Source organism: Cucumis sativus, chromosome 6 (genome assembly GCF_000004075.3).
Source record: "Cucumis sativus cultivar 9930 chromosome 6, Cucumber_9930_V3, whole genome shotgun sequence".
In the NCBI taxonomy this organism is placed as follows: domain Eukaryota; kingdom Viridiplantae; phylum Streptophyta; class Magnoliopsida; order Cucurbitales; family Cucurbitaceae; genus Cucumis; species Cucumis sativus.
Window position 1 is genome coordinate 25,716,942 of NC_026660.2, and position 59,948 is coordinate 25,776,889.

Here is a 59,948-nt window from a genome sequence, read left to right on the forward strand (position 1 = left end):
ATTTAAAATCTTATTTTCTCAAAATTTAGTTATAAATGTTTTCTTCAAAATAAATTAATTTTCAATCTCATTTTTTAAAAAAAATGCAATTTAAAAAGTTACCAAACCTTTTTTAAAAAATAATTTAACTTTTTTTCTTCTAAATTTAAACAGTAGAAAAGTAATTCAAACACATCCTTCTCCTTATCCTTAATTACTGTAGGTAGTTGGTAGTCAGCCATAAATCAAAATGCCCTCTAACTTTTCTATTTTCACCAATTTCTTACCTTCTCTACTTCAATATTCTCTTGCTCCTTCTTAACTAACTCTTTTCTTTTTTTCCATATTTATTTTACTTAAGAAAAGAAGTCACTAAAACAAAAGGTTTGGACTTAAATTTTGTATTTGACTTGCCTATTTGTTAGTTTGGTACAATTAAAATAAATATTCTTATTTTGAAAGTTCTATGAGGTTTTATAGGATTTTTGTGTTTTAAGTTAAAGGTTAATTGGAGTAGAAATCGGACAAATTAAAGAAAAATAAGATGAGCATATTCAACATTGGTTCTTTTATAACTCAATAAAATTCAAACAAATGGATAAAATTTTAGGTTTTAAATAAAGTTATTTTTGCATTGTTACACTAAACATTTCTATTCCAATACTAACCAAAAGGTATTTAGATATTTACTTTCAACTTTGTCTAGAATGTACTTTTTTTAAACCTATCATTTTTTTAAACCTTTTAAAGTTTACTAATATTTATTTTCACATAATACAAAGTTTTTTTTAATATATATAAAAAATTACAAATATATTCTTCTTTTTCATGTCTACTCACTTTTAAATTTTTAATAACGATTTTTTGTTCAACTTTTATCAATATATAACTGAAATTTCCCCAATACTATTTTTACTTTATGTCACATCTGGTTTTTCTCAAAATACTACCAAATATTATTTTGAATGATACAGTAACCCTAAACTAAGCCTTAGTCTTTAATCTACAAGGTTAATTGTTATGGAAATTTGATTACTACTAAAAATAAAATAGATCTGAATGAAAAAACACTTGGGAAAATGTAAAAACCAAATAATGTTTATTACTATTATTGTGTGTGTGTGTATATATATATATTAAAGAATAATGGTTATAAATTGTACAAAATTAAATTTATTTATCATTATAGTTTCAATTTTTTACTATATTTAAAATGCCTAAAAAACAAATCTAATTAATTTAATTCGTTTCTATCGTTTTATTCTTTTGGTACAGTTAAATAGTAAAAGAGATTTAATGATAGTACTCTCGACATGAAATCATAATTAGAACTAAATTAAGTTCACTTAATTAAATAAATTGGTTGAGTTATCACATAACAATAGAAAGAATAATATAAGTTTTGAGTTTGAGAGAAGGAATAAAATCAATTAAAAAATCTTCTAAAAAGGATTATTGAAAAGAAATGTGATAAGTAAAGTTAAACTTCTATTTGAATCTTTTTGCAATATATTTTGAAGTTTAGTTAGATAACTGAAATAGATTGTAAGTTTGTAATTAACCTCAGTTATCTATATCTTATTGCAAACTTTTTAATTAGTATTATATATATATTGGTAAAAGCAATAACTTTTTTGAAAGTATTTTGAAAAGTACAGCCTACAGATCGCTAATTAAATGTTGACAGAATATATTTTGGAGATAAAGATAGTTGAATTGAATTGACACTCTTTTAGTGGTACACATTTTATATGCCTACGTGTAACATAACCTCTTTTTCTTTATTTCTTTTTTTAATTCGGAGCATTTTTCAATAGTTAAATTTAAGCCTTTCAATTTATACAAGTATTAAAATTAGATTTTCAATCTTCAATCTTAGACTAATGGTAGAGACGAAGACATTCAAAATGATAAAAAGTAAATCTTCCAACTTATATCATTGATATCGTTAAGGCATAAATTTTATTGTTTAATTTTTACTATTAAAAGTCGGAATATATATAGTTATAACTACCATAGAGATAGAACCATTGTAGTTTTTTTTTTCTTTATTAATTGGGCTTTTTTTTTTTTTTTTGAATATTTGGCCACAACTTTAAAACCAAAGTTGAAATTAAGAACAAAATAATTTAAATGCAATAAAGGAGGGAGGGCATAAAGTAGTTAAAAATTGACCAAAAGAAAAAGGCAGAAGAAGTTGGAGAAGGGAGGTATCCGTTGGACCTCATCTCAATGCTTGATATCAAAGCGTATATAATTGAAGAAACACTAGGAATTATATGGAATCCCTCAAATGTATGGTATGGTATGTGTCATCAAAATCATTAACATATATATAGATCGTTTGGATTTATACGAGTTAAATCAAGTGTGGTTTGAATATATGCTTTTCCTGTAATAGGGCTTAGAATAGGTTGTTCACGTCCTTGCAAAAATGGAGCCTTGCCTTTCTCGCTGCTCTTCTTTTGTGGCTTTCTTTGATGAGGGTCGAAAGAGGTGTTTTCCTTTCTTTTCTTTTTAAAGTGTTCTCTGTTTTATTTGGAGGGTCTTGTTTGTTTCTTGTTTATTCTCGATTCTTAAAAAAAAGAAAGAAAAAAACATTAACTTTGAATAACTAAAAAAGAGTATAAATAATACGTTAGTTTCAAATTTGGAAGCAAAGAGAAGTCAGAGGTCATTTTATATGGATAGATTGATGATTAGGTATTTAGGAATTGTTAAACATGGAAGTAAAGTTGAAATGAAATTATGATTTATGGAAAGAAAGAAAAAAAGAGTCAAAGAACTGAATCTTCCAACCGAATAAATGAAAAGATGGGATAAATTTCAAATAAACCTAAAAAATGGGGATGAGAAATGAGAGGATGTAAGGGGTAGAAAAGGCAAAATAATATGGGCCATAATTAAATTGGCCATGGATGGATTCATGTTAATTCAAAACAGCAATATCATTATCATAACCATATATTTAAATTAAATCTCAATTACTTAATGCTATAATACAACAAACACAACCATACATTAAATATAAACAATACCTTTAAACAATCCAATCATTTTTCAGTTAAAAATGTTGTGGATGATAGAGCGAGGTTTGCACATAGCTTCCAATGGCAACACCTTGGGCATGGTGGCCCCTCTTCCTTCTGCCATGTCCACTTTCTCCTCACCAATCCTTTCCCACTCGTAGCATTGAATTAAAGCCGCTAGAGTCAATCCCACCACTCGTTGAGCCATGCCCGAGCCAGGGCAAGCTCTTCGTCCGACTCCAAATGGAATCAACTTTGGGATTTGATGGTGATCAATTGATTCTGATGACTTTTGGTGTCTTTCCGGTTTGAATAGCATGGGTTCTTCCCATTGATTAGGGTCTCTATGGATAGCCCATGCATTAACCAATACAATTGTGTCACGTGGTATTTTGTACCCGCTGATTGTACAATCATGGGAGGTTAGATGTGGCACTAGCATTGGAGCAGTTGGGTTCAATCGAAGAGTCTCAGAGATGATTCCTTGAAGATATGGTAACTTGGGGATATCCGATTCTTCTACAAGTCGTTTTTCTCCAATTTGAGCGTCTATCTCTTCTCTAGCCTTTTTTAGTACATCTGGATTGTTGAGCAAATGAGCTAGAATCCATTCAATTGTCACAGCTGAAGTGTCTACTCCTGCTAGTAGTAACTAATAAAAAAAAAAAAAACCCGAGTATGAATGGATATGAATAATTAGATTTAAATGGACAAAAGATTAGTGTATATATCTAATTATTTTATTTCATTTAATTTTTCAATAATTTAACTTATGATAGGAGGAAAAAAAAAGTTAAAAAATAATTGTAAGTTTGTGTCCAATATCTTATATACAAGTTATTTAAATAATTTGATTATTTACTTTTACAATAAAATGAATGGAAAACAAAAACTAAACTATTTATAAAATAGAGGAGAATCAATAGGCTAATTCTAATGTCTTAATAAATAAGTTAGTATCCACTACAAAAATATTTTGTTTTTTTTTTTAATTCCTTGAGAAACTCCCAATTTTAAATATCTTGAATATATTTGTTTACTAAAATTTTATTTTGAAAAGATTATTTAGTAAGTCTATATCAGATCTTTTGTACATAATATTAAACTTTCAGTACTGAGTTTAGTAATAATCTTTAGAAAAAGAATTTTGATAGCTTAACCAAAAATACTCATGAAAGATTCATTCTTTTCCGTTCTTTTATTTTCGTTTGTACTTTCTTTGACCCTTCTTTCCATATTTTTTTCTGTAATTTTATTTTTATTTTTATCTTTTTTTTCTCTTCTTTTGCAAATATATTTTAAACTAAATTTCTTTCTATTTAGAAAAAAATGAATTAAAATTTACGGTTTTTTATTAAAAAATATTTTAATGTTTTTTTTCTCCACCTACATATTTTTTCCAACTTAAGCTTTGAATTTTGGTAATTTTGATTAGTTATATTAAAGTATGCTTTTACTAACTTTTGTTCCATTCTTTTTAATCTTTAGTCGTATAATATGTTTTTCTAATTATAAATTAGTTAAGTCTTAACTAATTTTTAATTTGAATTAACTGAGTATAACTACAATGTTATATTAAGCATCATTATGATCCGAATAAAATTTCAAATGTTTTTTTATTATAATTGAATAAATGTTGTAAATTATAATAAAATTTTCAACAATTAATTTCTTATAATTTTTTTCGACTCTATTTTATGAGAATTTTTAAAAATAGGTAATTTTATAAAATATTTACCAAATTGTCTATGACAAATTCAATTATTGATATGTCATCACACATAAAATTCAATCAAAATTCAAAATTCAAATTTTGTTATAGAAACTAAACATTTTAATTTATTTTGCTATTTTAAAAAATGTTCATTTATTTTACTTATAATTTATAATTTTGTTTACTATTGTTTTATTTATTTATATATATTGTTGACAGTTGCTCTTTTAATTGTTTTATTTAGAATATTTTTCAACTATTGTTGGTTTATTATTGTTCTATCTATAACCTTTTTTTTACTAACGTCAAGTGATAACCGTCACCAACCTCTAATCACAATCTACGACAAAAAGTAGTAATAATGATAAATACTTTTTAATAAAAGAAAAAATAACATTGAAAATAACTTAAAATATTTTTAAAAAATAAATAACCATTAATATTTGTATTTAGTTTTTCTAAATAGAAAGAAATTTAGTTTAAAAATACAAATAAAAAAGCATCGAAGAAAAGAGAGAAAAAGAGAGGAGAAATAAAGAATAAAAAAGGGATAGAGAGTCTAAGCTGTTAAAAATAGTAAAATAAACGGAAATATTTAATAAATATAGTAAATTTATAAAAATTTTGCCATAGACTGTTAAAAATATTTATAAAATACAATAAAATTTCAAATTATATAAATGATTTTACAATATTTTTGTTCTGTTCACAATTTTATATTTGAAAAGGTTTATTTATCAATGTTTTCCCCCAAAAGTTTTGTATTAGATTTTATGGCAAATATATGCTATGACTACAGGAGAGACGTAGCCGCAAGGTCACTACTTCCAATCCAAAAGAGAAGGAAAAAACTCCAAATTCACGAGCAGGATTAACTAAAACCGAATGGGAATGGAGATTGAAAATTGTTTACTTAAAGGAAGGTTATTGAAAGTGAGTGAGAAATTATGGAGATTAATTACCAGAACAATTCCTTTGATTATTTCATCTCCATAGTACTCAGGCTCCATTTCCTGCAGAGATAGCAAATGACCGATCACCGTGTTCCTTTCTTCTTCCTTATTGCTCCGATGTTCATCAATCAATCCCTGCAGAAACGCGTCCATCCTCTTCGCAACTCTCCAAACCTTCCTCTTAAATCCATTCGGGATCCAATTCATCATCGGAATGAAATCTCCCGGATACGATACTCCTCCCATCGACACGATCTGTTTAATCAGCTCTCTCGACTGTCTCGCTTCCTCCACATCCCTCACCTCCTCACCAAAATACCTCTTTCCTGCCGCCATTCTCATCGATATGTTAAACGTCCGTTCCGAAATCGCCGACTGCATCTCTACTTTCGAGAATCCATACATCGAATTTCTCGATAGCTTCTTCAGTAACCGTTCCACTTCATCCTTCCGGCTTCCTGCGAATTTATTGAGGCGAGACGCTGAAAAGATCTCGATCGCGCCGATTCTGCGGAGGTTCCGCCAGTGATCTCCATAAGGTGACGATACCATCGTAGTGTAGTTGTAGCTGATGTGTTTCCCGACTAGCAAGCGAGGACGGTTGGCTAAAACAATGTCGTTCTTAGTGAAACACTCCTCCACTGCCGGCAACGAGGAGACGACCACAACGAGGCGAGATCCAAGCCAGAGAGAGATTACTGGTCCGTATTGCGCAGAGAGTTTGTGTAAAGTTTGGTGATGGGGGATTTTGAGGTAATGGAGGTGGCCGATGATAGGGAGAGACGGGGGACTGGGGGGTAAGTTTGTACGGCGGGTGCGGAGGTTGAAAGCGAAGAGGAGAGAGATAAGGGAGAGAAATAGGTAAAGGAGAGAGTAAATTTGCATGGCGTTTTTGTTGAAAAAAGTAATATTTAAATTTGGAGTTGGGGAGTGAAGATGAAGAGGTGGCTACTAGGGGTGAGGTATTTATAGAGATTGAAGCCACCAGAATGACCTTGGCAGTGTGCTGTAATAACATACATTATGAAGTCCATTTTATGTACGAGTTTCAATTGAAATCCAAAATTTCTATGCATGTAAATCCATCTTGAGTAGAGACAAAACTATATATTAATCTTTTTCCACGTTGACAAAGTATCTGCTGAAGATACTCAACCCCTTTTTGGCTTCTCTCTCTTCTTTCCTTTTATCTATTATAATCATCATAATCGAAGGAAAATGCATGACTGACATGTGTAGAGTTTAATGATCCTTCAATTGCCATATGTATCAACAGTTATGAGATTTTCAATTTTAATAATACTCTCTAGTTCTTCCTATTCTTAAAAGAGACTACGATTGCTTTTGTGGTTGAAAATTAGACTCATCATGTCTCACATATATTCTACTAAAAATGTGATTATTTTTAAATATTTAAAGAATTTACATAATAATCATGACATATTGTAGTGCATCAATGCTTTTTTATTGGTACATAATTTCAAAGTTTCAAATTTCTTGTTTTTACTTTCTTTTTTTTTTTAACGAATAACAAATTTGACCTGAAATTAAAATTTTAATCAATGTTTTCTAATAAGACGTGTCAACTCTAGCTTATATCAAATAATTGAAAGATGTATATATTATGGACTAAAATATTAGAGATTTAAATCTTTTCACATTACTGTTTTCAAAAACCGCATCAACAAAATGTATTCATAAAGTGCAACTAAATATTGTGTTCTGAAAATTCCCACAACAAATTTATAGAAGTATTACAACAAGATTGGAATCAAATAATAAAATATATAATTTCTTTGATCACATCTAAATTATATGGAATGAATATAGTTATTAGACTCTTACTAGTATCAATTTAAATTTTAAACTTACATTCTACTTAAATACATTTGAGAAAGTTGAAAGTCTAAATTGATATAATAATGAGTTTAGGGTTTAAATTGGTATTGATATATAATTGCCATAAATTTTATAAATCTTTGAATTGATTAGACCTAAACTTCTCAGTTGGACAACAAATAGAGAACTGTTCAGTACCGATTTAAACTTTATAAGATAGACGATGTGATTTGTTAGGTATTGTTATAATCCAAATATTTAAAACTGAAAAGTAAGTTTGCCCAAGCTTCCCATGTTAATTAGAGTCTAATGGGAGTAAACTTACCTGACTTATAAATATTATTTAAAAATGTTTACCCATTAGCATGATTTTAAAATTTTATATGTATTATATTATTTTAGATTAATAATTTTTTTATTATTCGTAAGTGTTTATTGTTTCATTCTAAAATTTAAATAATTTACACTTTAAACACGTGTTATTATAATCAAAACTAAAATAGTTTACATTTCAAACACATAATATTATAACTAAAATTAAAATAATTTACTATTCAAATACATATTATTATAATAAAAACTAATAATATATTATTGGATCGTTATAATGGTTACAATACTCTATAATAACTTAGGAACATAATAACCAACTTATATATATTGATATAGATTCATATGATTAGGTATTTAGGAATTGTTAAACATGGAAGTAAAGTTGAAATGAAATTATGACTTATGGAAAAACAAAACAAAAGTAAAAAAGAGAAACAGAATCTTCCAACCGAATAAATGGAAAAATGGGACAAAATTTCAAATAAACCTAAAAAAAAATGGGGAATACATAAAACAAATGCAGTATTGATGAGAAATGAGAGGATGTAATGTAAGGGGTAGAAAAGGCAAAATAAGTGTAAAATGAGTTAGACCATATATTTCTAAACTTTTGCTACAAATAATAGGTAATATATATATGCATCATTATTCAAATTAAATCTCAATTACCTAATGCTATGATACAACAAATCAACCATACATCAACAAGCCTCCTTGAAGATATATATATATATATATATATATATATATATATATATATATATATATATATATATATATATATATATATATATATATATATATATATTGTGAATTATTAAATATAAACAATACCTTTAAATTAATAATCCAATCATTTTTCAGTTAAAAATGTTGTGGACGATAGGACGAGCTTTGCACATAGCTTCCAATGGCACCACCTTGGGCATAGTGACGCCTCTTCCTTCCGTCATGTCCACTTTCTCTTCCCCAATCCTCTCCCACTCGTAGCATTGAATCAGAGTCGCTAGAGTCAGTCCCACCACTCGTTGAGCCATGCTGGAGCCGGGGCAAGCTCGTCGTCCGACTCCAAATGGAATCATCTTTGGGATTTGATGATGGTCACTTGATTCTAAGTTTTGGTGTCTTTCTGGCTTGAATAATGTGGGCTCTTCCCATTGACTAGGGTCTCTGTGGATAGCCCATGCATTAACCAATACAATCGTATCACGTGGTATTTCGTACTCACTGATTGTACAATTGTTGGATGTTAGATGTGGCACTAGCATTGGAGCAGCTGGGTTCAATCGAAGAGTCTCATAAATGATTCCTTGAAGATATGGTAACTTAGAGACGTCTAATTCTTCTGCTAGTTGTTTTTCTCCAATTTGATTGTCCAACTCTTCTCTAGCCTTTTTTAGTACCTCTGGATTGTTGAGCAAGTGAGCTAAAGCCCATTCAATTGTCACAGCTGATGTGTCTGTTCCAGCTAGTAGTAACACCTGTACGCTTATTTTTGTTTAGAGTTTGATATAATACACACAAAACAGATATCACAAAACAAAAACAAATCCTACCAAGTCAATAATTAGGACTAAATATGGAAAAATTAGTAAAAAAAAATCTAAACAATGTTATTTCAAAGCAAACACTCTTTCATGTTACTCCTAACCCTAAAGCTTGTAAGCCATAATTAAATATGAAAATTAATTAATGGTAATTTTCTCTCTACAATATGGCCAAGTGCTTCCCCAACGTCAAAGGTGCGTGACTTTTTCTTTTTTCACTCAAAGCAAACAGTTTGTGCATGAAAATATTAGAGCATTTTTCTATCTTTGCCCCAAAATGCTTTTAAAAATAGTTTGAGGGGAAATGCTAAATGTAGAGGAGAGACGATAGGGGTCCCCCAGGCCGCAAGGCCACCACTTTGAATCTTCGTTGCCATTCTGTCCTATTATATGTTCTTATATATATTTCGGGGATTACCCAAAAGAGATGGATAAAGAGCAAAATTCTTGAGAATAATGGCAATGAAGATTGAAAATGAGTGAGAAATTATGGAGATTAATTACCAGAACAATTCCTTTGATTATTTCATCTCCATAGTACTCAGGCTCCGTTTCCTGCAGAGATAGCAAATGATCGATCATTGTGTTCCTTTCCTCTTCCTTATTGCTCCGATGTTCATCAATCAATCCCTGCAAAAACCTGTCCATCCTTTTCCCAAGTCTCGAAACCTTCCTCTTATATCCATTCGGGACCCAATTCATCATCGGAATGAAATCTCCCGGATTCGATACTCCTCCCATCGACACAATCTGTTTAATCAGCTCTCTCGACTGTCTCGCTTCCTCCACATCCCTCACTTCATCACCGAAATACCTCTTTCCGGCCGCCATTCTCATCGATATGTTAAACGTGAGTTCCGAAATCGACGATTGCATCTCTACTTTCGAGTATCCATGCATCGAATTCCTCGATAGCTTCTTCAGTAACCGTTCCACTTCATCCTTCCGGGTTCCTGCGAATTTATTGAGGCGAGACGCTGAAAAGATCTCGATGGCTCCGATTCGGCGGAGGTTCCGCCAGTGGTCTCCGTAAGGTGACCCTACCATCGTAGTGTGGTTGTAGCCGATGTGTTTTCCGAATAGCAACCGAGGACGGTTGGCTAAAACGATGTCGTTCTTAGTGAAGCACTCCTCCACTGCTGGCAATGACGAGACGACCACAACGAGGCGAGATCCAAACCGGAGAGAGATTAATGGTCCGTATTTTGCAGAGAGTTTGTGTAAAGTTCGGTGGAGGGGGATTTTGATATAATGGAGGTGGCCGATGATGGGGAGAGACGGAGGACTGGGGGGTAAGTTTGTAGGGCGGGTGCGGAGGTTGAAGGCGAAGAGGAGAGAGATAATAGAGAGAAATAGGTAAAGGAGAGAGCAACATTCCATGGCGTTTTTGTTAAAGAAGAAGTATGTTTAAATTTGGAGTTGGGGAGTGAAGATGAAGATATGGGTACATGGGTGAGGTATTTATGGTATTGAAGCCACGACAACGACATTGTGTAATCACATTCAGCTATTTTAAACTAAATATAATTCCATCAAATATCTTTCTTCTTCATTTCCTTTCCCAACATTTTCAAATCTGTTTACTCCTCAGACCTTAGTTATAGAAAAACCAATATCATAGGTTTAATCAATTATTTATTTGGCCAACTTTTCGTAATGTTTCTAATGCTTTTGTTTTTGTGCACCCATGGAATGAAGAGTATAAACGTCCATTTCTTTCTTTTATCGCTTTTTTAGTATTAGTCATGTCATATGCAAATATGTTTTTGTAACATCTTTTGTGTGGATGGATTTGGTTTCATTTCTTTCTTCTTCTTTTCATTCTTTTCTTCCTGTTTTTGTTTAGTTTGTGCTTTGACATACGTTCAAATTTAATACATTTGCAAACATAATATAATAAATAATAATAATAAAATAATTAAAAAAAGCTTAGAGTTAGATATGTTTAGTTGTAATGCTAGTTTAGCTAAAGTTTATTTATTCATTTATAAATCTTCTCGACATATGTTCGTTCAAGGTTTGATATATCTTTTAAAAATATTGATAACTGACACTCCTCTTCTCTTTTTCATGTCTTTTATCCTACCTCATAATAGTAACTAAGGAACGGACAAATAGACCATAATATATATGCATTACTATTCAAATTAAATCTTAGTTACTTAATATTCTACCATACAACAAAACAACCCTACATTAACACACCTCCTTTTAAGATAAAGATGTCACTTTCTTTTTTTTTTTTTTTTTGTAAATTATTAAATATAAACAATACCCTTAAACAATCCAATCATTTTTCAGAATTTTTAGTTAAAAATGTTGTGGATGATAGGGCGAGGTTTGCACATGGCTTCCAGTGGCACCATCTTGGGCATAGTGACGCCTCTTCCTTCCGACATGTCCACTTTCTCGTCACCAATCCTTTCCCACTCGTAGCATTGAATTAGCGCCGCCAGAGTCAACCCCACCACTCGTTGAGCCATGCCCGAGCCGGGGCAAGCTCGTCGTCCGACTCCAAATGGGATCAACTTTGAAATATGATGATCAATTGATTCTGACTTTTGGTGTCTTTCTGGTTTGAATAGTGTGGGTTCTTCCCATTGATTAGGGTCTCTATGGATAGCCCATGCATTAACCAATACAATCGTGTCACGTGGTATTTTGTATCCACTAATTGTACAATCATTGGAGGTTAGATGTGGCACTAGCATTGGAGCAGCTGGGTTCAATCGAAGAGTCTCGGAGATGATTCCTTGAAGATATGGTAACTTGGAGACGTCTGATTCTTCCACTAGTCGTTTTTCTCCAATTTGAGTGTCTAGCTCTTCTCTAGCCTTTTTTAGTACCTCCGGATTGTTGAGCAAGTGAGCTAAAGCCCATTCAATTGTCACCGCTGATGTGTCTGTTCCGGCTAGTAGTAACACCTGCACATTTATTTTTATTTTGAGTTTGACATAATACATACAAAAGACATATCAACAAAAACAAAAATAAGTCATAAAAAGTTAATTAGGACTAAATATGAAAAAATTAGTCACTAGAATCTAGATATACCTTATTGCATATACCTTCTAACAAGAACAATATCTAAATAGAAGAAAAAATAAATATATAATCATAAGTTGATAGTTGCTAAAAGATAAATTTTCCCTTTTCACTTTAAAAATATCTTTTATATTATTCTTTTTTCACTTTGTAATAATTGGGTTAGATCGTCAACACGAATTTAGCTCAACCGACATCTGTATGTACCTGTGGACAAGAGATTTCATGTTCAAATCTCCACCTCTGCATTTACTACAATACATTTTAAAAATAAATTGAGGTGGATCTATAGAGATGTGGGGCTACACTCTAGTGTTCCTCTTATTTAGATGCATGTTGATCATAACTTCAGATACCCGACCTAAGATGGAAAATGCTCACTTCAACCAAAAAGAAAAGAAACCTTATAAAACATAATTTAAAAAGAGAGAGGAGCTTTTTGCGATGTGTTTAGAGAATTGGTTTGGGCAAGGGGTTGATGCACCAAAGTGCTTTTTCTATTCTTGATCACTAAATATAAATTAATGGTAATTCTATCTCTGCATTAAGGCCAAGTGCGTGCCTATTATTATTAATTTTAGGTGAAGACTGACTTTTTTTTCTTTCAAAGCAAACACTTGTGCATGCTACTTTAAGTATGATTGAATAATTAGATGTAAAAGTATTAAGAAATTTTTAACCACCAGTATGATTGAATAATTAGATGTAAATAGACAAAAGATTAGTGTATATATCTAATTATTTTATTTTTCAATAAATTAATTTCACCCGATCGTAGGAGGAGAAAATACTTCTTAAGTAAATACTTTTATGAATAAGTTATTTAAATAATTTAATTATTTTTTTATAACGAAACATGAATGGAAAATAAAATTAAAACCATGTATAAAATAAAGCAAAAAGTTTTAAATAGACTATAGAGACTTTTTTTTTTACTAAGTTTTTGTTTGATTATTTTTTATTTTTAATCGTATAATATGCTTTTCTATATATAAATTAGTAAATTCAAGTCAATCGGACAAAAAATTAATTTGAATTAATTAGGTAGAAATATAATATAAGAGACTAAGTGTTTGCTCCGAATAAAAATTTACTTTTATTATAATTGGATAAATGTTGTAAATTATAATAAAATTTCGATAACTAATTTTTATAACATTTTTCAACTTTCTCCTGTTTATAATTTTTTTTTATTAATAACCTTTTTTTTTTTTACTAACTTATGATGATAATTGTGGTCAACCTCCAGTACTTATAATTGTTTTACACTAATTGCCGTGCCTACCTTCAATCACAATTTATTATTGAAAAGATTCAAATACTGATAAATATTTTTTTAATAAAAGAAAAAATAACTCAAAATATTTTTTTAATAAAAGAACCATTAGTTTTTAATTTATTTTTTATAACTTGATAGAAATTTAGTTAAAAAGATGCAAATAAAAAGAAAACATTGAAGAGAGAGAGAAGAGGGAGGAAATAAAAGAAAAGAAGAAAGAAAGGGAAAGAGAGCCTAAACGGCAGTTATAAGAAAACGAGAACAAAAAGAAGAAAATAGAGAAATCTAGTGGTTAAAAATATAATTTTAGAAAAAGTGAAATGAAGAGACACGCGTCAATAAAGCCAAAACAAGAACCACTAAATTATTTTCAAAACAGTCCCTGTACCTAATTATTTTTCAAAACAACCCTTGTGCCTAATTATTTTTCAAAACAATCCTCCTACCTAATTACTTTTCAAAACTGCTTTATTTTCTTCAAATAACCCCAGATTTGATGACCCACTTGATTGGACCCAAAAATGAAAGAAGACAGTGGTTAGAGGTCCCTCAAGCTGCAGACCACCACTTTGAATCTTTGTTGCGATTCTCATATATTATATATTTTTGTATCCATTTCGGGGTTTATCCTAAAGAGAAGGAAAAAAACGCCAAATTCTTGAGCAGGATAATTATAACCGAATGGTAATGGAGATTGAAAATGTTTGTTAAACGAAGATTGAAAGTGAGTCAGAAATTATGGAAATTTATTACCAGAATGATTCCTTTGATTATTTGATCTCCATAGTACTCAGGCTCCGTTTCCTGCAGAGATAGCAAATGATCGATCATTGTGTTCCTTTCTTCTTCCTTATTGCTCCGATGTTCATCAATCAATCCCTGCAAAAACCCGTCCATCCTCTTCGCAAGTCTCGAAACCTTCCTCTTATATCCATTCGGGATCCAATTCATCATCGGAATGAAATCTCCCGGATTCGATACTCCTCCCATCGACACGATCTGTTTAATCAGCTCTCTCGACTGTCTCGCTTCCTCCACATCCCTCACTTCCTCACCGAAATACCTCTTTCCGGCCGCCATCCTCATCGATATGTTAAACGTCAGTTCTGAAATCGACGATTGCATCTCTACTTTCGAGAATCCATACATCGAATTCCTCGATAGCTTCTTCAGTAACCTTTCCACTTCATCCTTCCGGGTTCCTGCGAACTTATTGAGGCGAGACGCTGAAAAAATCTCGATGGCTCCGATTCGGCGGAGGTTCCGCCAGTGGTCTCCGTAAGGTGACGCTACCATTGTAGTGTGGTTGTAGCCGACGTGTTTGCCGACTAGCAACCGAGGACGGTTGGCTAAAACGATATCGTTCTTAGTGAAGCACTCCTCCACTGCCGGCAACGACGAGACGACCACAACGAGGCGAGACCCAAACCAGAGAGAGATTACTGGTCCATATTTTGCAGAGAGTTTGTGTAAAGTTCGGTGGAGGGGGATTTTGATATAATGGAGGTGGCCAATGATGGGGAGAGACGGGGGACTGGGGGGTAAGTTTCTACGTCGGCTGCGGAGGTTGAAAGCGAAGAGAAGAGAGATAAGAGAGAGAAATAGGTAAAGCAGAGAAGAAATTTCCATGGCGTTTTTGTTAGAAGAGTATATTTAAATTTGGAGTAGAGAGTGAAGATGAAGACTCTGCTTGGGTGAAGTATTTATAGTGATCGAAGCCACGACGATGACATTGGCAGTGTGCTGTAATGTTTAAGAAGCTCTTTGGATTAAAGATTAACCGGGGCTTATTGGACAATAATAACCCCTATTTGCTTCACCCAATATTATTTAAAGTCTCTTATTAGCTACATTATATATATATATATATTTTTTTTATGAAACTAAAATAGTCTAATATCAAATACATCAATTATAACGATTTATTCTAATCAAATTATAATAATTTATTTTTTACTACAAACACTCTATTTAATATATATTAAATAATTCCATCGAATATCTTTCTTTCATTTCGTTTTTCAACATTTTCAAATATTCTACTGTGTTCACTTAATAATTGGCTTGAATTAATTAATTATTTGGCCAAACTTTCCTAATGTTTTTAATGCATGATATGGTTGCTATTTTAGTACTAGTTCTAATCCTTCCAAACTTGAGTTGTAGGTATATTTTGGTATGATCCGTTTGGTTTGGTTTAGTTTGTTTGTTCTTTTTTACTATTTTGATTGTGTTTTTGTATTGTTTGTGCTTTGACTTTTGTTCAAATTTAATACCTTTGCAAAAATAATAATAATAAATAAATAAATAATAAAAGCTTGGAATTGATGAGTTTAGTTCATGAAGATCGTTTACCTAAAGTTTATTTATTCGTTTGCAAACTTTCTTTTGACATACAAATATTTATTTAAGGTTTGATATACCTTTAAAAAATATCAAGAACGAATAACATGTTATGTTAGATTAGGTTTTTTTCTTTTTCCTTTTCCTCTATTTGACCCTAACTCATAATTGTAATTAAGGAATGGATGAACATTTTTGTCTACTAAAAATCTAGATTTGTGTGTTCCACAACTGAAATATATAATGCTCTAACTAGAACATTAGGTGACATTATCTTTCCTTCAAATTAGAAAGTTAGGAAATTAATTTAAAAGGACCAAATAGTTGAGATAATGGTACAATTTTTCTATAGCTTAATTTAATGGCCCTTTAGACATGCTTGTGATATTGCTATAATTATTTGTTTACAAATTACATTAAATATATGACTCAGCTCTTCAATCCAAAAATCATGCATCCAACATTTTTGCAAATTCAGTTCGTTGAATTTATTTAAAGCTACAAATCAAAGATAACTAATCCAAAATCCAAAATTTCTATGTATGTAAATCCATTTTGAGTAGAGACAAAATGAAAAACAAGAGAATAATTTATAGTCCCATTTTTATCTAAAATTATGTAGAAACTCGCACACTGCCCCCACCTCCCACATCCCCATCCTTTTCCATGTTGAAGATGCTCAATCCATTTTTGATCTCTCTTGTTTCCTAATTTTATCTATTAATCTTCCTATCAAACCACATGTATATCTACCTAAACAACCAAAAACTATAGTTTATAGTTCAATAATTGTCATATATCCCTACTAATTGTAAAAAAAAAAAAAACTATAATTATTTTGTGGTTGAAAGTTAGAACTATTATGTGTCACAAATATATTCGACTAAAAATGTGATTGTTTTTAAATATTTTAAAAATATATACATAATAATAATTATGATATGGTGGTACACATATATTTTTATTATCGATACAAAAACGAACTTAACACAATTAACATGGTTTCATTTTATACATTTAATACAACACATTTTATAATATATATATGTTTGGGTTTGATTACAAAGTTTACCTGAGTGGTTTTTGTAGGTATTTTTATTAAATTGGTTTTCATATTAGAAAAAATGTCTTTCCTGAAGAGTCGTCAACTTTGGCTTATAATTTCAAAGTTCCCAATTTCTTGTGTACTGTTTTTTTTATTGAATAACATATTTGACATGAAATTAAAAAAATTTAATCAATGTTTCTAAGACATTATATGTCAAACTTTAGTTTTGCTCAAATAATTTTTTAAAAAATGTATATATTATCAACTAAAAGAATTAGAGAATTGAATATTTTCAATATTGGTGTTAAATTGTTATCAAAAGATCGGATTAAACAACTCAATAAAATGTATACTAATAAGCGCAACTAAATGCTTGTTTTGAAAATTCACATAATAAAGTTATAGGTATCTTACAACAAGATTGGATTCATAATAATAAAGCATATAATTTTGTACAATTCCCTATTTTAGGTAAAGGTATCTATCACGTGTTAAGTTATATAAATAATCCAAACTACATGACAGGTGGGTCTCCTTTGTATTTAATAATCTTAATTTAGTTCATTCACATGCTAATAATAGACTGATTAATAATACTTTACCAATATCCATATCCAAAGGCCAGAAAGATTGTTTTAAATAATTTAAAATATTACAAAACATAGGTCACGTCATCTTAATTGATACAGTATTTTTTTGTAAATACAAATGAGTGTTTAGTTGATTTTTTTTTAAAAAAAATAGAACATAGGAAAGAAGAAAAGACAAAGAAAAGTTGAGGTGAAATTGATGCAATGACTTTGGGTTGAATTATGGGAAACAATGGATGAGGTGAGGATAAAGAAAACTTGAAGGTGGGGGTTTGTCATGAGCGTCATGGAATACGTAACGGGAACTTTGATATTTAGATGACGCAAGCAAATAGGTCACTTCAGGGTACTCTTCACTTTCACGGCCGGATATCGACAACAAACTCTATCGTCGGCTGCTGCTACCCATCACCTTTGCCATTCCATCTTCCATTCTTTTCCTTTTAGATCAAATATCAATCATCAAAACATTGGACTTACCCTCATTTATTTCATTCATTAATAATTATATCAATTTAATTAACTTCAAGTTAATATTTGATGAATTTTTAGCTCTCTAATTTTTATAAGACAACTAATTTAAATAATTTTAAACTTAGAATAAATTTAAGTATTTTGTTATATGTTAGTGGGACACATTTATAAAAGGGATTCTTTTAAAAATAAAAAATTTGACAATTATTTATGTCGGGTTGAACAAAACTACTACAAGACAAAATTCAAAATACTTATTTTTATATTAAGAGTTAAATTCTATTTTCAATCATTTTTTTTATTGTATGGAAGTTGAAAGTTTAGACGGATATATTTATGAAAAATCCATGATTTAAATTAACATTTTTTAAAATCTAGAATTTGAATTGGTATATTTATACTAATTGACAGTAATTTTTTATTCTACATACTTCTAACTTTATGGATGTCCTCGAAGGGACATTTGGATTTAATTTCTTTTCGTGATTTTTCAACTTTAAAGTAATGGATGCATATATTTAAAAAAAAAGTAGGATATATTTAGTGAGAAATAACATAAATTTGAAAAAAAAAATTTAAGAAAAATAAGTTATATTTTATGTTTTTATATATGTATTTTGATGGCAGATTTGAACTATGATTTGATGTCAAATATCAAATTAAAGAAAACATAGTTATATTTGATTTTTGAATCTAATATAAAATTTAGAGGAAAAGTTTAATTTAAACTATTGTTTAATATGTATAATTGGTATTTATAAATCATAAAAGTAATTGTTATTTACTAAATATTAGATGATAATAAATTATTCATTAATTTTTGTTAGATTGTATTTTGTGTTAAAAAAGTGTATAACTATTTTAATTAATATTATAATATATTGGAGTGTAAACTTTTTTCTACTTTTGAAAAAAACCTCAATTTATTACGTATTCTTAAATATAATAGTTTGTCAATAGTTATAAATATACTTATAATTGTTTAATATACTTATGCATTTAAAAACTTTAAATTCAAAATCAAAACACAATGAAAATGAAAAAGTAAAAAATATATTGATTTGGGAAAAGCAGAATTTGAATTGTTGTGTTGTCAAACACATATGGTTGAAGCCAATAAAACTAAAACACATCAACCAAACGTACAATTAGACAATTATTAAACCAGATATTAAAGCTCAATATTTATACGTGTATAATTTAAATGTTATAACTTATCTAAATATATTAATTTAAACTTTTAAATTTATACTTTGGTTGAATACATTTAACTGTGAGTTTAAATTGATATAATAATTAGATTAGTATTTAAATTGATACAATTTTGTATAAATTGGTATTTGTCATACATTTGATATTATAAATGTTTGAATTGGTTAGACCTAAAAACTTCTCATTTGGACAACAAAAGGAGAAAACCAAGTCCATACTGACTTATACTTTATACAATAAATGTGATGTGTTAGGTATTGTTATAATCCAAATATTTAAATGAGTGGAAGAAAAAGTTTACACAAGTTTAGAAGGTTATTTATGACCCGTTTCGGATAATAATTGTCTAAGATTATAATAACCACGTCATTCTACACTAAATATTAATTTTTAAATATCTAATTAGGCACGGTAAACATAATTTCAACACTTTTTATATGTTACAATAATTATTATTTCCTACAAGTTTTACTATTTTACATTTGTAATTTGTTTTTATTATTTCTAAAGTGTTCACGGTTTTATTTTCAAACTAAAACAGTTTACATTTCAAACACGTATTACTATAATAAAAAATATATAATAAATTATAAAATAAATTACAGTTCAAACACATGTTATTATAACCGAAACTAAAATAATTTATAGTTCTAAGTGTAAATGTTTACAATCCAACTATAATAACCTCCCAATGTTTCCTCCGTATTTATCCCTTAGATGGTTTCAAACAAAGATAAATTGTTATTTTACAAAATTAGTGGGGCTTTTTAAAAAAAATAATTGAAAAAACATATTATTTACATCCACTAAGAGAAAAAGATCCATTTAACTTGATTTTCTTTTTGAGAAAGTGTAAATATATTTTGTTAATCTTCCTATTTTTTACCATTTTTCACATGAATAAATTTGTTAAATATTGTTTAATTAAAATATTGTATTATATATAACTCTATATGACTTTAGTTTCGAAAGGAGACTAGATGTATTGAATTAATTTGCTGTTTATGGAGGAAGGTTTTTGAACAAATTTAATCCATTAGAAAACAAATGTATAAATGAATTGGATTGGAATATATCCTCAACTCAATACATATTTTCGGGTTGGTTAGTCTTGCAAGTTTTTAACTCAACCAATCAAATATGAGTTAAACTAGGCTGACTTTAAGTTGTATTATATATATTTTTAGCAAAAAAAAAAAAAAACTCTCATAATAATGTTTAACTTTTATTAAATAAATATATATATAAATGAAAATGAGAAGAGTTTTAAATAACAAAGAAATTAAAGAACTAACATAAAAGAAAAACACAAAATAGATGATAAAGATTATATCCAAGTATGTCTTTCAATATTCATGGTCCATAGAAGTCGAGAATTTTCATCTTCTAAAAGTGTTGAAGGGAATGAAAGCGATTCAAACCAAACGGTCCCAACTTAATGTTTTGCTTGAGCTCCAATTTGATACTCTCAACACTATCAAACTCTTAAATATCTTCTAGCGGTGGGTTGACCGAAAAATATTTTAGAGTAGCAAAATCTAACTTCTATCATTAAGTGATAAATGACGAAATAAGTCTATCACTAAATGATATATTTGTAAGCTCCATGAACCAGCCTTAAACTGTAGAGATGGTTACAATCACACTTGGATACTTTTAACTCGATCAATTATTCCTTTATCTTAATTAATATTTATAATTGATGGCAATTGCAATCATAATAATCAAATATATAACAACATTTCAACAAATTTATAAAAGTCTACAACGGATTTTGCTTTATTTATAACTTTCTTAAAATGTTGTTATATAGTTATTACTTTTAATTTAATTACTATATTTGTAATTATCAAAATTTTAAATTGTTTGATATGATTTGATTTCAGAAAGGGAAACTTGTCCTTATTACAGGAGAAAAAAAACAAAAAAAGGTTTGAATTTTGTTTACGTTGTGGTTGGGTTTTACCATATTATCCCTTAGGTGTGGTTTCCAAATCATTTTCTGCTTCTTTCAATATTCGTCTTTGAGCTTTTTTGCTCCTTCTAACGGTATCTCTTCTTTTACAATACGTCCTTCTTTCTCTTTTTAAACCATCAGTTTTTCAAATCTTACTTCTGAAGCTTTTTCCCATTCGTCTGTTAAACCCACCGGTTAGCGTTCTACATCCTTCTATAATTCCTTATTTTTTTTTTGTTAAATTCATCAAACAAATACAATTTTTTAACAATTCCTTTCTTTTTTTTTAGCTTCCAGTTTTCTGTTTGGTTTCAAATATGTGTAAAAAATAGATAACACATCATTATTCAACCAACACTTTGATTTTTGCTTTTTTTCGTTTGTTACCGTTTTTACGGTTGGACATATTCATCATTTTTTTTGTATTATTTTCTACACACCAAACACATACTATTATAACTCAAACTCAAACTATTCTAATCAAATAACTTACTTATCGTCCCAAACACCCAAATTATCGGTTGATTTATTTACGGCCAAATAAACACATTTTAGCTTTCCGAGAATCTCACTGTTCCATAACTTTTTTTTTTTTTCATCTGCCCTCCCCTGGATTCATTTGAGAAAAAACTTGACTAGCAGTTAAAGGAATGTCTAGATCTTGACTCATATGTTCCTTTTCTTCTCTTAAAATGGAAGAACCAATGGAAGGAATTCTTTGAATGAACATTGAAGAGCTCTCGTTGGCATTGGTTTCACTATCTTCATGCGGCATTCTATGATGAACATTTTGTTCAAGTTGCAATGCATACTCCAAATCCCACACCACATCCCCCATTGCTGGTCTATTTTCACCATCGTCTTGTAAGCATTTTTCTATTGTTTCACTGAACTTTCTCAAGGAATTAGGATCGATCTGACCCTTTAATTTTGGGTCGATGATCTCTTCAAGCAACTCCATTTTCTTGCACTTCAATCCCCATTCTGCTAGATTTATTTGCTCATTTGGAAGTGTTGGATTCAAAGCTAGTCTCGCACACAAAACCTCAAGAAGAACTACCCCAAATGAGTACACATCAGATTTCTGTGTCAATTGTCGTGTTCGAAAATACTCAGGATCGAGATACCCGATTGTCCCTTTAATATCTGTGCTTACATGAGTTTCATCCAAGGAACTTGCTGTTGAAAGGCCAAAATCAGATACTTTAGCAACAAGGTTCTCATCAAGCAAAATGTTAGTTGATTTCACATCACGGTGAATGATTCCACTGGATAAGCCTTTGTGTAGGTAATGCAAGCCTTTAGCTGCACCAATGCAAATTTCTAGCCTTTTCTTCCAAGACAAGGGAGGAAAGTTTGAGTTGTAAAGATGCTCCCTTAGTGTTCCCTTCTCCAAGAATTCATAAACCAAAATCATCTCAAGCCCTTCATTGCAGTACCCAATAAACGAAACGAGATGCCGATGTCGAATTCGTGACAGTATCGTGATTTCTCTCTCGAATTCGGAGATACCTTGTCCAGCCCCTGGCTGGCTTCTCTTGACAGCTACTCTCATGCCATTTCTCATAACTCCCTTATAGACTTTCCCAAAACCACCCTCACCAACAAGGAATTTCTTGTTGAAATTATTGGTAGCCGTTTTGATTTCGGCGAGAGAAAACTTCAACCCAAGATTCAAGTTGGGGATGGGGGAGTTGCTTGAGGTTCTCTCAGTAAACTTGCTGTGAGTACTTCCACCTCCAAATACAGGTAATGGATACCATTTTGTGTGCGTTATTTGTGAAGCTTTCTCTGATTTTGGCTTCCTCCATTTCAGACCAAAATAGATCCCAAAGCCTAAAATACAGATCAAACCAAAAATCCCAAAGGCCAAACCCACAAAAACACCCACACGTTTGTTTTTCGTTTCCTTGACGACAGGATCTTTGGTATGTTCATCCATGGCTTCCATAATCTCAACCCCATTCAAAAAAGCATTGGACTGTAATGTATCTGGATGAGGACTAACACTGACACTAATGAACCCATCTTCACCACAATTCACCAAGAAATCTAAATGAAATGGATGATTAACCAAATCAGAAGAGCCAGTTTTTTTACTAAACCTATTGCCAATAGAAAGATTGAAGTAAAGAAAACCGTGGGATGTTTTACCAATTAGATCATAGAAATGAAGTCGGAGAAGATGGCGAGTATGTTTTCTTGAAGGAAAATGCCATGTTATATTGATCGAGTTAAGAGAGGAATTTATCAATTCTTTGGCAGTTTGGTATACGAGTTCAGGCGCAAAATAATGGTCGTCTTCATTCAAGAATTTCAGTTTTGTTCGATGAGGAATGCTGTTTTTTGCAGAGCTCGGATTCAATAGATAAGTGTTGTCCTGTTCTTGTTCCCATTTACCCCACAGTCCGTCTGTGTCCGGGAGAATTTCAGGACCTCCCACATTGATTCTGTAAATTGTATGTAAAACTAGAGATGGGAAAATCTTGGACTCACCTTTTTCTCCGGCGAGGGTAATCACTTTAGCTTTGTCTGGAATGAAGTTCGGTGGGATGGGGAACACTTCAATGGCATTTACATAAGCAATCGATGAAGAATTTGGTGAAAAATAGATCCGAAAATTTTCCCCTGAGTTTAAGCACAAGAAGAATTCCTCAATTGAGGTAGAATTGTTACGGATATTAGTGGAGTTAAAGTTTCGAAGTAGGAGGAACCCAGAAGCAGAAACGTTGAAAACAGATGTGGATAAATCAGTAGAGAAATTGAAAGGGGAGAAATGAAGACGTACAATATGAACAGTATCTTGGTCGACTTCGAATTCGTAAAATGATGGGTCCTTGAAAATCCTTATGGAATCGTACAGAGATGGAGACTCAGTGGAATGATCGACGACTTGACCGGAATTATGTGGGATGAATCTGAAACTGATAGTATTGGTGGTATTCAAGTCGCCGATGAAGCTCCGGCCAGCATTAAAAACAGTGGTCTGTGATCCACAGTTCACAAAATACTTATCTGGGGAAGTGTATGATTGAACATGAAGAGAGAAGAAGAGAAGACAGAGGAAAATGTGAGAGAAAAGGGTATGGAAATCAGAGCTCGAAACCATTTCCATGGAAATGGTGGGTACAGAGCAAGTGGGGTTTCTTCTGTAGATGGAAAATTTGGAATGGAATGGAAGGGAGATGAGAATGAATAATGAGAGGGAAAAGAAAATAGATGCTGAACTGTTCAAACAGTCAACAGCCCATCGACAACAGGTTAGTTCCATTGAAGAAAACAGATGGAGGAGAAGACGATAAAGGATCACAAATACAGTGATAATGACAAAGAAATTAAGTCGACTCGGAAGTTGCTTACTGTCGAGAAAAAATAGTTCAAAACTGTATCTGAAAATAGTGCAATGATAGCAATTCGAAAATGCTCTTCACATAAAAATTTCTGCTTGAAGAACCTAAATCTAAGTCGGGAAAAGATAACATAAAAAAGATGGGAAAAAATGGGATTTGAACCATGCACTACTTTTCCTCACGATCGATGGTGCCACTTTCTGATTTTACCAATCCTTGAAGCGAATATCTTTTTCACTTCTATGGAATCTATATTATATATTCTTTTATCTTCCAAAATCAATGGACAATAAAAGAAATAATCTATCTATTTTAAGAAGCCTAAGTTTTCATAAATTTTTCAACATCTCACAAAACGATGATAAATAGAATACAATTCAATAATATTTTACATTAACCATCACAACAGTTTTGACCAAAAATTTTAACAAAATTTCTATTACCCTATTATGTATGTTTGGTCGAGGTTGAACGGAGGTTTTGTTAGATTATTTTAGTTTGAAAAATAAATAATAATAGTCAAATAGTAAAAATGGAGTGAAGAAAGAATTTTAAAATAATATTTACTATAACTTATTTAAAAATTTTAAATAGTATTTTATTTACCTAATGATATTAATTATAGTTTTACTTAATTCATGCGATAAACAACCTCTCAATTTTTATAGATAATGATTTTTCTTTATTAGACATACACTCACTTATTTAAATTAAAAATTATGATAAATAAAATGTCTCATTAAAAAACTAGTATTGTAAAAACAGTAATTGTAATGGATAACTATTTGATAAATAATAATTAAGAATATAATAACATTTAAAAAAAATGCAAATTTAGCAAAATTATCGCTGATAGACTTGTATTACTGATAGACTCTATCAGTGATAGTACAAGATTTACAACATGCTCTATCGGTGATAGACTTATATCATTCATAGAATTTGACAAATTTTGCTATATTTGCAAATTTTTTAAAATGTTGTTATATACTTAATTATTTTGAATCTAATTGTTAAATTTGCAATTATCTCTTGTAAAAAAATACACAAGTACATGTAAATTACTAGAAATAGATATTTATTAGTAAAAAATGTTGTTGATGATGGGTCGAGCTTTGCACATGGCCTCCAATGGCACCATCTTGGTCATTATGGCACCAGACAACTCCTTCATGTCAATGTCTTCTTCTCCAATTTTCTTCCACTCAAAACATTGAATCAGAGTTGCTAAAGTAAGACCCATCACTCTATGTGCCATGGCAGAACCAGGACATGCACGCCTTCCTAATCCAAAAGGCAAAAACTTGTGTATCTCTACAGCTTCTGATTTTTCGTATCGCTCTGGTTTAAAACTCATGCAATCCTCCCACTCGTTTGAATCTCTATGTATGGCCCAAGCATTGACTAGTACCATTGTGTCTCGTGGCACATCATACCCACATATTTTGCAGTCATTGGTTGCATAATGGGGAACCAACATGGGTGCCGCAGGATTCAACCTAAGAGTCTCAGAGACGATTCTTTGAAGATAAGGTAGTTTAGAAATGTCTGATTCCTCCACGAGTCTTTCTTGTCCAATTTGAGTGTCTATCTCCTCTTTTGCCTTTTTTAACACTTGAGGATTGTTTAGGAGATGACTCAAGGCCCATTCCATTGTCACCGCGGATGTGTCGGATCCAGCCGTTAGTAATATCTACAAAATTTATTATATTTCTGGTAAGTTTATTACAACTTTTTAACTAAAAATTTGTGGAAATCCACCTTTCTTCCAAAAAAAAATGATAAATAAAATAGAGAAGTGGGAGAATTTATTAATTACCAATATAAATCCTTTGATTATCTGATCGTTATAGTGATCGGGTTCCGATTGTTGTAGAGAAAGCAAGTGATCGATCATCGTGTTCCTTCCTTCTTCCTTCGTCTTACGATGGTCATCAATTAGCCCTTGCAAGAACGCATCCACTTTCTTCCCCAGTTGTATTAATTTCCTCTCAATACCCTTCGACATCCAATTCAATACAGGTAAGAAATCCCCTGGATTTGATACTCCTCCTACCGCCACAATCTCTTTAATCAACTCCCTAAACCTCCTCGCCTCTTCCTCATTCGTCACGTCCTCGCCATAATACCTTTTACCAGCCGCCATTCTCATCGTGATGTTGAACGTCAGCTCCGACATCGCCGATTGAATTTCTACTTTCGAGAATTGATGAATCGAATTATGTGACAGTTTTCGAACAATTCGCATCACTTCATCCCTTCGGATGTCCGTGAATTTGTTGATTCGAGATATAGAGAAGATCTCAATGGCGCCAATTCGACGAAGGTTCCGCCAATGGTCGCCGTATGGAGCCCCAATCATGGTAGTGTAATTATAGCCGATGTATTTTCCAACGAGCAAACGTGGACGGTTGGCGAGAACAACGTCGTTTTTAGTGAAGCAGTCCTCCACCGCCGCCGAGGAGGATAAAACGACTGCAAGCTTGGATCCAAGGCGGAGAGACATAACAGGGCCATATTTGGCAGAGAGGTTGCTGAAAGTTCGGTGGATTGGCTTTTTCAAGAGATGGAGATGTCCGATGACCGGAAAAGAGGGTGGACTTGGCGGTAAGTTATTGCGAAGTCGAAGAGATCGAGAGATGAATTTGAAAGCAAGAAGAAGAAAGAAAAGTGAGAGAGAAGAATAGAGGACGTAAGTGTCTAAATCCATGGTGTTTTTTTTTTGTGGGTATGATTTCAATTTGTGTTGATATATAAATATACCTAATGGAGAAGGACAGACATTATAATTGAGTATTCTCCAAGTTATAAATTTTTTAAAATTCTAAATTGTAGGAGAGATGAATATTATTAATTAAGTAGTAATTAGTAGCTACGTGAATGATTTGATAATAAGGCACTTTCCTTGTTTCTATTTGTTGCATATAGTGAACAACTTTTGTACTTCCAGAACTTTGAATTTTCTCTTGTGAGATCCTTACCATTCCTTTGAATATTCATATGCCATGTGGTCAAAAAGTTGACTAGCAAATGTGGTACATCAAACTGGAATTTTGCGGATCAGAAAGAAAGAAATGCACATTACTTTTCAAAATGATGGCCTAGAGCGTGTCTGAGGTAGGGATTTAGGGAATTAGACAAAGGGTTTGCATTTGTAGGGATTATGGTTAAATAACACCCTAAATTTTTCTATTTCATCTTCTCCTAACCCTCCAAATTTTCCCTATTTCATCTTATATCATAATACTATACTTATAACTCTTTCCCAAACACAACTTATAATAATACTACAACTATAACTCTTTCCCCAAAGCATGTTATCATAATACTACAACAATGATCTTTTTTCCAAACACGTATTATCGCGACACTACCAATAATAACTCTAACCCCAAACACATATTATCATAACACTTGATTATTACAAACATAAGATTATTATAATATTTTTTTCTCATAACTATTTCTCTCTCCAAACGCACCCTTAGTATTTATTGTGAGATCCCGATCGCGTCCTAAGTTATGTGATAAAGATTTATTAACTAGAAGTGCTTCGATTTGGGGCATTGACTTAAGATTTATTAACAAATAAGTAGTTGGCCTCATAATTATTTACATATGAAAGGCGGTGCTCAGTCATTTGGCAATCTAATCTAACCGCTTACTATTGATCATAATTCAGACGATGAGAGCAACGTGGCTGAATGTGATTCATTGAAACTTGCCACCAAACAAAAGTAATCATTTCCTCATGAAAATTATCACTAGAAAAGTATATAAACAACGGGGATTCTTGTAAGTTTTGGAAACTTAATATGAACTCCGAGCTAAGTAAAAGCTGAAGAATTAACGAGGGGTTGAGAAAGACATTTTAGAGCTATCACGCATTTGAGGTTGACAAGGAGTTTGACTAGGTGCGTAGGCTATAAGGAAATCTCATCTTGACGGTAAATGGTTTTTAAAATGTTTTGGAAACCATAATGATTTTTGAATCACATTTGAACTTTGACTATTGATGTTTATTTAATGATGCCATTTGATTTGTAAATTGAACATGTTTTTAAAATGAATGGATTATGATTTACGTTTTGTGAAATGTTCTAATACCCTATGTAATGAACAACTTATACTTGCTTTATGATCAAGTATGAAAAAACATACACTTGTGTGATATGGTGTAAGAATATCATATTACTGCCTTGTGATATGATATAAAATGGTAGTACCATGTATGGCAAGTGGTCGTACCTGCTGAGGCATTGAGATTACTTCACTTAGCTATACTCGACGATGAGAATGTATGAATGACATCTCAACGGGGGTGATGGGTACATTCATAAAAGGTTGCGATTCAATGTGTTATGATTTATACTAGGAAAATGTGAATTTCGTAATATGGTTTTATAGTAGTTACAAAAAGGTAATTTAATGTTGCATCAATACAATTTACATAAGGAACAAATTGGTTAATGAACCGTTCATTTTATCAAACACATTTTTCTATATAAACTGATTTTCTAATCTCTCAAAATTATCTTTAAAAATACTTTTAGGCAAGAGTTGACTATTATATTTTGTGTCTAAGATACAGATTAGTTTAATTTAAATTATGATAATATGTGTTGGATGTGTAAACTATTTTTTTCATAATTAAATAATAAATTCACAAAAAAATGAGAGTTTTAAAATAGGAATTTAAAATAATATTTACTATTTAGTAGAAAAAATGAGTCCCAAACCCTCATCTGAAGTTTCAGGTTTAAAAGTTGATAAAATTGGAAAGCTATCCAAATTGGTTGTGATGAAAATTGATTTTTTACCAAAAACTAATTTTGCAATCACGGGCTCCCCCAGCTGTCAATGACAGATCGACAAAGTAAATGAAGGGTACAGCCAGATGGCAGTATAAGATTGGAGGGTCATCTAAGCCAGTTCTACGACGGCATAGCGTAATGTCATTGACGGTTCTCGTTAACGCGACACCAAACCGTGGGTTTTCCTTCTTTCTACGACTTATTCGGCGCCCTGAAAGGCTGAAGAAAGCTGCAGTTTCATCGGCTCTCTATTCCGTTAACATAAAGTGGGTTTCCGTTTCATTCTTCATTCCAACTCCCCCTACTGAAAAAATCTCTCTGTTTCATCTCCTCCAGCTCCCCCTCCCCCTATGATCTTTTAACCTCTCTCCGGCCTCACAGCCGGCGTTCTTTTGCCATGACGTCCATCACTTCCGTCGAATTGAATTACCTCGTCTTTCGGTACCTTCAAGAATCAGGTACTTCTTTTCTAGCTCCTATCCTTTTTTTTTTTTTAACTTCATTTTTGTTTGGTTTGCTGCCTTCTGTATAGATTAAATCGATGAGGAACTTTGGAATTCAATTCGGTTTTTTAACAGAAGGAAATGTTGAGCTGTTTTTTTAAAGAATATTTAGAAATGTATCAGCGCGGGTTGGTTTCTTGAGCAGGCTAGGGCTACAACTTTTGTGTTCCTGTAATCTAATTTTGTTGATCAATGTAACTCTAGTCGGTTTGGTTTACTTGAGTTTTTTGTTCCTTTCTCCTTTTTCTTTTACATACTGTGTGGTTTTATTAGGTTTTTCGATGCTTTGATGTGGTGTCAATATGTGAGTTCTAGAGTAGGTTAGGCTTTGCATACGTGAGTGAAACACTAACTACGGCTACGAGCCATGCGTTCCTTCCACTTAATTGCTTGGTGCGAATAATGAGAATAATCTGGGTAACCGTCGTGGCTTTGCCTTTTCTCTTAGTTCAATTGAAGGGAAAAACTAAGTACATGTGTTTCCTTGACTGCAAATTGGACCGTGTACATCTTCTCTCACAAGGTGAGGGTGAGGGTCTCAAAGCTCGCACTCTTCAATGAAACCATTAACTATCTACTTAGATTTTGATGGTTCCCTTAATTGGCTTTTAGAAAATTTAGTATCGTGTGTCAACCACTCTAAACCTCAACAGTGTTTGTCTTGGTTTTCTTTCACCTTACTAGTTTTTCCTGGTTTGTTATTTGTCCAGAGGTTTTTATTTTGCTAATGTGTATTTTGAGCATTAGACGCTATTTGTTTACTTAAAGAAAAATTTTGTATTTTTTTTAAAAGAAAAAAATCTAAAACTCCCACAGTAACTTCGAAACTCAAACAAACCTTTCAACTTCTTCCAGACAGATCCTTCATTCTATAACTCGGGTTCACCTTGCCTGAATCCTCCTCTATATTCTGAAAATGAATGGAGATAGAAATAAAAATCCTCAAATAGCCATTAAACTTGGAGAGTATTGGAGACTCTATACTGTACCTTCTGAGGACCCCCAATATTTTTAGAGTTTCCCATTCTGAACCCTTCCTCTCCCAATCCTTTGAGTCTAGGTAAAAGTTAAAACATACGTGCCTAGGCTCATCTAAGTATAGCTTTATTAAATTACTGCACACATGTTTGGAAAATCTTGAATCAATTGTAAATTTCTCTCTGTTTAGTGCCTTTTTTACTTGCTAGTTTCTCTCTAAATATTAGTTTATTAATTAGTTGCGAGTATGGGAAGAATTATTTAGTGCCTTTGCATTGTCATCTGACCCTCCCCAAGATTGATGGGCTTGGTCAATAATGCTACTGATTGATCACCCCTTCAACACTACCAAGAAGCTCTTATGGACAAACGTTGTGAGTGTGGTCTTGTGGTATATTTGGAAAGAGAGAAATTCTTGGATTTTCCAAGGCAAGGATAGATCCTTAAAGGATGTTTTAGATCTATCTATTTTGCAAGCTCATACAACCCTTCAACATCAGATTTGCAAATTGAAAACATCTTTTGCAATCCCTTTGATGGGTCCTTTCGGTATCTCTTTGGATAATCAATGAAATTGTTTCTTATTAAAAACAATTGAAAATTGCTAGTTTCTCTCTGAAATTTCAATCTCTGTTCGTTTTGTATTTTTGACTAGTCTTATATCAAAGAAAACAAAATTTAATATTCTCTTCCTGCTGCCTGTTTCTTTTTTAGGTTTTATCCATTCAGCTTTCGCTTTAGGATATGAAGCTGGCATTAACAAGTGTTCTATTGATGGCAACTTGGTTCCTCCTGGTGCTCTAGTTACCGTTGTACAGAAAGGGCTTCAATATTTGGAGATGGAAGCTAATTTGAGTAATGTTAGCACAATAAACTGCATGTCTCTCCTAATTTTGTATGTTTGTATCTATTTAAGAACTATGCAGGGTTGCAATCTGAGATACTTCTGTTTTAATCTTGTCAGAATGATACAGATATAGATGAAGATTTTTCTTTCCTACAGCCTTTGGACCTTATTACAAAAGATGTCCACGAATTGCGTCAAATAATTAAAGATAAAAGGAAGAGTTTAGTAAAAGATAAAGAGAAAGATAAAGATTTAGATAAAGAACTGGAAAGTGAACGAGGACGTGTAAGAGAGAAGGAACGACGTGAAAGTGAAGTTGAACGTGGACGTGCAAGAGAGAAGGAACGCCTTGAAAGGGAGAAAGAAAGAGTGGAACGGGAGAAAGAAAGACTAGAAAGGGAGAAAGAAAGACTGGAAAGGGAGAAGGAGCATGAAAAGGATAGAGATAAAATAGAAAAGGATAAGGAGCGAGAAAAGCAACACGAGAATTTCACAGATAGAGATATGGTTATGGATCAAGATGAAAAGGTCCATGCAAACCAAGGAGAGAATGGAGTTTTTGGAGGTATCTTTTCGCCAGGGTTATTCTTTAGTCCATGTTTGTATCCATGAAATTACTTTTATATGCTGTTTTCATAGTATGCCATACCATTGCCTTCTCCTATAATGTGTTTTTCAGATACTATCTGGCTTTTTTTGAACTGTTTGACCTAATACATATCATTTTGGTGGTCGGTTATTTTGTCCTTGTGTACGTTTCTTACAATTTGGTTAGTATTATTAAGTGATCTGTGGGTTCATACTTCATATGAAGTCACAAAAATGTTAGAATAGGATATTCTAAACCACTTTTCCAGTGGTTCTTTCTGCCTTGCCTCACAGCCTCACAAGAGGATGGGTTCTGTTGTTCCCCCTCATCACCAATCTTTCCAGACAGACATACAAGCATTCAACTTTTCTGATGATTGAACTTCTGTATCAACTATTGTATTTCACAGGACCAGAACCAATGGATATATCTACGACCTCAACATCTCAGTCCTGTGAAATTTCTAGTTCTGATGTGACAATTTTGCAAGGACATACTTCTGAGGTGGGAATATTTTGTCAATCTTCTTTGTTTATCTATGATTTCTATTTCTGCTCAAAAGAACGGTTTGATATTTGATATTCTCCCTTATCCCCAATTTTTCTATTCCAGCTGTATGCCTATGTGACGATCTGTTGCTTTCCACATCTAGGTTTGTGCCTGTGCATGGAATCCAACAGGTTCTCTTCTTGCATCGGGGTAGGTCCCTTTTTTATACACTATAAATATTCAAATTGTTTTTGCCTTGAAAATATTAAGGGCTTACATTTCATTGTTATTTTGATCATATTACTTCTTTTAGCTTTGTACTACCATAGAGAAATTTGTGATTTGTGTGGGGTTAAATGCTGGTCACAGGTTATAGCTCTCAGTTTTCCTCCCCTTTCTGTTACCGGTCCATTTACACACGAGTTTCTCTGTTTGGATTATTTTCTTTGCATGGAGCATATTATTTATTTTAAATGAAAACAACTTTCATTGAGAAAAAAATGAAAGAATACATGACCATACAAAAAACTAAGTTCACAAAAGAAATCTGATAAAAGCGTATTATGGTTGTCTTTTGATCCTGAGGCTTCTATTTCTTATATATACACACACATTTTTAGATTCTTACTTCAATTACAGTTCTGGAGATTCGACAGCACGCATTTGGCCAATAGCGGATGGCAGCAGTAGGTCTGGAGGTCAAAGTGGTCCTTTAAATGTGTTGGTGTTGAAGCATGTTAAGGGTAGAACTAACGAGAAGAGCAAAGATGTTACCACTCTAGATTGGAATGTGAGTTTCTTTAACATTTTTTAAAATGTCTACACATATATGGTATTGATGAGCTCTCACCTCTAAACTATCTGCAGGATGCTAAGTAGAATGTGATATCATTTTGCCATTGTCAGTTTTATTGGTTGAAAGGGATGCCATTTTATTGTTATTATCTTTTAAGTATCTTCTTCTATGAGACTTGGTAGACTGGTTGTGTTTGCTTCATTTACTGTTTCTTTTTGTAGCTTGGTTTTATCATTTTGTAGTCACTTGCTAATCAAAGGAATGTTTGCTCTAGTAACTTTCATATTATAGATTTTAATTTCATTTGGAGATTTTATAGTCATTTTCTTTCAAAATCTTCCTCTTAACAAACTATGCTTCATCCTTTAAGAGAAATACACCACCTTTTGGGTTTCCCCCTTGTGCTACCGTTACTGAGGGTGTGTATGTGTTTGTTTGGCTATTAGCTTTGCAAATAGGCCTATTGCAATTTCAGTTTAGGAAATTTATTTATGGATCAGTGGCTCTATTGCAAGTTAGTGGTTCTATTGGATGTTAGTTGCACAGTTAGTGGTTCTATTGCATAGAGTTATTATAAGCAAGCTGGATGAAGCAAGCATGACCCTCATCCCTTTGACTAGTTTTTGAGTGGGGTTAAAGGCACTTTTTGAAACTTTTTGAAGGATGTTTCACTAGGGTCCCTTCCTCCCATTTCCTTTGTTGTAACATATTTTTGGAAAGTTCCACATGGGGTAAGACGTCTATCCTCTATTCAACTTTATCATTTCTCTTCCCTTGAGCATTGTTTCATTTCTAACTTTATATTTTGGCCGGGGAGCTTTATTTTTTATTTTTTAAATTTGGTTTCTGTTGAGCATTATTGACTGAAAGGGAAGCAACGGGGGTTGTCTTTCGCTCTCTCTTTTCATCTTTGATTGGAGTGTTTGGTTTCAGGCTTTAGACAAGGGATGTTCCACGAGTTAAAGTCTGAATTCTTGACCTGTTAGATGGTTCCTCTAGAAATTTTCTCTTTTGGCTTATGCTGGAACCTCCCTTGTCAGTGAGTCTATTTTGATGTTTTGTGGACTATCAAGATTTCGAAGAAAATTAAATTCTTTTCCTAGCAAGTCTCACTTGGTCGTGTCGTTTGAACTTTATAGACCGACTTTTGAGGAAGTTACTTTTGTTAGTTTGTCTCTTTTAGTGTAATTCTTTGTCAGAAGGTGGAGGAAGACCTGGATCATCTTCTCTGAAAATGTGAGTTTGCGAGCTTGTTGTGAAATAATATTTTCCATAGTTTAGTTTCATGTTGGCTCCCTAGAGGAGTGCCATTAGTTTTATCTAGGAATTCCTCCTCCATTTGCCTTTTAGCAGGAAGAGTTGCTTTCCTTGGACTGTTGGGGCATGGATATGTTATGGAATTTGTGGCGAGTGAGAAATAAGTGTGTTTGAAGGGTTGTGAGGAACCCTTATAATGCCTTGGAACCAGGATTCAGATCATGATTGGAATTCAGATTGGGTGCCTAATGACGTTGAAATTCCTTTGCATCTCTTGAGACCTGGCAACATGGCCCTTACTTGTTTTGAATGGCTTTAAGAGTGAGGACTACTCCCACAAACCAACATGGGTCATTTTAGCATGCTTTGTTCTCACTTACATGCCTCCTATATAAATTCTCAAAAGGTCACCCAATATAAGAATTGCTTTAAGCTAACTGTGACTTGTTTTGGTTTGTGGGGATGGTTTTCATTCTTAAAGGCATTCAAGACTAGCAAGGATGGTGTTGCTTGCCGGGGTTGCCAGGGTCATTAGGTGCCGAGTTTTGATTCCAAATAACTGGGCTTGGAACGTCATAGATGGTATTAGAGCGGAAACTTTCCCAGTAAGATGTGGTTGGATGAACCAAGCGAAAGTTGGTTGACATGTAACAATCCGAGTATAGGAGGGGGACATGAGTGAATTGAGATCACATCTAAATGAGAGATCTTGAGGATAGGAGAGTATCTTTAAAAAAAGGCTTAAAAGAATTGAAAGTCACTACTCATACCAAGGTGCACCTACCTCTTCATGGCTCAATCATAAGAACTTCATAGTTAGGTCTTCTTAGCTTGAGCAATCTTATGTTGGGCAACCTCTCAGGAATTTTCTTAAGAAGCATGTTTGGGAGAACAAAGCATACTAAAAAGACTTTTGTTGGTTTGTGGGGATGATTTTTCACTATTGGAAGCAGTTCAAGATAAGTAGATGACGTCGCCGGGTCGTAAGGTATGTAGGGAAATGTCGGGTCCGTTAGGTGCTGAATTGGGATTCCAAATTATGAGCATGGGATGTAATATATTCCATCCCTATATTATTTGTCCTATGTATATGCATTAATTTTAATTCCTATGATTGTTGTGTGTATCGACAAAATTCCTTATTTTCTTATTTTCCTTAATAAAAAATTTGTAAGAATGTCAAACATTGTGTATTTAGGTTTGCATCATTGCTAGATGTGAACAAGGCTTTATTATCATGATCATAAAGCTGTAGCTTTTTTCCATTATGTAGGGAGACGGGACCCTACTTGCTACAGGTTCATATGATGGACAAGCTAGAATTTGGAGCACCAACGGTAAGCTGTGTAATTAATTTGCTACCTAGAATTTTATCTTTTGAACATGAAGTATAAATAAGATACGTCACTGCCAAGAATTACTAAATGAATACATCAAAGGTGTCCAATTGCATGAAAACATCAACATGCCATATTCTCAGAAATTAGGACGTGAACCTATTTTGACACAGTTTAAATAAACAGAGTATATGAACATTTGAATAAATAGACTGTTTTAAGTTGTGATATTTATATTTAACACACAAAAAGTTGAAGAAACCCAAATCTGATCTTGTATCTTATAGTAAAGTTTCTAATAAAACCTAAAACCAAAATTTTGTATATCTGATTTAACATCCATTGAGAAAAGAAAACATTTGTACAATCTTAGGTTTAAAGAATGAGCTTGATGTTCGGTTGTTTTTTTTTCTAAAATTCTTTTAATAAATAATAAAAATGTATTATGTGACTTATGTTTGGTTAATGGTCATTAAGAGCCAATGTAAAATAATAAAAATTTGGTGGGAATGAATTTAAGCTCTATTATTAACAACGGGAAGAACCTAAGCCCTTTGCCCCTAGGCTGTTATTTTTAACTTTTATTTTAATGAATATATACATCTCTCGTTCTCTTAAAGGAAAAAAAGAAAAAGGAAAAAAAGAATGAATTTAAGCCATGATGACCACCTGTAGGATTTAAGTACATGTCCCACATAAGTTGAGGCAAGAAATTCATGGATGACAGTGGGCATGATCGTTAACTAACTAAAGGCTTCCAAAATAAGAAGTTTGTGTGATGATTGGGGAGTTCCTCTTCCATCTGCCTTTCCAAGGGAAAGATCATTTTTCTTTGGCTTGTGGGGGTGTGCGGTATTTTGTGTGAGGAATAAAGTGTGTTTTGAAATGTGGAGAGAGACCCTCGTAAAGTTTGTTCCTTGGTGAGTTTTCATGTTTATCTTGGAGTTTTGGTTTCAAAAACCTTTTGTAATTATTCCTTAGGCAATATGTTTGGTTTTTTTGTTTGCGCTTAGTTTTTTCAGTTTTTCTCAATGAAAGCCATTTCTATAAGAAAAAAAAAAGGAAAACTTCTAAAATAAGTAGTTTGTGCTTTATACCTTTACTAGAATATAGGTCCATGTAGTTCTTGAATTAAAGGTCACCTGCTCTAAAAACTTAATAGTAAAATTTCGTTATTGGAAAAAATAGGCGATTACTGGATTTATGCATCAAACATCAAGTTGGACTTGGGTTTTGGTCGTGCATCATTGAACTACAAACAGATTTGCAAGAGAACCACTCACCTTTAGAGAAGGGAGAAAGGTTGGTGATTGTATTGGTATTGGAAGAAGTTGATGAAGGTGGAACTGAGGAACAGAAGCAAAGCAGTGTTGCTGAGCTAACACTATTATCGCACCGAACCGAAAAGTAAAAAAAAATCTCATCGAAACCAAATCGAACTGCTCATCTATGTCAAACCGATTCGAAAAAAACACTATTATTGTTAACCTTTTCATAGACGGCATTACTCTGCCTCAAACAGTAATGTTAAAGGGGATGCTTTATGGAAATTGGTAATGGTGTGAGCCTGTGAAGTAATGGATAACTTCATTGGAGGAAGTTAGTCCATTATTTAAGTGGAGAAGGGGTCTGTTGAGGAGTGAGACTATTACCGGAACAAACTTGAGGGGGTGGAGGACTTCTTACCTCTTCAATCAGGCAACTATAACATTATTTTTAGTATGCGGACGGTTGGGCACCATGGAGAAATGTGAAACAGTTTTTTTCTTTTTTAAACGGGGATGAGCCTCTTTATTAAAGATAATAATAAAAGACACTTATGCTCAAAGTACAAGAGATTTATACTAAGAGCGAAAAGAATGAACATAAACAAAAGGACAAACGAGCTGATCAAAACCTTTTAAACCCCAAGAATACAAGAGAAAACTAATAATAAAGCAGACAAGAAGGAAAAAGAAAATCCAACTAGAAGCCCAAAATCAGCTTGAAGTTCACTGGAATCTTCAAAAGTGGTGGGGAGGAAACACCAAGAGAAAGCTAACATCCATGCTGCTTCAGTATGGTTTGACAAAAAACAATCCTGTGACCTGGAGACTTTGCTGAAAACTTTCAACCCACAAAAAAGCGATAAAACCACAAGACTTTGCTGGATTCACTTTTCCAAATGGAAAAACTCTCTTATGTCCACTGGGTAATGTTGAAAAAATATGCCTCCTCTCATGCTCCACTAAAATAGACTTCAAAATTTGAATGGCTGAAAAAACAAGATCAAGTCTATTTTATGGTCTCAAACCAAAAACTATTCCACATTTCTCAACAATTGACTTCTAGAGATCCGGAATTTCACAGTGCTGAGCTTGCGAGCCTCCTCTGTTTAAAACATAGCATTCATGTCAGATTCTGAAAGGTCTTTAATCGACTAGTCATCCTTCTCGGCTGTCAACAAGTATTTGGCTCCCTTGTTGCTCACATTAAAAGGAGAGTCAAAATCTGTTACACACTTCTTTTAAGATGAAGGTATCAGCGTTTCGCTAGGAGAACCTCTCAAAAACTTCACCTTGGAATTAGGCAGAGAAATAACATAGTATTTAAATTGAGGATGCACTAAGCTCGGAGGGACTGACCTGTTTGATTGAGAAGGGGTTTGAATTTGGGCACATTTTGCCTCTAAATTACAGGATTCTGATCTACAATCAACTTTGTTTTAATTTTTAATTTTCAATTTTTATTTTATGTGAAACAGTTTACAATGAAAAATGTCTGGACTTGCTCGCAGACCAAATAAAGTAAGACTGTCGAAAATGTGGGCTAAGTAGGCAACTTAAGGTCACTCCATTTTAGTTGACTTGTTAGAGCCACAGACTCCTTCCAAACTCTGGTTTAGATGTTGCAATTTCTTTCTTTGATTCCTTCGGTGGACTAATAGCAACTTGTATGAAAGAGATGTAATCTTTGATGATCTTAAGTGCCAGCATTAAAAGATCACAAACTATGGAAAGGGTACGTGGACGAACACCAAATGAATGTTCTGATGTAGTCGTTTACGTTGTGATGTAAGGTTAGATATTGGGGATTGATAAAGTCTTAGGAAAGATTGGAAGGATGCTACACTTTGTACTTATTCTTTTGATATGAATACAGCTTCCTACATTTCCTCTGTGAGTACACCATTCATCTATGAGATCACTTTAGTACGTTAGTATATGGATTGCAAACTTGCCGAATAGAGACTTAGTAAATTCACAGAATGATCCTTTGCATATGACCCAAAATAATTGCCAAGATGTGTAACTACATAAGTAGATTATTCATCTACCTAACTATTGAAAGAGCAAAATGCCTCATCATCAACAAAATGAGGAAAAGGGCAGTATCGGAACTGAGTTGAAGAAGAGGTGGAATATTCTTGGTAGTCGGTACCAACTTTTGTAACTCTCAATCTCGACCTTGATCACTATTTGAACTAGTTGACTAAGAACTGCCACCATTAAGAGGACCTCCTTGCCTCTCACATAAGCATTCACAGTACACACAGAAGAAGATTTTTATAAGGAAATGAGAATTAAAACAACTCTGTGCAACACACACCTATTTGGAATAATTTCATTTTTCCTTAATTGAACTTTGTTGTACTCACTACTCAGTGCTCTTGTGTTCTTTCATAATGGTTGTGTTACTTTCTATTTATGGTCTAGGTGAATTAAGGAGCACATTAAGTAAGCACAAAGGACCTATATTTTCTCTAAAGTGGAACAAGAAAGGTGATTATCTTCTCACTGGAAGCTGTGACAAAACTGCTATTGTTTGGGATGTGAAGGCAGAGGAATGGAAGCAACAGTTTGAATTTCATTCAGGTTGTATACAGTACTTTGAATATTATTGAAGGAAAAAGAATTTTTACAAAATATTTGCCCTAATGATGCTGTTTGTACATTTAGGTCCAACACTTGATGTTGATTGGCGCAATAATGTATCATTTGCAACAAGTTCCACTGATAATATGATATATGTCTGCAAGATTGGAGAGACTCGCCCTATTAAAACATTTGCTGGACATCAGGTTTCTTTTTTGTCGCATCCCTCTTTTAAATGTTTGGTATTGCTAGTTGTTTATCTAGTTGAATTGTGAATTATGAATCTGATTGATTTGATTTGAATTCATTCTTGAGGTGGGTGTAATTTTCTAATCTTGTTTCAAGTTGCACGTTCTTTATTTTGTTTCATAACTTTTCACTTTTTAGGGTGAAGTGAACTGTGTCAAATGGGATCCTACAGGATCATTATTGGCTTCATGTTCTGATGATATCACTGCTAAGGTATTTATATTCTCCAATTTTGTATTCATTTGCCGCTGATTTTTGGGTTGAATTTTAGCTTGTCTTTTGTTTTAATTTTAAAGTAAAATCTAAAGCAATAAAAGGATGTGTTTTGCACACGCTCCATTCTTTTGTTATATGCTGCTTGGATCTCGTGTCTTGCCATTTTTCCCCCAATTGTTTTCACCAGAAAGTTTGATGCAGATATGGAGCATGAAGCAGGATAAGTATGTTTATGATCTTAGGGAACATTCTAAGGTACCAGTTATCCAATTTCATGTGCTTTACTCACTACTTCTTTTCCAATTATCTTATGATGTCAGCATCATTTTTCCAGGAAATATACACCATAAGATGGAGTCCTACTGGACCGGGTACAAATAATCCTAACCAGCAGTTGGTGTTGGCTAGGTGATTAGCTGTCTTGATGCTCTCTTTTTTAATTCGTGATAATTTGTTCACTTGACTGACCTAATGGTTTGTTTGTATTATAGTGCATCTTTTGATTCAACAGTGAAGCTGTGGGATGTAGAACTCGGGAAACTTATCTGCAGTTTAAATGGACATAGGTACCATACTTTGTTGTCAAATATGTTTCAAGATTCTTATAACATTGAAATGTATCTAAGTTGACCTATTCTTCAGAAAACCTAGACTTGTCTATACTAATCCTATTGGTTGAATCCCCAGGGAACCTGTTTATTCGGTTGCATTCAGCCCAAATGGCGAGTATTTGGCCAGTGGATCTCTTGATAAATCAATGCACATTTGGTCACTAAAGGAAGGCAAGATCGTTAAAACATATACTGGTAATGGGGGTATATTTGAAGTTTGCTGGAACAAGGAAGGTGATAAGATCGCTGCCTGTTTTGCCAACAACACCGTTTGTGTCTTAGATTTCAGAATGTGAGATTTTGAGAAGTCCCTATAGAATTAGCTTCCATATTTTTCTTCTTTTCTGACGGGGGAAGAGAACTTAAATCCGCTGGGAGGGGGGTTCTCTAACCTAGACCTTAAGACTCTTCAACTTTTTGACGTCAATTTGTATTGTTCTGTGTAACTTATCACTCCATTGATAATAGTCCATACTTCAACAATATCTTGACGACTTGTGTACAGCATTTGTAACTGTGTTTAGCTATTCTTATCAGTTGATTGTTGTATTTCAGCAATATGTTTGTTAGGATTTTTTTTCATTGACTTATGTACAGCATTTGTAACTGTTGTTTGCAATTCTTAGCCGATTGTTGATTTGCAACAGTATATTTGTTAGGATTGCTTCGCTTCATTGGTCACAATCAATTCCTACATATTTTCAAATGAATGCTGTACTTGAATCATATTCGTTGACTCTCACATTGTATAGAGTTTTGCTCTTCGTGTGGAATTGAATTAGTTCCTTTGTCCATATTCTAATCTTGAATCTGGATTCAAGCTTTTGATAGTTCAGGATTATCAATAAGAATAAAATTCATGATAGACAATTTTTATAGAATTTTATCACCAGTAATCTCCACATGAACACAATCCATCTTCAAAGTGATGGAAGCGATTCCGGTCCCTCATTACTATTTTACGTCCAGTGATTTCTGATATCATCTTCATCACGGTATGACAATCAGAACAAACTCGGAGGTTCTTAACAATTTTGACGGTGGTTCCTGGTTTAGTACTGATAAGCCCAAAGGCAATAGCTAGCTTCTCGCTGTGAACTTCGAGCGATTGCTCTTTCTGTTCCTCCCTGAGATCATGTAAAACGACATCGGTCTGTGGTGTGTATCCGCGAGCCTTGAGCCAGCTATTTATCTCATTCAACATCACATATATTTCTTTGCTTTTGGGATGTTTCCGCTCACCAGCAACAAACTCATGCACCTTATTATCGACTTCAATTGAGCTGCAACCATGCTCCTTCTCGATGCCATGTTCTTTCATCAATGTCCTCATCTTTGCAACCCCTTCCCAATTGCCTGTTGCAGCATACATATTGGATAGAAGAACATAAGTCCCTGAATTTGCAAGCTTCTGATCAACAAGAAACTTAGCAATTTCTTCTCCCAATTTAATGTTAACATGGAGTCTACAACACCCAAGTAACGTTCCCCATAACACCGGGTCAGCTGCGATTGTCATATTTTTCACGAGTCCATATGCTTCTTCAAGATGTCCTGCACGTCCTAGAAGATTAACCATACATCCATAATGCTCGATCTTCGGTTCAATTCCGTATTTATCTCTCATCAATCTGAAGAAGCTCCTTCCCTCCTCTACCAATCCACCATGGCCGCAGGCACTCAAAATGCCAATGAAAGTGATATCAGTTGGCTTGTGTCCGGTCTCAGTCATTTCCTCGAACAACTGCAACGCATGTTGGCTAAATCCGTGCATTGCATACCCAACAATCATTGAATTCCAGGCGACCACATCCTTATCCCTAATCCTATCAAATACCAAACGTGCATCTTCCAAGCTACCACATTTGCTATACATATCAATAAGTGCGGTGCCCACATGAACATTTATTTGAATGCCCTTATTCTCAATATACGAATGAATCCACCTTCCTGATTCGAGGGCTCCAAGTTGCCCACATGCTGAAAGCACAGCTAGAACTGTAACTTCATTGGGGATGGCTTTCGCCACCAACATTCGCCTGAAAAGCTTCAACGACTCGTTAGGTACACCACTTTGCGCATAGCCACCAATCATCACATTCCAACAAACCACGTCCCTCTCTTTCATTCCTTCGAACAAAGACCGTGCCTTGTCAAGCTCCCCCATCTTCGAGTAACAAGTAAGCATGGTCGTTAAAGAAACCAAACTTCTCTCAGGCATTTTATCAAACAGTTGCCGTGCGCACACAACATCGCCCCCTCTCGCGTATACATCGACCAGTCCTGTTCTGACATACAAATCAGAGCCTAATCCGAGCTTTATTGCTTGGCAATGGAGGACCTTTCCGGATTCGAGCGAGCAGGATTTTAAGACTGAGGAGAAGGTGAAAGCATTGGGCTCCACACCACAGCTTAGCATTTGAGAATAGTAACCGAAAGCTCGGTCAAATAAGCGGGATTGTACGTGGCTGTGGATAATTGCACTGAACGAAAAGACATTGGGTTCATCGAAGGTGTTAAAAACGAATACGGAGCAATCAAGGCGTCCGAGAGCAGCGTATGAACGTTGGAGCTTGAAATTTAAGATGGGGTTGTGGTAAAGACCGCGACGGAGAAGAGAAGCGTGGATTTGAAGCAGATGGGCAACGGATTTCGATTTATCGATAAGTGAAGCAAACCTTTCTACTTCTTGGAAACGATCGGAGGTTCTGGCGGTGGATGAAGAAGATGGTAAGACAGATGAACGGTTGGTAGTGAAAATTGACGGCGGCGATGGATGTGACGCCGTGAAAATGGAAGAAGACGACATCGTTTGGGTGTTCATTCAATCATTTGGCGCCACGGAAATTCATTATGGAACTTCACTTCATTGGGATATTTTCCGGAAAATCTCTAAAAACTAACCAAAAAATTAATAATAATAATAAAATAATACACACTATGAAATAAAATATTTTTTGGACTTTTTAATTTTAATTTGAATACAAACTTAATAAAAATTGGATTGTTAAAGTTAGGGTGAAATTAATTTTTAAAGCGCATATTTAATCAACATGCGATAGAAATTATAATAATTTCTTATAAAGTTGGATTGCTAACTCAGCGTTTAGAAGAAAGAACGAGGAACGTATAGAAGGAACGAGGATAAAAGTCTCCACGAGGGTAAGATTATATATGTAGTACTTCCTGAACTTTCTCGTTGTCACTACTATCATTTAATTTTTCATATTTATACTCATATTATAATTGTATGGATGAAATGTTCAACCTCAATGTCTAGGACGATGAGAGTTAAATCATATTTTATCTCTCGGTATACTTTTGTTTCTCCTTACTCTTTATTACATCACATACATTTGAGATCAACTTCACCCCTTATACAATTAAATTCAAATTTGTAAGTTAGGTTACGTTTTTTTTATTCAAATCAATTCAACTTACTCAACTTTTTTCACAAATGCTCTTTACCATATAAATATTTCAAACCTGATATATATATATATATATATATTTATTTATTTAGCACCTTCAATACAAACCCTAAATAATATCTTAACTTGTGTACAACAAATTAGAGGGATAATTCCGAATTTGAAGAAGATTATAAAGAGCAAAAATTGTCAAGTACCTTAGTAATTAATTAGCAAATTAACAAGGATAACTTTAAAAATCTAGAATCATTGAACTTATGTGAAAAGCTTTGTGTATTATTGTTCTTGATCTTCTCAGCTTTCGATGTCATTAATATGAAGGAATCAGATTCAATTATTAGACAACAACTACTACAGCATTCAACAAAAATTAGTGCAGGATAAGTATTATCCAATATTCTGTAACCTTTTCCATATTACTGGAATAATATTAGTGCAACAAACCCAACCTTTGATTTTTAATAACTTTCACTCTCATTTAATTTGGATATTCTTTAGTTTTAGGTATTCTAGAGACATTGTATGCTTTTGTTTCCAACATTTTAATCCTTATCCCAACTTCGTATAATTTGCATTTTGTTCTAAATCTTAACAGAAGTTCTCTTCAACTAAGAAAGTGTAGAATAAGGATGTGATAGAAAGCAGACAAGAAGAAGAAAGATTCAAATTGTCGTTAGAGTGACAACTTAATTATTTGGCTACAATAGAAAAATATGCTTATTTGATCATAAAATAAATTCTCATACCAGTTTAGATTCTGTTTTTATAAGAATATTACATCACATATCATAAACGATAAAGATCTAATTGGGTTATGCAAGTTGCCTATACAAACGAAGGTTTATATAATATGTAATATTTACAACGTGTCGTGAAAAGATCTAACATCTTGCTATCCTCTCTTAGTCGTTTGAATAAGGTGATCCACCAAACTCTTCAAATAATAGGATAATCATAGTTTCGTTTGAAACATATTTATCTACTATTTGCTATAATTAATTATCAATCAATTTGATACTTTGTGAGGATTGTTCTCTAAGGTTGGTCATAGAGCAGGGAGAGTTTAATTTGATTTCTTTTTGTAAAAGTTAGCATATAAATTATTTAGATTGAATTGGAATGAAACTTAATGCAAACAATGGAATCTAAAATTGATGGTTTGGTTTATGATATCAATAATGAAATGCTACCACACAACACATCCATTAAATTATTATTAAGAAAGAGAGGATCATCAAATCGATTTAATTTATATATCCAATATCCAAAAAGAAAGAACTTTATTTTGGTGGGATCAAATAATAATTAATCTACTTCACTGTCCAACATGTTTAAATGGATCAACAAATATTGCTTTGTCTTTTCTCTCTCATAAGTCATATATATGCTTAGCAAAATCACAACATGGAAACACTCGAATCCAGTTGGAAAATTGTGGACATGATAACCTCAAGGAACCCTTTGGTGAACAAATAATTTGACAACACACCCTCCACTTCAACTCTATGTTTTGTCATCATGTTGACAATGCCTATATACAGAGAATATAGTAAAAGAAGGAAAAAGACTATTTCATAAATATTCCTACCACTTCCATGGAGTTCAATGTATAGTTTTAATTTCTTTTAGAAAAAAACACACCTAACCCCTTCATTTGTTTGTTATTTAATAAGGGATCCAAAAGTGCAATAACCCCTTTCTTACAAATCATTTACAATTTGTGTACTTTAGAATACATTAACTTAATTATACGTAGAATAGAATAGATGTTCATGTATCTAACCATTATACGTTTAGGAATGTACATCTCCACCCACATGCAATTGATTTAACGACATGACCTAAAAGGTATTTCATAAATAATGTTAAATATGGTTAACAATTGATATTAAAGTACAGAATTTATGGCATAGTCTTTTTACATGTTCAAAATATTAAAAATGTCACCAACTTAAACTTCTAAATTTATTGATAATGTTTAGAATATAATCCTAAAGTAATTATATAATTTTTTATTCTCACGTATAAAACTTAGGATATATTTTCATTCAATTTTTTAAAAAAATTAAATACACAAACAACTCGAGTTTAGAGTTATATGTAGATCTTTACGATCTTTATTCTTTTTAAGAAGCATATTATAACGTGTAACTATGTAGAATAGTTTAGATGAAAGATAAAAGAGAGAATAATGGATTAAAGAGGGACAATGAAACATTAGAATGTGGAATCTTTGTCTGATAGAGGTACATAATTGAATTGATTGTACAAAGGCTTCTCTTTCTACCTTTTGTTTGTTTAAAGCTAAGAGAACAACAATAATAACTCCACTTGTAACTCAAGCCATTACTTCCCTTCTTCCATAGATTCTTTAAGTTTTCCTTCCCCCATTTATATTAAACTCCAGAATTAAGCAATGCAACTTTGAAACTCCCTGTTACCCTTTAATTTATTCTTCATGAATTTTCCCTACAAACAAGCACAACAAGATGACTCAAGTGGGACATCCATCCAATGCAACCCAGATGATAACTTAGGCCAATTATTGAGTTTAGGCCTCGTCCGATTCGACGATGGCCACCCGGCATCAAACACCTCTTTCTCTGAGACCAAATCAAGAGTCGTAAACGGCAATGGCGGAGACGATAGGCTGTTCTCATGCAACTATTGCATGAGGAAGTTTTATAGCTCACAAGCATTAGGAGGACACCAAAATGCCCACAAGAGAGAAAGAGGAGCAGCCAAAAGGCAACAGTCAGATCCCAAGATGGTGATGCTCTCAACAATGGCTGTTTCTCTCAACTATGCAGTTGCTTCACTTGGTATTAAACCTCATTCCCTTCCCCATAATCCTACACAAGGTGGGATTATTCAAAAAACACCACTGCCAAAAGTTTTGAGAAGAGATCAAGAAGTCATGGAAATGGATTCGAGTTGGCCCGGAAGCTTTCGATTTAAGAGAGTAGAAAACCAAGGATCAGCCATCAACCATCATCTCGACTTGAACCTTCGGCTATGATCACAACGGTTTTATGTATAAATTTACATACTCCTTCCGTCTTTGTACTTTTCATTCTTGTTTGTTGAATACCTCTACTTTTAAAAATGTTCATTTTGTAATCTATCTATTTTCGAGTTTTGTTCATTTTTATAAGCCCGTTGTATAGTTAAAATTTATTGAATGAGTCGTCTAAAACATTCAATCGAAAAATTAAATAAGACAAAGATCAAATTTCATCCTAAGTAAAATTTTTAAATACATGAAAAAAGAAACCCAACATTTGAGTAGAAATTTAACTTATACATGTATAAATAGTTTGAATACAAAATTTTTGCGATTTTATAAAGTTTTGAAACTCTTCGTATTTTGTTCTTACTTAGTTTCGTAAGTTTTGTAGTTAGCAGAATAAATACATTTATTCACCTTTTTACGTTGATAATTCAAATTATCTGATATGTAATTTTGTTTTCTTGAAAAAAAGACGTGACATTGAGGTAGTGATTGTCATTTTCATTAGGTCTCAAAGTTGGTAATGTTTAATATATTCTAAAGCTAAGGGGTATGGTACTTTAAAAAAACTTTAATAGGAAACGTAACTTGGTGTTCCAACTTTTTCTTCTAGTTTCTTACTTCATTTATATAAACATATTCCTTTCATCTTGTAATTCTATGAAGAATAGAATCATTTTCTAAAGATTTATTAGTTACGTTCTTTAGTTAAATTTTTATGAAATAATTTATGCATTTAATTGATTATAGTTATACTGTGAATTATATTCCGATAGTTTATGTATTGCTAACTTTTACGTAATACTTCAAAAAAAAAAAATTTGAAGACTAACTATATCACTTTTGATTTTTCTTAATTTATTTTACCATTTTGGATAGGTAGAGAGATATAATCCAAACTCAAACCTTGAAATTAATATTATAAAGTTTATATGTATATCAAACTATATATTTATTTGACCATTATATTATGCTTTTCCACTTTAATCTATCTACCTATATTCGTGTGCATAAATATGTATATAAAAAGCCAAAAGTGTCCTCATAGATAGGAATTATATTAAACAAAATAATAATAATAATAATACATAAATAAATAAATTGAGAAAAATAAAATGATTATCGAAACGAAAAAGAATATTGTGTATGAAATGAATAGTTTTGCAAAATACACTTTCGTTTCCCTAAAGTTTCTCTCAAGTAGGCTTTAGCATTGAGGTCCACACATTCATTACCTCATTAATTGTAAAGTGGACGTGACATTAATTACTTTATTTCATTAATTTACTACAAACTTAAAAGGTAATTTAATTAATTACCTCATTTTCCCATTTTTAACCATTCCCAAACCTATAAATTATTTTAACAATATTAAATATTAGAAAATAAAAACCATAATTCTTTTTTTTTTTTTTTTTGTCAAATATCTCCCATAAAGAAATCCTTTTTAAAAATATAAAAGATATTTAGAAGCGTGAATCCAAAAAATTAGAAGAAGAAAAAACTAAAGATAAAACTTGAACTCATGTTAGTAGGAACTGATAAGCACAATTACCACTAAACTACCTATACTAAATTTGCCAATAAACACAAGTCGATATAGTATCTATCAATAATATTTTATTATATTTATAAATAATTTTATAATTTTGTTAGAGTTGAAAACATGTAAACAAAGTACATAAAAGTTAATGTCAGCCAATAAGAACTAAAAAAGAGATTATTCAGTTTTGAAAAGAATGTTCCGAAGAGATATTATAGTCTTAGCTTATTTAATTTGCTAAGAATAGTTCGATTAGAATAGTTAGTGTTTGCTTGTAGATTACTTTAATTTGAGTTATTTGGTGTGTAGAATATTTTAATTTGATAATATACTCATGAACATTATAGCAAAAAAATAAAGAAGAGGATGAACGGCAAAAAGAATATTTTAGTATAGCTAATTAAAGACTATTTAATAGTGTTAAAAAAAAAAATAGCTATTATAGTGGAGAAAGGGGTCATAAGGGTTTTGAAGTTATGAAAATTGAAGGAGCAAAATGCAAAAAGAAACTTTGTTATTTGTTATCGTTGAGAGTAATGGAAAAGATTGATGGATGGATGATTGATGAGAATTTAAAGTTGTAGTTAGTGAGTCTTTTCAGTCACGTGCATTTGTTTTTTTTCAAATCATCATTTTCCAATACACTATAATTATAAATTATATAACCTCACAAACCTAACTTCCTTCAATCATTTCTTTTTTATTCTTTCTGAATTTTATTTCTATTTTCTAACTTCCCTCTCACTATTACAAACAACAAAATTTTAATTAAATTCAAATTAAAAAAATAATAAGAACATCCATCAAATTATTAAATCATAATTTTTTTCGATATATTACGAAATTTCATTTTAAAATCAGTTGACAATAAAAAGAAAACCTATCATATTAAATTGAGGGTGTACTCTCCACATTTTCAACATTTTTAATTAAAAAAACAAATAAAAGTAAATTTGAGAACGACTTTGATGGTTAAATTTGTTCAATGTTTTAATTTATAAAATAATAGTTGATATAAAGAGCCAATTATTCACGTAGCTAGCTAGGTATTGATTGACTATAATCCAAAGCAACAATTTACTTTTACAATTAACATAATTTCTATATAAATTATAATAATTACTAAAGGTTTCCTAGACACGTATTGGTATTGTTGAACTAAAAGAACGAGCAATTAACATGAGATATATGTATTTGTTTTCTATTATGATTGATGTATCCTATTAAACCATTCTTTTTTTAAACAGTTCTCCAAAACAAAGGGAGAGTAGTTTAAGTTAATTGAATAATATGATTGAACTTAAGAAAAAAGGAAGAAGAAGAAGAAGAAGTAAATAGGACTAAATATGTGGCCTCGTGTGTAATGAGAACAACAACATTGGGCCTTAGCTTCCTTTGTAATGGGCCTTTATCTTTTCCGATTGTCTCAAACCCGATTAAGTTTGTTTTTCCTTAAAATATAAGAAAACCAATAAAGTTAGAATTGGAGAGAAAATGGACCCTAATGTAGGGTTAGTAAGTTTAACATGAAAACATGAATAATCCGAATTTGAGTTAAGTTGAGTTATTATTTTTTCTTTTTTTTCTAAGATCGAGTTGAATTTTAGAAAGGATTTAGGTAAGTGGATTTCTTGTTTTCTTCACGTTGCACCTTTGTCTATCATCTCTCGACTCACCCTCCAGGCCTCTCATTTCACCTTCATGACATCGCCGAAGTCTCATCTCCCATTGAACCTTCGCCTCCCATCTCCGCTTAGCTCTCCCTCTCAGTTTGTTATGTTTAATAACTTTTTTGTTACTTTATTATTAAAGTTGTAGTTCATTGACGTTTATAGATAATTTGGAATGTTGTACATAGTTTATGGATGATTGAATTTATGGATACAACTAGTACAACAGTTTTAAATTTAATAAACACTAGAAATCAGAAAAAAAAAAATATACAAACATGAACTCAACCCATATTTTAAGGATTGAGTTGGGTCGTGAATATTAGTTCAGATTATTCGAGTTGTCAATCCAACCAATTTGAAAATTCGTGTTGTTTTTAAAATGTCCTGCAACTCAATCCAACCAAATTTAGATATCTGTACCGTGTTGGCTTATGAGTTTAATTTGATATTGAGTTAAAAAGTAAAAGAATGTAAGAACTAATGAATTAAAAATGTATGATTTTAGTTATGTGACATAAAACTATACTAATGTATTGAGACGAGCATCAGACGGAAAAAAGACTTTCCAAGTTTGTGTTGTTGGGGTGTGGTCACATTGGATATGTTGCAATATACTTAAAAAGTAGATTCACGTAAGCATATATTTGACCCCACCTATCCAAGCTTCTAGAACTCACATTAACTAATCATTCAAAGCCCAATGAATTATAACTTTAGTCAAAGACGCGTGTGGAGCCTTTTTTTTCTCTTATCACCAAACAAACACGTGTGTTTTTCATGTCAACTTCGTTACTTTTATATTTTTCATTTTATTTTTGAGCAAAAGCCCCAAAAGACTATTCAACTTCAAATTTAAATCATACTATAAATTTAAACACCTAGCTGTGACATTTAATTGAAGCACAAAAAATACCTAAACAAATCAAAATATAACACAGATTATAAGTTAAATATACATACATATTGTTAAAAAAAAGTTTGCTTAAAGAAATGGATGATTTTACGTGTGTACAAATAAGATGGATGCAGCTTGTCTCTTTATAAACCTGAAGACTATTATTTTTGAAAAAACTAAAGATAGTACATTTTAAACTTTCAAGTAATTTCAATATGTATTTTAAGGATTTTTATCAAATGAATTAACATGAATCTAAATTTGCTCAAAAATAATTTTTCTATAGTCAAATCTAAACATATCCTAAATGATGAAACATGAATAAAATAAAAATATATGTTGAGTGAGATTGAAAATAACGAAAATTAATAATAAAAAATATAAACATACCAGATCATAAACTCATACAGAAAGCAATGAAGGTTGCAGTATAATTTGAAACTTAAAAGATGATGTAGTTTGAAGAAAAGAAGAATGGACAACGGTGAGGTACACTCATTGTCCTTATTCACCAATCAGTAATCACAAGAACCATATAACTCACCCTTGACGTATTTCACTACACGTCAGCCATGGCGTTTGACACTAAAAATAGCACTGAAAACAAACATGAATGATTGGTTAATACATCACACCGTTGGCCGTCCTTCCCTTGCTTACGAGTTGTCTACTCCAGTCGGCACCCGTCTTTGTCTCCGCTGGACAAATTCAGCTGTAAAGTTCCCCCAATCTGATCTGGCACCCATTGTGGGCTCCCCTTGCCCTCCTCTCCTCACGACACGGCTACGCGTCCGCCCCATCTGTTACCTTTTCCACGTAGCACTCTTACTCAAATGTTTTTCCCTTACTTGCATGATGTCAACTTTGACGTGGCAACACACTTGCTTAAGTCTATATATAATACCCAAACCCTTCTTCTTTCTCACAATTCAACTCACAGCGCCACTCCAACTTTACAATCAAACATTACTTTTTTTCTTTGACAATAATTATAATGGCTGTTAGTTCTTCGGTTTCCCATGCCAAGGCTCTCCAATTCATTGAGGAGATTACTACAAATGCTGACTCGGTTCAACAAAAGGTGTTGGCTGAGATTTTGAATCGGAATTCTGATACGGAGTATTTGAAACGGTTTCAACTGAGTAGAACCGCCAGTCGAGATGAATTTAAGTCAAATGTTCGAGTGGTTACTTACGAAGATCTTCAACCCGATATCCAACGTATTGCTAATGGCGATCGCTCCCCTATTTTTTCCTCTCATCCCATTTCTGAGTTTCTTACCAGGTGAATATTTAAGAAAATACACTCAAATTATTGCACAAATTTTATAGTTCCAAGTTCTTTTATTTTTTCTCAATTGCGCTCAATCTGATTTATAAAATTTTCAGTTCTGGGACATCCGCTGGGGAGAGGAAACTAATGCCGACAATTAAAGAAGAAATGGAACGTCGTCAGCTACTTTACAGCCTTCTCATGCCCATCATGAACAAGTAATTTACTTGAATTCAATTCATGAAGAATCATATATATTAGGATTAGCTCTTCATTTTGAATTTTTTTATTAAAAAAATTAACAAATAAATAAAAAAATTTCAGGTATGTGCCGGGGTTGGACAAAGGGAAAGGACTTTACTTTTTATTCGTGAAGGCAGAAACAAAGACCACTGGAGGACTACTGGCACGTCCGGTACTCACTAGCTACTATAAGAGTGACATCTTCAAGACAAGACCATATGATCCTTTCAATGACTACACTAGCCCAAACGAGGCCATTCTATGCGCCAATTCCTTCCAAAGCATGTACACTCAGATGTTATGTGGTTTATTGATGCGTGAGCAAGTCCTCCGTGTTGGCGCCGTTTTCGCCTCCGGTCTCCTCCGTGCCATTCACTTCCTCCAGCACAACTGGAAACAGCTTGCACACGACATCTCCACCGCAACCTTAAATCCCAAAATCACGGACCCTTGTCTCCGTGAATGTATAGTCTCCAAATATTTAACAAACCCGAATCCGGAGCTGGCGGAACTCATCTCAAAGGAATGCTCGACGGAGGAGTGGGAAGGGATTATCACGAGAATATGGCCAAATACTAAATATTTGGATGTGATTGTGACGGGAGCCATGGCTCAGTATATTCCCACTCTCGAATTTTACAGCGGTGGCTTACCCATGGCTTGCACTATGTATGCTTCTTCCGAGTGTTATTTTGGGGTAAATTTAAACCCAATGTGTAAACCCTCGGATGTAACTTACACCATCATGCCAAACATGTGCTACTGCGAATTCATCCCCCTCGACAACGATATGTCGTCTTCTCCAACTCAGCTTGTTGACCTCGCTGACGTGGAAGTAGGGAAAGAGTACGAGCTCGTGATCACAACATACTCTGGACTCTGTCGTTACCGAGTCGGAGACATCCTACACGTCACTGGGTTCCACAACGCAGCCCCACAGTTTCGATTCGTGAGGAGGAAGAATGTTCTTTTGAGCATTGATTCCGACAAGACAGATGAAGCCGAGTTACAGAAGGCCATAGACAACGCCGCGTTGTTGTTGCGGGGGTTTAACACTAGCGTGGTGGAGTATACGAGCTATGCGGATACGAAAACAATCCCGGGACATTACGTCATTTATTGGGAGCTTCTTGTGAAAGACGAAGAAACTGGAAATTTCCCTCCAGGAGAGATTTTAAATCAGTGTTGTTTGGCTATTGAAGAGAGTTTGAACTCGGTTTACCGACAAGGCCGAGTTGCGGATAACTCAATTGGACCGTTGGAGATTAGGGTGGTGAGAAATGGGACATTTGAAGAGCTAATGGACTATGCGATCTCGAGGGGTGCGTCGATCAACCAGTACAAGGCGCCACGGTGCGTCAACTTCACACCCATTATCGAGCTTCTCGACTCTAGGGTGACTTCTGTTCACTTTAGTCCATCCAAGCCACACTGGACACCAGAACGACGCGGCTAGAGACATCAATCAGTTTTTTAGGGTTGCCTTCTCAAAATTGTTTTGATGTGTAGGTTTTATCTTATAATATGTATGCTTCTTATTCCTTAATAATTAAAGGATACAAATAATAAGTAGTCTTACCTTTTCTCACCCCACGTCTCTAACCATGCAGAAATTGCTCAGATTGTAAAATTTAAAATACTCGACATATAATGAATAATGCTCCCTTATTAATTTAAGAAATTGTGATATAAATTTTCAAACAATTTCTTAAAAATATGATAAAGTTAGATAATATAATTTTTTTGTTTTATTAAAAAAATTTGAGGGGAGGAATACTTTGACCTTCATATTCTTGGCCAATAATTAGTAATAATTAGTATTGTTCAAAGACTATTCTATTGGACAAAACCAATTGGAGGGAGATGGCAATAATAATAATAAATAAAATAAAAGTCAAATCGAGCATAATGTACGGTGTTAAATAAAATTTGTATTAGGTTAGTAAATGAAAATAAATAATTTTATTCTTGCACGATATTAAAAAGTAATTGTAGATCTAGTCACTTTTTATAGTTAATGTGTAACATATCACAAAGACCAAGAAAGTAAATCCCTAGTTTTTTAGCGCATTTAACATGACTTAATTAGTTAATTCACATTTCTTTATTCAAATTCTCCTGCTTCTATTTATTGAAAAATAATTCCAATATTTTAAAAATGATAATACTGATAATTTTAAATATATTAAACTTGTATTAGAATGGTAGTTTTCACAATCCATGGATCTATATGCTGCTTGAAAATAATTGTAACTTGATTAACCGGTAGAAACACTATTTATTTATATGATCAATCGGAGAACATGAAACGCGAACTTAAATGGGCCTATGGGCTATCATGGACCGCAGATATCAGAACACAACGGGTGGGCTTATTGGTGAAACAGAGAGAATCAAACTTATACTTACTTTTCTTATTGGGCCTATGGGCTTATTGGGCCTCGTCTATACCAAATTTTTAGAACAGTAATAGGTTATTATATTATCTAATATAAATGTAAATTACGTAATTACCGAATCAATAACCTATACTTTCTTTTCTTCCTACAACAATTGGTGAAACAGATAATCAAATTACAGATTTCGTGACTATAAAAGTTATCCGATGATAATTGAGTTAAACTCTCGTTGATGAATCAAGGAGCTAAACTATTGTTGATGAGTCAAGATATTACACGTACTTCTATACCATTTGGAATATTTTTCCTTTGCATGTTTATTCAATTTTATGCACCTGCCTTCACACACCTAATATTAATATTGTTTTTTATTTCTTGAAGCTTTGTTCTTATTCTATTTTCTGTTTTTTTTTTTTTTTTTTTTTGCTATATTTTTATGTATTAGTTTGCTTTTTATTTTAAAATATTCGAAGTTAAAAATTACCTTAATTTTTTTTGAAAGAATTTTTTTTACTATGACTTTTAAATTTCGTAATAAGCATATTTCATAATTGTTTTTTTTATAATTTATTTGAAACGGAATTTTAGCAATGTATAAATTTTGTTTGCTAATTTTTCTTTTCAACTTTACTTAATATTTTACAATCACAGTATTTATATAATGATATTACCGATCTAGATTTGATGAAAAAAATATTGCAAGTCAAATTTTGTATTTAACAACTATATATGAAATTTTTGTATCATCATTTTTTATATTTAAATGTACGTTATACATTTTTTATTTTGCATAATTAAAATATATTTAAGTCAAGTAAGAAAATACAAGAAAGTAGAAACGAAAAGTAGTTATGAAACAAAAGTCTACAACAATTTCATAATTTCTTATTTAAAAAAAATACCAATCATCTTCTATACTCTATAGTAGAAACAAAAAACATAATATTATATGAAACGATGTGGAAGATCATCGTTTTTTTTTTTTCAAGTAAAGAAATGATGGAGCAGAACGCTATTAAATAGTGGAAAGAAAAATCAAAGGGGAATTACAAAATTTTCAAATGAATGATGAGAATAAAAGATTAATAAAGTTGATTCTTCTTGTGACAGTGAAAGGGAAAAAAAAAATGAAGGATTGACCAAAAATAATGTATATTCTTGTAGGGGACAAGAGAAGCAAAATTTCAACGAATATGTTCACTAATTATTAATATTAGATATGCAACAGATAATAGACTACTTAATCCTACACTAAACACAATATACACCCTAATTAACCACTATTTTTAGATAATTGTCAATATATATATAGAAACACACACACACACACATTTGTTGGGTATTTTCTTGAGAGAGGAAATGTTAGCTTTTGACCACAGGATCTGTCATGGTTACCCATCAACTTGGACTCAACTAGAGTTCTTAGACCAAAAATCAAAATATATAAAAAAGAATCAAACCATTTTATTTTTTATTATGCTATTTAAAATAATGGCATTTATTCCTATTTTAAATAGTTTTTCAAATTACCTAAAAACAGATATGAAAATTGAGTCAAATCACAAACAAAATCAAAATTTTGAAACCACTTTTGTTTTTTTAAAAGGAAAATAGTAATAATGATAATAAAATAATAAAAGGAATAATAGTTTGAAAAGTAGTATTTATCATTTTTCAAAAAAATTCATTGTTTCGTCAGTATTTATTATTAGTACTAGGAATTTATAAGAGAAATTCTTACGAGTATACTATTTTTATTTAATCAGTATAACAAACGCTATGATTTGATGTTGTTGCATGTAGAATTAATTTTAAGTTAGATCATATTATTTCCAGGTTCCTGTGTGTGTTGGACATTTTGCTTTATCGATATTAAGCAGGAGCAGGAGCAGGAGTAATGATAATAATAATAATAAACTTGTTCAATTAGGATTAGTATTCGATGTAATTTATTGGGTAGGTTGGAAAAAAAGTTAACCTACACATTTAATCCATAAACTTTTGGTTAATTTTTCAACTTCATCTCTAAACTTTTTAAGAAATATAATATATATTCGAAATTTTGTCTAATAAAATCGTTGAATTTACAATTTTTTATGTAATAATTATATATATATATATATATATTTTCATGAAGACAAATTAGGGATAGATCAGAACTTTGAATTTTATATATGTCTAATAATTGATCTATTAGATACTATTAAATTTCTTGTAAAATCCAAATCTAAATTTTGAATTTAATTTTAAATAGATACGTAAATAAAAAAATTTAGGGGATAGATCAAGAATCTTTTAGCTACACAAACTTAAAAAAATTAGGATGTATTGGACGCAAAAGTAAAATATTTGAGGATTGATTAAATATTTTTTTAAGTTTTAAAATTAAAGAGATATAAAATTGAAAATTAAAAAAAATGTGTGATTTGTGTTTTACCTCATAGATCTAATTGATATAAATTTGAGAGTTCAGGCTCTTAATTTTGAACACTTTTAAGTTGAAGATTAATTTTTATCAAACACTTTTGAAAGTTGAAAGATTAAACTAAACATACAAAACTTTAATAAAAGTTCAAGAAACTAAACATTTATTGGACTTACATATGGTTTGAACACATTAGAAGAATCTTTAAAAATGACATAAAGCCTCCAGATCAATTATGGAAATACATACTAAAATGACTCTCAATTAGATGACTTTTCTCTAGTCTATCATCATCTCTAACGGATCGATTTTTGTACTCTTTAACCTTATGCATTTAATATATTAAAGATATTCATTTGGTATGGAGTGTGATGAGAGTGCTAAAGATGTATTACTCTCATGGAGATATTTGGGTACGCCTATGATATATTTTCGATATCGAATTTTTTGAAAAAAAAGTGTAATTGGACAAACATTGGAAATGTTTTGGACATCCTATGGTACCCTATTTCTTTTGATAAAAACTAGACAAAGTTAGAAAATGGGGAGACACTTTGTTTAAGATAAAACGTAAAGTATTGTAATTAAAAAAGAAATGTGTCAAAGGGAATATTAAGTAGGGTTTTGAGAGACCATTATTAAACACAAATTAACCAATCAATTCAAAAAGGGCAAACGCATCTTTCTTAACCACCGACCTGTTGTTGTTTTGAATAAAAACATTTGTCATTGTAGCTGGCCATGAAGCTAAGCTAGGGCTTAGCTTTAGCTACCTTCATATGTCGACAACATATGGGCAAATATCAGTTTTGTGTGTCTATTCATTCACTGCAAAGTGCATCTGCTACAAATCCAAACATGTCATATTATAGTCATATTAGTCGTAGACCCGATTCAACTCGACCGATTCATGTTCACCTCTAAACGTTTATTGTATACATCAACGTCTAAAGTATGTGGGTGTTTATAATGATGTTAGTTGATGATCATGATTTTTTTTTCTCTTATTATTATTATTATTATTGAAATGTCTTGAATATGTGTTTAGCTATATCATTCTTATTATAATAAAGTTGTTTCTTTCCTTCGTTGTTTACGAAGAATGACATAGATAAACATACTACTTGTGATGAACCATATCAATCCATATATGTGAGTTCTTTTTTTTGTGCATGACAATGTAATAGAGTTATACAACAATATCAATGATCTATATTCATATTGTTACACTTGTTATTTTATTTTAAAAAAAATTATGATGAATGTTTACTTCAGAGAAGAGATTATTGGAAGTACTACCAAGACCGGACAATATATATCTACAAAAGAAGAAGTTCATGACTATATAAGAGTGAGAAATGATATCTACATCCTTACTGCATCTCAAATCCAATTGGTGTGTTCCTTAATCCTTGCAAATGCCAACAATCTTGGACCATCTTCTGATGCAATATCCTTATTCGATAATGATTCTCTTTTCTCATAACTCGGCAAAGAAATTTCTAATTGCTTCTTGATGCACTAAATCTATATATCCTTTTTTGTAATTATAATGAAATAATTGTATCTCTTAATTGAAATGTTCTTACTTTGATCATATTTTGTATATTTATTGTTTAATGAACAACATGTCAAGAAAAGGGAACATGTTTTCATTGACACATGATGTATATTTTGAGTGATTCTAAAAACAATAGCAAGTGATTGAGAACTTAGTTGTTTAAGGTAGACAATATATAATATAGTTACATGAAGATATTTAAGAAGTGTGCTGTTGTCCCAACAATTTTGTGCTGAGAAACATATGGATATATAAAAACAGTGA

General features: G+C 32.3%; 8 protein-coding genes across 8 annotated transcripts; 3 read left to right on the forward strand and 5 right to left on the reverse strand.

The window, feature by feature from the left end:
- Positions 1-2,908: 2,908 nt before the first annotated feature.
- LOC101215922 lies at positions 2,909-10,807 on the reverse strand. The gene is made up of 4 exons (XM_004141950.3): positions 9,899-10,807; positions 8,711-9,328; positions 5,685-6,623; positions 2,909-3,660 (listed from the first exon to the last, which is right to left on the reverse strand). Exons 1-4 carry the CDS (start codon positions 10,772-10,774, stop codon positions 3,040-3,042), a joined length of 3,054 nt encoding a protein of 1,017 aa, XP_004141998.3. The 5' UTR covers positions 10,775-10,807; the 3' UTR covers positions 2,909-3,039.
- A 702-nt stretch (positions 10,808-11,509) lies between these two features.
- On the reverse strand, positions 11,510-15,482 carry LOC101211829 (cytochrome P450 81Q32). Its single transcript, XM_011659578.2, has 2 exons — positions 14,472-15,482; positions 11,510-12,318 (listed from the first exon to the last, which is right to left on the reverse strand). The coding sequence occupies exons 1-2, from the start codon at positions 15,345-15,347 to the stop codon at positions 11,701-11,703; spliced, it is 1,494 nt and encodes a 497-aa protein (XP_011657880.2). The 5' UTR covers positions 15,348-15,482; the 3' UTR covers positions 11,510-11,700.
- A 6,189-nt stretch (positions 15,483-21,671) lies between these two features.
- On the reverse strand, positions 21,672-24,917 carry LOC101215679 (probable receptor-like protein kinase At2g23200). The gene is made up of 2 exons (XM_031886627.1): positions 23,497-24,917; positions 21,672-23,394 (listed from the first exon to the last, which is right to left on the reverse strand). The coding sequence occupies exons 1-2, from the start codon at positions 24,611-24,613 to the stop codon at positions 21,938-21,940; spliced, it is 2,574 nt and encodes an 857-aa protein (XP_031742487.1). The 5' UTR covers positions 24,614-24,917; the 3' UTR covers positions 21,672-21,937.
- A 608-nt stretch (positions 24,918-25,525) lies between these two features.
- LOC101215449 (cytochrome P450 81E8) lies at positions 25,526-27,412 on the reverse strand. Its single transcript, XM_004141948.3, has 2 exons — positions 26,512-27,412; positions 25,526-26,385 (listed from the first exon to the last, which is right to left on the reverse strand). The coding sequence occupies exons 1-2, from the start codon at positions 27,400-27,402 to the stop codon at positions 25,774-25,776; spliced, it is 1,503 nt and encodes a 500-aa protein (XP_004141996.2). The 5' UTR covers positions 27,403-27,412; the 3' UTR covers positions 25,526-25,773.
- Positions 27,413-29,683: 2,271 nt separating this feature from the next.
- On the forward strand, positions 29,684-41,876 carry LOC101211591 (WD40 repeat-containing protein HOS15). Its single transcript, XM_011659580.2, has 14 exons — positions 29,684-29,964; positions 31,702-31,847; positions 31,952-32,399; positions 32,833-32,927; positions 33,076-33,122; positions 33,552-33,702; positions 36,239-36,302; positions 39,998-40,156; positions 40,241-40,362; positions 40,544-40,618; positions 40,823-40,876; positions 40,956-41,029; positions 41,113-41,187; positions 41,309-41,876. The coding sequence occupies exons 1-14, from the start codon at positions 29,904-29,906 to the stop codon at positions 41,526-41,528; spliced, it is 1,791 nt and encodes a 596-aa protein (XP_011657882.1). The 5' UTR covers positions 29,684-29,903; the 3' UTR covers positions 41,529-41,876.
- Positions 41,877-41,998: 122 nt separating this feature from the next.
- On the reverse strand, positions 41,999-44,147 carry LOC101211342 (pentatricopeptide repeat-containing protein ELI1, chloroplastic). Its single transcript, XM_004141846.3, has one exon. It carries the CDS (start codon positions 44,054-44,056, stop codon positions 42,119-42,121), a length of 1,938 nt encoding a protein of 645 aa, XP_004141894.1. The 5' UTR covers positions 44,057-44,147; the 3' UTR covers positions 41,999-42,118.
- A 2,828-nt stretch (positions 44,148-46,975) lies between these two features.
- LOC101215205 (zinc finger protein 4) lies at positions 46,976-47,845 on the forward strand. The gene has a single exon (XM_004141947.3). The coding sequence runs from the start codon at positions 47,122-47,124 to the stop codon at positions 47,680-47,682; it is 561 nt and encodes a 186-aa protein (XP_004141995.1). The 5' UTR covers positions 46,976-47,121; the 3' UTR covers positions 47,683-47,845.
- Positions 47,846-52,698: 4,853 nt separating this feature from the next.
- Positions 52,699-54,976, forward strand: LOC101214967 (probable indole-3-acetic acid-amido synthetase GH3.1). Its single transcript, XM_004141946.3, has 3 exons — positions 52,699-53,068; positions 53,173-53,274; positions 53,381-54,976. The coding sequence occupies exons 1-3, from the start codon at positions 52,779-52,781 to the stop codon at positions 54,753-54,755; spliced, it is 1,767 nt and encodes a 588-aa protein (XP_004141994.1). The 5' UTR covers positions 52,699-52,778; the 3' UTR covers positions 54,756-54,976.
- The last annotated feature ends 4,972 nt before the right edge of the window (positions 54,977-59,948 follow it).

Bases quoted from the DNA above. Each gene is read 5' to 3' on its own strand.
- LOC101215922 (XM_004141950.3), bottom strand. From the start codon at position 10,774: ATGGAATGTTGCTCTCTCCTTTACCTATTTCTCTCTATTATCTCTCTC. The intron at 6,624-8,710 runs TGAAAAATGATT...CACCCCTAGTAG, and splicing joins TCGTCCACAACATTTTTAAC to CCACCTCTTCATCTTCACTC. The intron at 3,661-5,684 runs GTAATTAATCTC...TTTTTTTATTAG, and splicing joins TAATCAAAGGAATTGTTCTG to TTACTACTAGCAGGAGTAGA.
- LOC101211829 (XM_011659578.2), bottom strand. From the start codon at position 15,347: ATGGAAATTTCTTCTCTGCTTTACCTATTTCTCTCTCTTATCTCTCTT. The intron at 12,319-14,471 runs GTAATAAATTTC...ATAAATGTGCAG, and splicing joins TAATCAAAGGAATCATTCTG to GTGTTACTACTAGCCGGAAC.
- LOC101215679 (XM_031886627.1), bottom strand. From the start codon at position 24,613: ATGGAACTAACCTGTTGTCGATGGGCTGTTGACTGTTTGAACAGTTCA. The intron at 23,395-23,496 runs GTAAAACATCCC...CATTTCATTTAG, and splicing joins TCATTTCTATGATCTAATTG to ATTTCTTGGTGAATTGTGGT.
- LOC101215449 (XM_004141948.3), bottom strand. From the start codon at position 27,402: ATGGATTTAGACACTTACGTCCTCTATTCTTCTCTCTCACTTTTCTTT. The intron at 26,386-26,511 runs GTAATTAATAAA...TAAATTTTGTAG, and splicing joins TAATCAAAGGATTTATATTG to ATATTACTAACGGCTGGATC.
- LOC101211591 (XM_011659580.2), top strand. From the start codon at position 29,904: ATGACGTCCATCACTTCCGTCGAATTGAATTACCTCGTCTTTCGGTAC. The intron at 31,848-31,951 runs GTTAGCACAATA...TAATCTTGTCAG, and splicing joins TGGAAGCTAATTTGAGTAAT to AATGATACAGATATAGATGA. The intron at 40,877-40,955 runs GTACCAGTTATC...TCATTTTTCCAG, and splicing joins ATCTTAGGGAACATTCTAAG to GAAATATACACCATAAGATG.
- LOC101211342 (XM_004141846.3), bottom strand. From the start codon at position 44,056: ATGAACACCCAAACGATGTCGTCTTCTTCCATTTTCACGGCGTCACAT.
- LOC101215205 (XM_004141947.3), top strand. From the start codon at position 47,122: ATGAATTTTCCCTACAAACAAGCACAACAAGATGACTCAAGTGGGACA.
- LOC101214967 (XM_004141946.3), top strand. From the start codon at position 52,779: ATGGCTGTTAGTTCTTCGGTTTCCCATGCCAAGGCTCTCCAATTCATT. The intron at 53,069-53,172 runs GTGAATATTTAA...TAAAATTTTCAG, and splicing joins ATTTCTGAGTTTCTTACCAG to TTCTGGGACATCCGCTGGGG. The intron at 53,275-53,380 runs GTAATTTACTTG...AAAAAATTTCAG, and splicing joins CTCATGCCCATCATGAACAA to GTATGTGCCGGGGTTGGACA.